Source organism: Rhamphochromis longiceps, linkage group LG14 (genome assembly GCF_057381845.1).
Source record: "Rhamphochromis longiceps isolate RC_006_pf linkage group LG14, R_longiceps_female_GT1.1, whole genome shotgun sequence".
NCBI classification, from domain to species: Eukaryota; Metazoa; Chordata; class Actinopteri; order Cichliformes; family Cichlidae; genus Rhamphochromis; species Rhamphochromis longiceps.
The window spans coordinates 21,277,429-21,338,376 of record NC_140570.1 but is presented as its reverse complement, the minus strand read 5'-3'; the positions used below and the strand labels follow the sequence as shown (position 1 = coordinate 21,338,376).

At 39.8% G+C, this 60,948-nt stretch overlaps 2 protein-coding genes across 2 annotated transcripts; both read right to left on the bottom strand.

Annotated features, from left to right (window-relative positions):
- Window positions 1–1,103: 1,103 nt before the first annotated feature.
- On the bottom strand, window positions 1,104–3,950 carry rflnb (refilin B). Its single transcript, XM_085379422.1, has 3 exons — window positions 3,321–3,950; window positions 2,858–2,952; window positions 1,104–2,733 (listed from the first exon to the last, which is right to left on the bottom strand). The coding sequence occupies exons 1-3, from the start codon at window positions 3,516–3,518 to the stop codon at window positions 2,415–2,417; spliced, it is 612 nt and encodes a 203-aa protein (XP_085235548.1). The 5' UTR covers window positions 3,519–3,950; the 3' UTR covers window positions 1,104–2,414.
- A 1,150-nt stretch (window positions 3,951–5,100) lies between these two features.
- vps53 (VPS53 subunit of GARP complex) lies at window positions 5,101–33,282 on the bottom strand. Its single transcript, XM_085379421.1, has 22 exons — window positions 33,139–33,282; window positions 31,109–31,189; window positions 29,315–29,364; window positions 29,152–29,218; window positions 23,833–23,919; window positions 23,246–23,361; window positions 22,751–22,870; window positions 20,552–20,630; window positions 20,305–20,448; window positions 20,050–20,192; window positions 19,385–19,526; window positions 18,477–18,575; window positions 18,246–18,340; window positions 17,018–17,260; window positions 14,162–14,309; window positions 13,812–13,894; window positions 13,631–13,709; window positions 12,042–12,190; window positions 11,877–11,946; window positions 10,655–10,792; window positions 5,846–5,950; window positions 5,101–5,673 (listed from the first exon to the last, which is right to left on the bottom strand). Exons 1-22 carry the CDS (start codon window positions 33,223–33,225, stop codon window positions 5,503–5,505), a joined length of 2,496 nt encoding a protein of 831 aa, XP_085235547.1. The 5' UTR covers window positions 33,226–33,282; the 3' UTR covers window positions 5,101–5,502.
- Window positions 33,283–60,948: the final 27,666 nt, after the last annotated feature.

Genomic DNA, 60,948 nt, shown 5'->3' with positions numbered 1-60,948 from the left:
CAGTTTGGTGCAGGTCTACAATACTTTTCCTGGTGTCCTTCGAAAGCTCTTTGGTCTTGGCCATGGCGGAGTTTGGAGTCTGACTGTTTGAGGCTGTGGACAGGTGTCTTTTATACAGATGATGAGTTCAAACAGGTGCCATTCATACAGGTAACGAGTGGGGGACAGAAAAGCTTCTTACAGAAGACGTTACAGGTCTGTGAGAGCCAGAGATTTTCCTTGTTTGAGGTGACCAAATACTTATTTTCCACCCTAATTTACGAATAAATCCTTTACAAATCCTACCATGTGAATTCATGGATTTTTTTTTTCACATTCTGTCTCTCACAGTTGAAGTGTACCTCTGGTGCAAATTACTGACCTCTGTCATCATTTTAAGTGGGGGAACTTGCACAATCGGTGGCTGACTAAATACTTTTTTGCCCCACTGTGTGTGTGTGTGTATATATATATATATATATATTTTTTTTTCCTAAGAACATTATTTTCATCTGCTAGTTTGTTTGTGTTTTAGGACTGCCCGAAGAACTAATTCTCAAGAATAATAATAATAATAAAAAATACAACAGTCTGGTTCCTTACATGCAAAATATATGGAAGAAGTTCTAAGCAGGAGTTCATGGTTCCTTTTCTGATTAAGTCAGATCCATTCTCTTCCATTTATCCTCATCAGGGTCGTAAATCCCGTCTAACAAAGGGCGAGAGGCGGGTACACCCTGTACTGGTCGCCAGTCTGTCTCTGGGTCACATGGTTTATGAATAATGAAAAGTCCAATTATGGTGCAGGAGGCTTCTGCAACATTCATACTCTCCTCTAATCAGGGAAGACTTGCCAAAGGTGAAAGTACTTTCTGAAGAAACTCACCTTGGGCAGCAATGCTTTAGACATATTGAACTAATGCTTACAATGCTAATAAACAGAGCACAAACTTTAAACATGAAGAATTTTGATGAAAGCCAAATTACTGCACTTTGCCTCTGTGGCCACAAGAGGGCATTAAAGTAACACAATTCTACAAAAAACAAAACCAAAAAAAAGTCTGACTTAAAAGGGTCAATTCACCCCACATCAAAATATATTTTAATGCTGCAGACTTAAAAAAAACAAAAACAAAAAATCCTGATGACTTTAGTTAGATCTTCAGATTTAACAAGGCATTGTCTGGACAATAGGTTAGACACTAACTAGCATTTGATCTGTAACCATGAAACAGTTCAAAACAGTTTACAAATGTAAATTAGAGGTCAGTCATTCCCTTTTTCCTCACTCCATATAAAACATACATCTTGTTCTTTTAACAAATCTCTTTATTTTAAACTGGCACTGAATATGTGACTGATGTGGGGGGAAAAGAAGAAGAGTCAACCAATACACCAATTAAGATTTTAAAAAGAAATTACAAAAATACTCCTCAGCACACCACACTTGTGTAGAGACTCATTTAACCATCTGATAATAAAAAAAAGTCAGATCTAAAATATCAACAAGATAAATACTAACTCCAAACAGGTCACAGGGAAAGTTGTAGCAGGGGAATGCAGCTTGTTACTTTGACTAGTAAGCTAGTAAAGTATACCAACATAGTATCCACTTCAGTAAACTCCACACTCATGATTCATCTAAACTACCTGCTTGTTCAGTTTAAGCTTACACACGATTATGAATAGAGAAGTTTCCTTAATCCATCAATATTTACATCATACAATATTAAGTGCGGCCTTTAACAGTAGCTAGAGGCAAGGCTTGCAAAGAGCTTAAGTTGTTGGCTGTGCACAAAAAAAACAAAAAACAAAACCAGATGTTTTGTACAGTGTGGATAAGTTAGTGATATATTTTTTTAGCATATATATTTAAAAAAAAAGTGTTTACTGCTCTTCTGCTCGTTGAACATCCTCAGCAGTGTTAAAAGGTGCTCCTCTCTTTAGCTACAGCCTCATCGCTTTAAAGATAATTTTAAAGAAGCCACTCACACGCTTGACCAGCTTAATGCAACACAATTCGCTGAGAGCAAATATGCATTGTCCTAATTTTGGTCCATATTGTTTCTACAGCTAATAAAAACAACACATCATTACACCTCTGGAAACCTTTCAACCAACTACAACCTGAAGCATTCAAAAGTAACACCCATGGAGAGCTTCATTCATTGGCAGGGATATAAACATGTCCTGACATGGTCTGAATATTTAATCTACTCAAACCATGTCTTACCTCCTTTGTTCTCTGTAACATGTTATATAAACACACTTCATAAAATGATAGCAGGCTACACAAGTGTTAAAAAAAAACCAAAAAACAAAAAAAAAACCAGACAAGACAGCAGGTCAGTGGCAACTAGCCTTAAGGGAGCACCAATTTAGGGGCCGAGGGAATGACAGCATGTCCCCGGCCATCTCCCCCCGTGAGTCCACTCTCACTGAGGTAACTTTCTGTTGGCCACAGCATCCAGCTCTACGCTGGAGAGGAAACGCCTGGACAGCCGGTGACAGTTGTAGCTCAGCTCTGTGGTATAGATGGTGCTGGCTTTCTTGGGGTAGATGATGGTGGTGCTCTTGAACTGCTTGGGACGATGGCGAGGCTGGAACTCTAGCTGTGTCACGTAGTGGCGCCAGGTGCTGTTGGACACAGCCATAATGGTCTGCCTGCAGTGTTCGAGGCTTTGGCCCCACGGCTCCAGGCTGACATTCTGGATGAAGTGGCGGTCTGAGTCATAGTGCACTGAGGAGGTGTATCTATGGATAAGAGAGAATGCAGCGATTTTAGTCAAACAAAATACAGTAAAGCTAACTCGTGAGCCAACAGTGCCACTTTTCTCTTGTACGTGCTTTTTGGGCTGTCACATCAAAGACAACACACCTCATTTCCTTTGGTGGTAATGGATCAAGTGCTATGCCTTCCCCGAAGGACAGCGGGTGTAGCTGTGGGAAAGATCCAGCAGGTAAAGCTGGAACCTGCAAAACATGAAACAGACCCTCAGTGGATACATGGGACCTTTGGCCCAGTTCAGAGCCACAGGCGCTTTAAACAAGACGTTTTGGTTTTTTACGCATATAAACAAATAACTTTAAAAAAAAAAAAAATGTATGTTCAGTGCTGAAGTGCCCTACTTCTTTACTTAAAAGAGGGCTGTTGCCTAGTAACTTCAATAACCTCTACTTTATGTCTCAAATCAATAGCAACATGCATTCAAAAGTAAAACAGTCATTTTTAAGAGCAAGAAGTCAGATTTCAGGTGCAGTTCACGACCATTTGTTTTGCTCCGACAGGAAACTGATGGGTTAGATCACAGGACGTAGTGAGACACACTGGTGGTACGTACCAGGGAACCCCTTCCTTCGTCTTCGGACACAGAGCTCACTCCACCGGCTTTATCTGCGGACACAGGCAGCAGCCAGGCACTGGGGCTCGGACTAGGGGGTAAGCCAGAGTCCGGGCTATCAAGTCCTCTCTCAGCCCTGCAACTCATATCCAGAGGATCTCCTTCACATAAATTTGGCAAGTTCAAACTGCCAACCATTTCTAGGTAAAAGTTGCAAAATCCCAGCGAGTAAGAGGCAGGTTACGAAAGAGGATTCCTTCCAGCGTGCAGTCCGCCGTATTCTTCTTCTTCTTAATTATTCCGTCACAGAGTCCCGCGGTGTAGCTGCTAACCTCTTCCCGGACAGCATTCACGGCTGCACGCTGGAAAAGTCATCAACCAGGCGGTAAATCAGTTTCCTTCCCTCCACAACGCCAAAGCCAGAAACTCGAGCTTTCGAACTTCTTTATCTTAACATCTCAAAAACGCCGAGCACTTTGTGCCACCTCCACGGTGAAGACATTCAGAGAGACTTGAGCAGGTTTGTCTCTGAGAAACACTGAGCTTGTCCTGCTGCCCGCGGGTCCTCTTCAAACTTCTTCCCCCTTCAAAGGGGGCTTTCAGATCCACGAACACAGGAAAGGAAACGCCTTTCGAATCACTTGAGTGGCTGCTGATTGGTCAGAAGATAATTAGCAACAAGAGACCGGGCCAGGCATGGGAACTTTTCCAGATCCTCATTCACTTGCAACCTGGCGAAATCAGGTTGATGCGTTTTCCTGGTATTGTTCGAAACGCGCAAGTGAGAAAAGAAGTAGTGTACGCCCATGTTATGAAGCATAAGGAAAAACTTTATGCTTTGCACTGTTTTTGCACTGTTGCCCGTGGAATACAGGCAATTCAAAGCAGTGGCATTTTGCACCTGAAGGAACTAATGCAGGAGTATCAAACATAAGGCCTGGGCACAGGAATGGCAAAGACTTTTTCCTAACACAATTTTCCAAAATGTGAAGGAGTGCATATAGATTTTGATTTTTTTAAAACTGTATTTTCATAGGACTAGCGTTTCCTATTGATAAAGACCACCGCCCCACTGGCATTCATACTACACCAAAGTAATAAAAGTAATGGATACAAAAAAATAAAATAAAATCAGTTAACTTACAGAAAATGTTTTTTTTTTCTTTTTTAAATTAAGTCCACATTTTTAAAAAACTTTTTCTCCAGTTTTACACGTTTATGTTGTTTTACTGCTCTGGCCAATGTAGCATAACAGAGGGCTGCATGTGGCCCAAGATGTAAAATAATGTGCACACTAAATGCAGCCATCTAGTTTGCCAATGAGGAATTATGGAGTTGGGAGACACCGATGTCAAAATGCATAAACACAGCCAGGGAAAAGGCATCGGATAAGGTTTTGGTGTCTGCAAGCCAAATTTGGAATATATTTGACCTTGAGATCAAAAAACAAACCTATTTGTGCACTTTTATGGACACACATTCACTAAAAGAAAACCTTTACCTTCTATCACTAAAGATGATTTTTAACAGAGGAGTAACCTTTACAGAATATGACTGCACACTTGTGCGATTAAGGTCAAAGACAGCCTAAGTGTTAAAAACCGAAGGGAATCCAAAGATCCCGTTTGCTTAAAGAAGCTACGAGTTCAGTTTGGGTCACGGGACAAACACAGCAAAAACAATCAGAACACCTATGATCACGCCCCCTTTTAATGAATGGCACACAGATTTCAACCCCACACTGAATTAAAACAGATGAGCAAAAAAAGAAAACCCACGGTTATCCTTGAAGTATAGTATTTTCAGCTTTAATTAAGATCAGGCCTCCTGGAATAGATATGTCGAGAGAGAAGCAGCCAGAAGCTCTCTGATTAGAGTTTAGTCAACAACTCCACATTCTGCAAAACAACAAAAAACTGTGCAACAATTAAGTAATGTTACAAAACTCGGGCTTTAGTGTAATAAAACCACAGAGGTACATGACATGTGTAACAACATCAAACAGTTAAGGAAGTTTCCTCATAATCCACCCTCAGCTTGGGTAGGCATCAGTCAGAAAACTCAGTCAACTTCTTCCTCCTTCTCCACGAATACAGAATGCAGCACAATGATGGAGTCTTTGTGATGAATAACCGCAACAAAGTTGAAGGCCATGCCAGCCTACGCTTTTCAAGATGCGATTTCACAGCCTCTTCTTAATGAGCTTCTCTAGTTTGCGGATACGTGAGGATTCCTGCTCAGGGGTGGGGGTACTGAAGGACAGAGAGGGCCCACCGTCTGCCCCCGAGGGCGGAGTGGGTAGCCTTTGCCTGAAGAGCTCCAGCATGCTGCTCTGCTCGCTGCGCTTCAGGCCCTACGCACACAAAATAAAAATAAAGCACACACAAATATATATTTAAAAAAATAATAATAAAGGACGCAGGATAACAACGACAGGTAAATGAACCTATGCAGCACAGCCTTATGGGAGATATCGTTGAAAGCTAGATGAGAAAATCCACACTGGCAGAGACAAGCTAACTGACCTTCATATCCAGAATCTTCTGGAAGGTCTCGGGATTGCCATCAGCCAGGAGCTTGATGTAGTTATCAACAAACACCACCGGAGGTTCATGTGGGGCCATCACCACCTGCAGAAAAGTAGAGTTTAGGATTGTTGATGTCGCCTTACCCTCCCACCACAACCACCAGCACCAACCACCTTCCTGTGAGCCATCACACGATGACCCGAGAGATCTTTAAGTGATCCCATATGGGGGCAGCTATGGGCCAAATGGGAGGAAAAGGAGGGGCTCCAGCTGATGGAGCCATGCAGTTCTAGCTGCAAACAAAGTTTAGATTATACTTCTATATTTAGGCACTTCTCCTTTTACACACCAATTACCTCAAGCACCAGTGGATCACCCATAATTATTTTGGAGGTATAATGAGTCTGGGTGAAAATCAGCTTTACGGAAGAGCAGGCAAAAAAAAAAAAAAGTTTAATGGGGCGCAACTTTTCTGGATTTAATCCTCTTGGTTGTTTTTTTTGTTGTTGTTTTTTGTTTTTTCCCTACAACAGAGACTGGGTGGAAAACGCAGATCAGTTAGCATTTCTTGAAGCCGCTACAAAGAAGGAAGACCAACACATGGCTGACAGACCACCCCTATTCCCATCTCATGCATACGCGTCCACAGAAGGGACCAGCTCACAAAATGTTTCTCCTATCTGTCACTTAACAGAGTCTAAAGTCTTTCAAGCTTTGGTTCCATCTTCACTCGAGGTAAAATAAATGAGAAGACGAGCTGCGGAGGGAGTGAGCGAATGGAGGAATCAGAAGCAAAAGACGGAGCGAGTGAAGAGCAAGCATCAAAGGCTCAGGATCATGTGGAATTCTCTGCTTTCTTACAAGCTCTGCTGACTGAGTGATTTACTAAGCAACTGTCCTGGAGCCAGGCCAAGAGCAAGGCCTGTAGGGACCCTTGTAAAAAAAAAAGAAAAAAAAAAAAGAAACAAAGAAAGATGGAGATGCAGTTTAGAAGTAAAATGGGCATTAAAAGGGAGAGAGAAACCGAGTAAGTGGGGTGGGGAGATTTAGCACAGTGAGAAGGGTAGGGATGAGAGCTACCTTTAAAATACTCTCTAAAAGAGAAGAGAACTTCAAAAGTGGGAAAGAGAGACGGAGCCATGGCAGGCTGGGCTGGGTGTGGAAAACAGCCACGTCTCAGAGGCTTTGTACCGGCCAGGAGAGGCCGTCTCAGACGGACCAAAAAATTCCTATGCACTTTGAACATAACTAAGCACTGGCTCGCAAAACAGACAGCCCAAATAAAGACAGGTGACAAATTAAAGGAAAAAACCATAAGGAAAAACGAAACACACCCATTTCATCTTTTCCAGGATGACAATACTCCCATCCACACACAGGGAATCACAAAATGGGTTGACGAGTAAGAAAATAACACATGCTATGACTTTGTCGTCAACAGGTCGCAAATGTGATCAGAAAAGGCACTAAATAATAACACACACAGAAAATTGTCCTATCTATAAAGCATGGTGGAGGGATCATTGTTGTTTAGAACTGTTTTGTGTTTTGGAACTGTTAAAAACAAATTAATATTCTGAGCTAGGCAGGCTGGTGACCTAAAAAGCTGCTACAATAAACATCTCATGGAGGTTGCACTTGATAACTGAGGTTCCCTAGGTTACCAAATTCAAGTATACCAGGGAGCAGATGGAGTGATTTCTCAGTAGGTTTCATTTATTTTTGGCACATTATGTATATATTTTATTTTGTATAGATGTTATTTATTTATTGTGATTACTTCTTGGCCTTCTTTTAGCGCCAATGTGCAACAGTACCGCAATTTTGTTGTACTATTGTACAAATTATGAGTGTGCAGTGACAATAAAGAGGTAAACTAAAAAAACATGCCTGTGTGTTATCAGTTTTATCTAAAATTCGATTAGAGTTCCAACTGAAATTTTGGTAATTTTAAAAGGTTAAACACAAAAACATGAAAGACTGCATTTATCCTCTGTTTTATGGAGCATTCTAGCAGTTTTCAGGTGATTGTTTTGCTTCATGACACAAAACTTAATATTTTGGTGGTGGCACACTCAATGTGGACTACCTACCTTTATAGGCTAAAGAGGCAGAGTCTGAGATAAAACTGAGCAAAAAAGCAGAGCGAGTGCTGGATGTGTATGAATCACATCACCGTGTCAGAAAAACAACTCCAATAAATCATTATGTTGTTCCACTTGTGCTGTCAGTGAAGTGTTTGATAATCTATTAACCATAACTCTACCTCACACACGCAGCTTGTTATGCTACTCAGGAAGCAAGCATAATCAACGTCTGCTGCTTTAAGTCACAGTAACATCTACTTGCAACAAAACACCATGGTTTTGATCTTCATTTGGTTCACAAATGCTGTTATTCTTATAATTCTAAGATCAGCTGATTTAAATACTAACTATTTTAAACTCTAATTTACCCCCATGGACTTCAAGTTCTCCAGGGTATAAATGAAAACTTGCAAAACAAAGCTGTTTCCGTTCAAAGAACTTAGACTGCACTTAATTAATTGACACGTACAAGGAATCTGCTTTAATCTCAGAGCTTTAAATACTTAAAATTGCTCCTTTAACGCTCCCACTGAATTGCAGTTTCTCAGGAAGACGGATTTTAATTTCAAGCCACAGCATCACAGAGTGTAATTTAAAACTATCGTTGAGGTTAGGCAGAGGAATTCTCGTATTGACCTCCTTTCATTGGGATTGTCTTTCAGAGGCTTCACTCTAAGCTCAAGGTGGAAGCAATTACCTACAAGGAACCTTGATGTTACACAAAGTCAATGCGTAAAATGTTGGATAGTACAAAAAGCTTCTCTTTACCGTCTACAAATAGTTACAGTAATATATCTTCTTTACATATAGTCTATATTATCATTCAGTCTATCATATCATTAGAAATACTCCCTGTTAATGTATTTACAATTTACAGTGAATTTTCCTCAGCAGTTTGTTTGGTATCAAGTTTTTGGGTTTTTGACATGTCTGCTGTATCAGATTTCTAGCCTTCGGAATGATGATTCTGTCTCCAGTTGTCACAGTAATGCATATAAATCAATCAAAGTTAGCAGCTATGTCTGTGAGAGCTTTCCACAAGCCATGCAGATCACATTCCAGCTAAAGGGGCCCACTGGCAGTCGAATTCAGGAAAAAAAATAATAAAAAGAAGCAGACAGTTGTGGGTTGATGTGAATGAATTAACATAATTCTATAATGTGAAAGCCTTCTTAATGTGTGGCAGATGAGTGGAAATGTACGTACGCACATTCAGGGCATTTATCAGGCAGACAAAGACAGGTTCTACAGAGGCCCCGTGGAACAGAGCGTATCCCTGCAGACAATGGGCTGAACAGACGATCGAATATGAAATGGTTAGGAGGGTTTGCAAAGACAGCAAATGTCTAAGACAAAACAATGTTAGTGCGCCCGAGGGCCAGAATCTAAGCTAGGGTGTAAAAGCGCCATCAATCTAAACTATTTCTTATACAGTCTCACAGAAATCCACTCCCTTACTGGGAAAGCTTGGCCAACATAGCATGATCAGAGCAGGTCACACTTAATCACACATCAAGACTGTCCATCTTTTAGAGGAAACACGGCCTCCTGGGAGCCCAAGAGGAAAATCAGGGACAGGCGGGTGTTTTCTACCCTCGTGGGACAGTTAATTAGGGCGAGATTAATCTATGGCATCCGCATACCAGTGTCCTCAGGAGCCTCATAAGGGCTGATCCCAGTGACTGCACTCCACAGCTGAAAACAACGTCCTGCATACAGCATGCCATTCTGCACGTGTGGCTGTGTATTTTTCCGCGAGTAGACACAAGGTTATAAGCATTTATTTATTTACTCACTCATACCTTTCCACTGGCTCAAAGTCAACCACATACTGAGTTAAGAGTATGAGCGTGAGTATTACGTTGGCCTGTTTAGCATTCATTAAAACAGCAGTGCATTAGATTTGTTCCTATTCTTTCATTACCTCCTGTGAGACGCTTTATTTTGTGGAAACATGCTTATAAAGTGTTAGTGTAAGTGGGGTTAAGGACACAATTAAAGGACTGTTCTGCCCAAAATAAACTCCAAGTAGATAATCTGCTCAAGTGACTCAAGACAAACATTTAAAAGTTGGCTCGCCCGTCCAACCACAAACACTCGCAGGAGAAATGTTTGTTCAGTCTATTGTTGAGATCGGTGGAAAAGCAGTTAGCTGTAGGTCGTGCCAGATTGTTCTTGGTTAAATGTTAGTGTCAGCACAAAAGCTCGTGTTTAACTGGATCTGTCAAGTTTCGACATCAAATCTGTAAAACAGCAAATAAAGGATAAAGGAAAACCCCCAAAACCCTTTACACTGCACCTACGTAAAAGGCTCTATCTTACAGGCGAAGCCTTTAAAGGTCAGAAAAAGGAGCTTCAGTTGTTAAAAAAAAAAAAAAGGCCAGCAGGAATTTAGCCACCTAAGTTAGATATAATAAAATCTTAAGTGACCCATAAAAAATGACTATCATTGATACTGTGTTTAAGTTTAACTATATGGTATTTAAAGCTCTCATTTAAATCCATCGGTTTAAGATTCTTGGTTTATGCAAGAAGTGTAAACCAGCGGCCTAAGAAGCAAGGTTAAGTGGTTTTCCAGCATACATTTAAGGACGGTTAACTGGGATTGTTTTCATACTTGCACAAACATTCACTTGAAAGCTGCCAGGAAATACGTGCCTGAATCAAACAGCTGCACCGAAGTCAAGCTCACATTAATGCCACCCCTCCCACTCCTTACCTTAAGTATCATCTCTGCACGAGTCATGCCTTTAACCACTATCTTGGTGTAGCTGGCAGGTGCCTTGCGGAGCACCTGGGAGCCTATGGAGGGCAGATCCAACAGGACCGTCTTCAAGGAGTGAGTGTCGAGGAGAAGCTGGTGGGATAGTTTGCACAAGACTTAAACTCAGCCTTATACAATCAATCGCAAGTAAATGTATCCAAGAGCCATAACTTTTCAGACAATTACAGTAGGGGTTTTCTGTTCACCACAACAGTGGATTTTAAATCAACCTATCGTGATGTGACTAAAGTGCAGACTTTCAGCTTTAATTTAAGGGCTTTAAATGGTATTGCATTAACTGTTTTAGAAATCCAACATGCCCCGCTCATAACGATGCCTCCACCATGTTTGATAGATGATGTGATTTGACTTAGATCAAAGCTATTTTTCTCCTTCTCCATCACTTTATTTTCCTATCAGTCTGATATCAGGTCATTCAATAGATGTTTTCTGGCAAACTCTAATCCTGAGTATAACCATTCATTTGCAACACTTTGTATTTATGTTCATACAGGAGTCTCTTGATTGTAGTCTTTGTTAATGATATGTCTACCTCTTTGACAGTTGTCTTGAGAAGGTAGGTGTATCATTTTCTCAAGTTTTCCAAGTCAAGAAAATGAGGATGTTGTCAAGAGGGTTTTATTAAACAAGGAAAAATGTTGCGATAAGCCATTTTAGTTGTCTTCAGCGGCCTTCCAGGCCGTTGACAGTCATTGTCCTGGCCAGTGCATTTATACAATACTTGAATGAATGTACCAGACTGCTGATTTGGCCACTCTTAAGTTTCTAATAGGTCGATTTTGTTTTTCCAGCCTAATGGTGACCGCCTTCACCTGCATCATCAACTTTTTGGACCTCACATTGAGTTTCAGAAAAGAAAACACCCCACTTAACTCCAGATCTTGTATATGCTTTGTAATGAAATAACAAAGGAACAGGCCCTCTGACTGGGGAGGATAACACATAAAAATGACTCTAAGTCCTACATAGTTACCGTAATGTAATACTTTTGTTAAACCCTTTAAAGTAAAAAGGAAAGTCACATTTTAATTGTTTGGTTTTAAATCCCTTGTGGTGGTGTAAAGAGGCAAAGCTATAAAAACACTGTAAGGCCCTCATTGTATATGCATCACAACAGTAATGCATCTTAATACAGATTGCAATAAATGAAACTTACTTGTTCAGCTCCCACCATGCTGATAGGCTTACATCTAAACAAGTGGTTGATGAATTTGGGAATGAAAGAACTAAGGATAGAAAGAAATGACAAATATATCAACAAACAGGAGCTTTCACACAGGGCTTAAATAAAGAAGTGTAAATGTGTGCTTATGCACTGTACTTTGTGAACTTGATGCAGAATTGCGTGAAATATTTGCGTGTGGAGGCGAGATTGTCTCTGATGATTGGCACATTTTGTTTAATGTGCATTATAATGGATGTCACATAAGGACTCTGGTCACCAACATGCTCCACACTCTGCCACGGCATCTAGAGGCGGAGAATTAGAAGTTTAGCATATTTACCATCTGGTTAATACAATAAATCCTTTAAATGCACTGAAATAAAGAGAACTCTACTGTTTTTCTTAATGAAGATTTTTGACAAACAGACATTCCCAAAACAACGATCTTTTGGGGATTTCTAAAAATACACTATAATACCAAAAGTACTCGCTTGTCTGTCTTCACACATATGATCTTCAGTGACGTCCCATTCTTAATCCATAGGGTTTAATATGACGTCAGCTCTTCAGGGAAGCTATTCCACAAGGTTTAGGAGTGCGTTTGTGGGAATTTTTGAGCCACACACTGATGTTGGACCAAAAGGCCTGGCTCTGTTTTAATTCATGCCAAAAGGGTTCTATCAGTTTGAGGTCAGGACTCTGTGCAGGCCAGTCAAGTTGTTCCCCACCAAACTCACTAATCCATGCCATTATGAACCTTGCTTTTTAAACTGGTGTGTAGTAATGTTGGAAGAAGAAGGGGCCATCCCCAAACACCCTGCAGAAAGTCGGTAACCTCTGTGCACTATGTGCCTATGTGACCCTGCTCTGTGATTTTATGTGGCCCACCACTTTCCCAGTCACTTCCATTTGTTATAACACCACTAACAATTGACTCTGAAATATTTAGTAGCGAGGAAAATTCACAACTGGACTTCTTGCACAGGGGACATCTTTATCACGATCGCCTGCTGGAACTCACTGAGCTCCTGAGAGCGACCCATTCTTTCACAAATACAGTGGAACCCCGACTTATGAAATTAATTTGTTCCAGAGGGTCTTTCATAAGTCAAAATTATCGTAAGTCGAAGCTCCTTTTTCCATTGCCTTTTAAGTGAGGCGATGCTGGCTGAAGACAGCATACGTATGCATGCATACATACGTACGTGTGTACATGTACATTACATTATGGAATTTAATTCTAAACTTTAAAACGAAAACTTACATTTACGTTAATTAATTTACGTACGTAAACTGTGCAATGATATTTTTTAAACATTTTTTTTAAACTCGCTCATATTTATGCTTTATGCCGGCCCCATTATGAATGAAAAATAGGCTGATTGCAAACGAAAAGCACACAAAATAGCGCACTGCAACAACAATACATCTTTCACGTGGAACAGTGAAACGCATTTCGCAAACGGATTTCGTTACACGGGCATTTTGTCGTACCACGGGCAAAAATATTGCCGTTAAGTGCCTTCGTAACTTGAATTTTTCGTTAAACGGGGTCTTCGTAAGCCGGGGTTCCACTGTACTTGTAGAAGCTGTCTGCATGCCTAGGTACTTGATTTTATAAGCTGTGGCCATGAAACTGATTGGAACGACTGAATTCAAAGATCTGAGTGGGTGAGTGAATACTTTTGGCAACGTAGCGTATTTACAATACGAGCTGAATGTGTGAGTGCATGATTGTGCTCAACCTTGCTCATAGCAGTTAGTGCAGGATCACAAGCAGCATCAAGATCCTGAACAAGCAGCTGGATACTATTTGAGATCACACTGTGAACACATGAAAAGGGAAATCGTCACACTCTTCACATAATAGCAGCTAGGCTTTTTTTTTTTAGAAGAAATAAAAGCCGGTTTGCAGTTGTCACGTACGTGCTGAATGTGTCCATCTCCCCCGTCAAATTGATTCTCTCTACCAAGACTTTATCTACCTTCTCCTTCAGCTTCTCTTCCAACTGGATCACAAACAGACAAAAACATGAATGTGCACATAAACAGACAAATAAATGGTCTTTACTAAGAAAACATCAAATGTCTTTTTTAAATTGTCTGTGTGAAAGGACAGAATGGATGAAACCTTTAAGGCTTTAATCATGAATGTTTTCCTGATCAAACGTGTCATTCTGTTAACTGTCAACATGATGGACACGTTGCACGCTCCCAAAGGTATTTCTTTTGCTGATGAAGATCTAAGTTACATGATGCACCATATGTGTACATGCCTGCTGTGTTGTAGCCAGACAGTACTCCGCAGTGCTCAGAATGCTACAGATCAGGCAGAGCTCGTCTACAGTGAACTTTGCTGCTTCAGAGACTTCTTTTTCTTTCAACAGGCTGCTGATGGTAAGACCCCCGCTGTTAGTGCTGGATCTGGACAGAGATTGACAAAATGAGAGGGAGAAAATCAGCAGTGGAAAGAGATAAAACAGAAAGAGACAGAGGGGTCATGGCTGGTCCGAGCAAAATACAAGAGGAGAAAAAACAAGCTTTAAGGCTTTATAACATACTTTACAACCCTATTAAGAAAAAAAAGTGCTCTGTAAAATGTAGATCAATTAACATTATATTATATTTATGATGATATCACGTCACCTCTTCTTTTAACAACACTGTCAGCACTTGGGAACTGAGGAGACAAATAACATTTTCCCATTCTTCCTTGGTACAGAATTTCAGTGTTGTGGTATTTTTATTTTTTCATGTGTGTAATTTATCAAAGGTTTTCAGTGGGTGAAAGGTCAGGCCTGCAGGCAGGTCAATTTAGCACCTGGTCTCTGTTGAAATAAATGCAGAACATAGTGAGGCATCATCTCCCTGAAATCAGCGAGTATGTTGCTACAAAACGGCTAAATAGCTTGGTCAGGATTAATGTGCTGCCATGTTACATACACTAAAGCATTGAACACTATAATGGATGTTGGTTTGTGACAAGAAGAAAGATTTTTTTTACATTTTGATTTGTCAGACAACAAAACAGTTTTCCACATTACCGCAGTGGATATTTCTGTTAATTTATATTTTTTTCTTTGACTGGCTAAAATAATAATAATAATGATAATAATAGTCTACTAACAGGACACTGCAGAGCTCAGATGGAAGAAACACTGGGTGGGTGAAGACTGTATCCCCATAAATATGGAGGTTTGTGCAAGGAACAGAAATCAGATCCATGGCTGAGTATCGCAGGATTTGAGACTATGTGTGTGGGTGAAGGAGATCGAACAGGTACTGAGGGGGCAGGACATTAAGGGATTTATAAGTGAGAAGAAGGATCTTGTAAATGATGCGTGACTTAACCGCGAGCCAGAGGAGATTTATGGGGGTGGGGGCGATTTGTTGTCAGAGCTTGGTGCATGTTAGAAGCCTGGCAGTTGTATTCTGGACATACTGGAGTCTGTCCAGGGCTTTGTCAGATATCCAAAGGCATGGATGAGGGTTTCTACTACATAGTCATTGAGTGATGACCAAAGTCAAGAGATGTTCATTAGGTGGAAAAAAAATAATCTGGTGACAGATTTGATATGAGCATGGAATGAAACTGTGGAGTCTAGAATGATACCCAGGTTGCAAACTTCAGGGAACTGTTAGATGGTGCAACTGTCAATAACAATGGGTACAACTCCTATCTTCCGGAGTAGGGCCTTGAGGGCGATAACCATTAGCTCTGCCTTGAGGCACACCGTGGTTAACTGGGGAAGAGATAGACCAGGAGCCTCCCGTGATGACAAAATGTGTTCATTTAAGAAGGTACTTATACAGCCCTGAGAGTGCTGTACCAGTTAGGCCAAGAAACTCAAATATGCGTGAGAGAAGGACGGTGTGAGAAAAAAGGAATAAGAATGCTGAAGTGCTGTGGTTGGATATCTTCCAAGGCAAGAGCTGATTTATTATACTTATAAGAGGGCACCGAGCAGGTACGTTCTGCCTTGCAGTTTTGTAATAAGTCCTGGTCATGGATTAAAATGTACTTTATTAAAGCACACACAAACACTCCATTTGACAAAAACTATGAATATACAAAAAACAAAAACAAAAAAAACAAACGGTAAATAAAAAACGAAGACTGTGGTACATTGTTTGTGCTTGCATTGTATTGTAATTGAAATGTTTGTGGTGGGACTTCACATTGTTTACAATTTGAGACAAAGAATTACTCTATGCCATTAAGTTATGCAATATTGACCTCGGGATGTTTTTTTATTCTTCTTCATGAATCTAGCTGATGTGGATCCTCTTTTCTACTGAGCTTTAAAGAGAACTCCTTTAAAGAATAAAATAAAACACTGGTAAAGAATCCATTATTATTTGTAACTGAGACACAAATGTGGGCCACTGGGCCAGTGAGACTTCACAGACGACCCAGTCATTAATAAATGTCAAAACAAAATATGTGTTTAAAACCACAACACAGCTCAACCTCCATTCTAGGGGCTCTTCCAAAACCAATTCACAGCACACCACACTGGACGGGTGTCTTTAAGTAAACACACTTGCAAAGAGTCTGAGTGCATCTATGACAGTGTATGTATACAAGTCAGAACATGGTATGCATTAGTCGCCATGCTCAAGTGTGTAATTACAGTGCAAAGCATACGCTTGTGTGTGTGTGTGTACACACCAAAGCTAGTGATGAGTTCTTAAGTGGCCAGTGAAGCAGAGATGTTTTTGCTGGTAGCATTTTGGGTTTTGCCACAGCTTAACCAACTCCAGATTGCTTACAACACGCTATTCTCATTCATCAAACAGAGCGAGGACTGAGGATGTTAGTTTCAGACTGAACTGCTAAACGGTCCCAGCAACAGTTTATGGGTGTGACACACTTGTTTAGGAAATGGTAATCCCAAATAAATATGTGTCATTGATGGAAATTGTTGAAAATTACTCATATATTTCAAAGTCTGATTTTTGTTTTTGTGTGGATTCAGCATCTTCAACAATGTCATGCTAGTTCTTTTTTTACTTACGTGTAAAGTGTTGCAGAGAACCACTGAAACGGTCATGTTGATAATATAACTTTTACCAATTACATTTTAGACATATCGTTTTTAATTTAGACTGAAAACCTGAAACGGTCTTACTTAGGCAGGTTGCCAGAGAGGATCTTCCAGGCATACTCTCTGAGGAATTTCTGGAAGATGGTTGTGAGGGCTATCATCGGTTCTCCAGTGCTTAGTTGGGAGCACTGCACCATACACTTTTTGTAATAGACAAACAGGTCAGCACAGCTGGGCAGTACTGCTCCACCCTCCTCCGTGCCAGCCTTGGGAGGGCCTTGTGCCCGGAAATCAGCCACAAACCGGTCAATCAGCTCACCCAGATTCCTGCAGAAACAGAAAAGAAAGCAAGCACCCATGCATGAAGTAGGGTCTTGTGAAATTAATTAAATCTATTTAATTAAAACAGGATTGTGTTTTTTCCCCATATATCGATTCATGGACGAACTATCAAGCAGACCGAGTGAGACGGATAAATAGGAGAAACTAGTTTAAGCATCAAAATAATCAGCGCTGCAGTCAACAGGTCCACAGCCAGTTGGTGTGGCCCACTCCTGCTGAATCAAGGAACTAAAGCCAAGGACAAAACAAGCAGGCCACTGTTCTCTTCTGCTATGTCCCACTGGGGACAAGCTGATCTGGCCGTTGCCTGTAAGGCTGTAGCTGCAGAATAGGTCAATCCCATCCCCTTGGACAGACAAACACTATTTAACGCTCCAAAGAGCCAAGAACCAGGGGCTGCATGCAAGCACCACAGTTCCAGAACTGTTACAGGAGCCATCACCAACACTGGGGGAGGGGAGTGACTGACTGAGGACGTAAGGGTGGTGGTAAAAAAGTGAAAGGGGAGGTGAAAAGAAAAGAAAACAGGCAGGAGGAATAAAGAGAAGGAAAATCAGACTTGGAGAAAGAGGGTTATAAAAAAAATATAATATGGATCAAGAGAAACAAAACTGAAACATGTATTACATAAAGGGGGCCTGAAGAAAGGCTACCAAAAAAGAAAAAAAACATAAAGAGGTGGGAAAGAAAATAGGCAGATCTGCTGCGGCAGCACTTTCGCTCACTGTCTGTGGTTGTGGAGCTAATGGGAAACATTTATGCCACAGTGGATAGAGGAACAACGGATGGAAAGACAGAAAAAAAGGGAGTGAAGTAGAATAGGAAGGAGGGGAAGGGGGGTCTGATTGATGAGTGGGCAATGGAAAAAGTATGCATGTGCCAGCTTTACACACAACCTGCTCCCAATTCTGGGTTTGTGTACCCTGATCCAATTAGATCTTTCCTGCTTCTATGAGTGTGTGTTGCTCACTTGTCTTGGGACTCTATGTAGACGTATAGATGAGGTTCAAAGCATTTGGAGACAATGCCATGGAAAGGGTTGTCTGGAGCTTTGGGCTTCTTTGGCTAAAAGAATCAGAGAATAAAGGTGACAGGACATTTTTATTTAGCCCCAAGAAAGTTATTCATCAAAAGGAGGAAATATCTGAGGGCGCAATTACTTTGCGAAGAATGTCAATAAGGTCAATCCAGGTTAACTTACCTTAGTCAGATCTTCATCCTTTTCTGTGCCGGCCTCCTCTCCTGGCTCATCCTCCAGAAAGGGGTTAGTTGGGTCTAGTGGGCTGTCTGGCCTCTTCTGCTGTAAAAATAGAATAATAGAGCATGTAATAGCTTGATTCTCACTAAAGAATTTGTGGCATATCTATTACATATTATTATATTAAATATAACAAAGCTGTTTAATATTAAATTCAGGATTTATCACCTTTTTGTCAGCACAGACCAGGCTTTCATAAATCTGCACCTCCAATAATTAAATTCCACTCAACCAAATCCCCGATTGAATAACCAAACCAGCAAGGGTGTTAATTGAACTGAAGACAAGAGGGACTCTGTCTAGCCTAAACATTATCAGTCCTGAACAAGCCTGGCCTACTTGGCCATGGCAAAACTAATCACACCCCTCATAATCCATCCATTTCTGTGTGTATCACTTCCACCTCCACATGGCAGAATGACCTGGATTAAAAGGTTTCTTTAGGCTGTGACACACCAAAAAGCACTCAGTGTGCGTGTGAGCAAAATTAGCTACAAATCAACAGTTTTATGTATATAAACAAGAAATAGAAAAAAAAATGAAGATATGTTTTGACTGACTGGGATTAATCTGTAGCCTTCCAGTTGGCTTAAACTACAACAAAGCCAACTGGAAGTATTTCAGTGAGTGTTAAGTTCCCAACTGGAGAGCACATGTTTTGCATCAGTTTCCCCTGTCAGAGTATTTAGACGGCTTTTTATATAACAAGGAAGGTGTGACTGAAGAGTGCTTTTAATGTTGCAATTATGATCAAATTTGCTACATCTAAACTGTATTTGCATGTGGATATTTTTAGCCTTAAAACGTGTATTGTTAGGTGGGTATTGTTCGTCTCTGTGTGTTTTTCTTACTCCAGGTACGTCCGTCAAAGTGCATCCCGTGAAGCGTTTGGCCAGCAAGCCCTCAAAGTTTGTGGTCCTCTGAATGGCAAACAGAAGCAGTTTCACCTCAATCTCCTTAGCCCGTGTTCGCATCACTTTGGCTAGCTCAGCCCTGGGAGAAACCGAAAACACACACAAAACACGGACATAGTGTCAATTTGAGCGCGTTACCTCTAATTTCTATAATTTGACATCCCAAAATGTTTGACACTGCTGCAATTTTGGCCAGATGTTTTTCATTCCCAGTAGCAACACATGGTGCCCGCTTACTTCGACGTCTTCTCATGTAGTTGAGGGGGGAAAAAAAAGAGACCGAGAAGTGTTTCCCACTAGGTCACTGCTCATGTAGGCCACCTACGTCAACTGCGCAGAAAGTTGTACCGGATCCCGGAGTCAGGCCTGGCACACCATAACAGCGGGGTTCTTTTCATAAAGCCAAAAAGTCCTAACAAGCAATTTCTCGATTTTTGCCTGGATAATTTCATTCAAATTCTTCTCGGCTGGACAGACACACAGTGTTTGCTAATCGGCATAAATTAGACCAGTTATGCACAGTGTAACTCATAACCTAATTTTTGTGTCAACACATGCCCCCAGATGGGTTTTAAATCCCAGGTTTTACTGTACGTCTATACCTGGTGATGTGGCAGAACTCCACGGCGATACGCTCCGTCATGCACCACTCTTCAGGAAACATGCGTCCATATTTTTCTTCATAGTCCAGCAGCTGGCGCTTGATCCAGGCATAGCGGCGATCGATCTTGTCGAGCCAAGCAACCTGATAAACAGGGACAGCCATTTCTTTTAGAATGAGATTTGACCTGGTTCCCCCTCTCTATTATGGAACCATACAGTAAATAAAAACCCATTTTTTCCTCCCCAGTTCTTACGTCTTGATTTTCCTGGAAGAGGACCAGATACTCTGAGAGGTGCTGCCTAATAAACTTCTTGATGATCTCTTGCTTGATGCGTGGGTCGAGTACATTTGCCACCAGACAGGCATCCCTCAGCACGTTACTGGGCCCACCTGGTCTCTATAAGAATAGTTCGGGACATGAAAGATGTGTTTGTTCTAAAATAGAGGTAGATAAGGAAAGTAGACACATGAAAATGGAGAGTTTGGGTGGAGATATTTACCTTCGAGCCCTGTGAGGGGAAGGCTTCTTCAAAATCTGCCAAGATCTGAGTCCCCAGCTCACTCTGTGCCGCCTTTACTCTAGACAGGTCAAAATGGTCATTGAGCAATTAACTGTTATCTCAGTCCATTTTGCTGAAATTACAGCATTTTAATGTTAGCCTCCAAAAATACTGAACAACAGAGAACAGAGGCAGACATATTTCGGTTCACTAGCTACTGTGACTGAGACCTTTCATGACTAACAGCCAGTTAGCAGATCCCTTATTTAAGTTCTTGTCAAAAAGTCAAACGGGAAAACTTTTTACAGCCGTCAGCCTTTCACTTACACATAATGACCAACTGTGTTTTTGAACTGCTACAAAAAACATAAAGACTCAACAGGGTAAAATACTTTCAAAAAATATTAAATAAATAAATAAAAAGGCCAGTTTGGCTGTTCCTTGAAGATGTTTGTATCCGCCTGCAGACATCCACAGCATCCAATGGCACGACGGTCATTTCAAATAAACAGGAGAGGGTGGAGATGCAACATCGCATTTGGATGTTGTTGTCTGAACATCTACGGCTGTCCTGATTGGCTGCAGAACATAAGACTCTAATTATACAGGGACTCCACAGCTCACAGTGATTTCTGTGGCATCTATCTTACCACGGTTGAGCAGTATGACTCAGATGGGGGAAGAAAAAAAAGAAAAAGAAGAAGAAAAAAAAAAGCATTAAGCGATAAAGTGAGAAAAGCTTATTAAAAAATAATCAAAGTTAAACTTGCTCAAAGGTGACAGCTACACTGGCTCCATTTAGTCATGGTTCAAAGTACTGTCTGAACAAAAAAGGTTAATTTCTCAGTGAATTAAACAGAGGAATGTCAAAGAGAGCCTGTCACATAGCTATAACGTGCATATTAGCCAGTTAAGTTGACATTTTTAGAACATGACTTAATGGAAAAAAAAAATTGAACCGAAATATCTGGTTTTTTTTTTTTTTTAGATTTGAAGCAGTGTACATGTTTTTTCATTTAACTTCGTTAAACCGCACTGCCTGAAGAAACCTTGACATCTGAAATTATCACCACATTGAAATTCCAGTGTTTTTTGTCACTCATGCCACCTTTGTACTTCGCATGGGATCCCTAATCCCTTCTCATATACCCATTCTTGTTCATGTTTTATCTGTGCAGCATTCTCTTGTCTGCGTCTGCCATCTGTGGCTGTGCGGTTGCAAATGTGTATTCCCCAGAGGCTACAGTCTGTGTAGGCCGTGTTTCTCTAGGAGAGGTTTTGATACTTTCTATTGACTGTCCAGCATCCAGCTGTCAGCCCTGCCTTCATATCTTCCCCATGTCTTTCCTCTCATCCTTCTCTCCAGCAGAGTCACTTCTTCCATGCAGCTGTTATTTGGTATGAACACTGTCTACCACACCTCAATCATAACAGAACAGAAGGTCATCTTATTATGTTTTTTTGTTTTTAGGGATCAGCTTTTGCTTTGAACCTGAATATTAACCAGCTTAATATGTCCCATACTGATTCTGGTGTTCTTGGAAAATATTAGTAAAAATGGAAATTTGGGAAGAGCTTTAAGAAACAACAACAGCACAGCTAAGAACTGTGCCTGCACGTCTTTGTGTGTGTGTGTGTGTGTGTGTGTGTGTGTGTGTGTGTGTGTGTGTGTGTGTGTGTGTGTGTGTGTAAATCTCTGTGTGAGGCAACCTTCAGATATTGGCATGACTGACTCAAGACTGAACAAACATCCTCAAATGAAGAATTGCGTTAGAGGTACGAGACTGATGAGAGACACCGCAAGAACAATTAATCTCAAGAACATGGTGTGAAAAAATGCTTTTTCCACACACATATGCAAAAGGAGTACATGGAGATAAAAACAGCCTCAGAAATAGTGTGTCCCTTCTCTCTCACAATGGAAGAAATTCTGGCATAATGCAACCCTATTCAGTGAGTTTCCTTCCCGTGTTTCCCTGTATGTGTGCAATATCTGCATAAACAGGATGCAATAAGCAACATACTTCATCTACTAGTGTAACCAGTTTTCAACCGTTTTTCAGCTGTAAGAAGAAATCACCCTGTGGCTACTAAAAATGAGATTCTCACCAGAGATTGCCCATGTGAGCTTGAACTCAAACGCGAACACATATACCTTATAAAGTGGCTGGTGTGCGTGTGTTCATTCGTATAAGTTACCTCTCTGAAAGCTGTCTGATCTGGGGTATGCCCATATACTTGTGGAAATGTTCGAGCACGTTGACCACTCCCTGCAGCAAGTTGGCCACCTCCCCATACTGCCTCTTCCTGGTCATGGCTCTGGAACATAAAATGTGTGCAAGTATAACATTTTTAAAAACTATCAAAACCTGTACTCTGTAACTGCAGGTGTAAAGTAGTTGGGCCAAATTTCTCTATATAATGTGCATCCAAATCAGTCCAGCAGAATTCTAGCAGCATGCTACTCACTGTATATCATGCAGTTATTGCTTCTGTCTATATGAAATGTTCTTGTTTCAGTTTCACGTGCTGCAGTATGCAGTAGAAGGTTAAAAAAAAATTTTCTGCACCACTTATAACACTGTAGTAAACCCAACTGTACCATCGCATCGGTGCAGATCATACACTAAATCACTCGTTATCACGATGGGGAACTTTCTGAGTATTTCTGTTCCTAGATTTAAGTATACCCACTCTAAAGAGTCGACACCCCCCACCAGCATGTGCAGGTGGTTCAGGGTGGTGATGGAAGTAGTGAGGTGGCGCTTGGCATGGTCCAACTGCTTTATGTCCCTCGTTATCTCCTTGACCTGTGCGGGAACAAGTCAGACAGGAAAGGCAAATAACCCACAAGGAGAAAGGGTGGGGAAAACAACATGGAATGAAGGAGGAGGTCAAAGCACACAAAAGGGAAAGGAAGAAGCACAAAAAGGTGAGTGCGCCTTGTGATGCAATATGCCAAAAAGACAGAGCAGGATTAACGGCACACCCACTGCTTTGAGAAACTATTTTTGCCTCCTAAGGGAGAGTCAGCCTGCCACTCCTCCCCCTCACAATCCCATCCCATCTTCTTTGTAAACACTCATTCTACTGGCCTTCCCTGGACTCTTGTAACACAAAGACACACGGACGGCACATTACCTGGACTTTAAATAACTTGCCGCACTGTCTCTCTTGTAACAAGGAGGACACAAATGGTAGCTCCCATCTGCTAGGGTCAAATCCCCAGTGAGCTTCAGAAACCTTTGTGTGTTTGTATACGTGTGTGTTGTTGTGTGTACCATTTGTTCAGACTTCTCAGCTTTGTCCTTGATGTCTTTGATTTTTCCAAAGAGCTGCTGGATAGCTATCTGGGCCTCCTCCAAAGCCTGCACAAAATAAACAGAGCAACATGATAAGAAGACTTCTACTGCGCAAGAACCACTAAAACAATTAATCTCACACAGTATTTGCATGCCAAGGTTTGACCAAGTGGACAGAGAGTTTTCTGCTTGCTTCCTGGTCAACCATTAGAGCAGAATACATAACAAGAGGGGGAAAAGGCCAACAAATGTTTATGTGCTTCTTCATGAAGTACAATGTTGTCTCCACCATCATGCTATGTGTGAACAACACACAGACGCCCCCCCACAAAAAAACAACAACATACAAACAACTCAAATTCATTAGCAGAGAAGACGGAAAGTCTGTTAGGAGCAGATGGTCAAATTTGATTTATTCTTTTAGCAAACTTTTAATTAAAATATGTCACTTCAAATAAAAACATCAACTTTCTATAAAAAAAATCCAAAATCCAAAAGTGAGATTCACTTCTAATGATGTTTTGTTGTGAGAAGCAGGTGTTGGCTGCAATATTTGTCTGTCATTTGCAGTTGTGGGTCAAACTTTCATGGAATTTGTTTTTAAATTAATTAATCTGGTCACAACACTGGCTTTGGCCCAGGTGACAAACGATCACGCTAATGCCTATTCCCAGCTCTGGAATGAAGCAATGTCAAACATACTAATTGTGTGTTTAACTGACACGCTAACTCAATATCTGACACTGATAGATCCTAAGTTGACACATATGCCATAAGGCTAAGCACTGCATAAATGCTGTCACTATAAAGGCTAAAGACATCATTAGCAGCTTTAACAGCCTATTAAGCCAGGGCAGATTAGATAACATTATACAGTGGAAATTGTCAGATAGCTGAGGTGCCATTCTAATATTTCCCCATCATCTGACATGGCAGCTGTTCTTTGATGGTCCATTTTGCTCTGACATCTGATGCCAAGGTAACGGGCTTCATTTGGCCCGATGCTGTGGCAGCTCTGCAGACGCAGCTTCGACTGGCCTCGGACTCTTTTGCACAGAAGGAATGCTAACAGCCGGCACCAGCTGTGCAAGGAATTTACCACTTTTAAAAGCACCTCTGAGAAACAAGTGGACATCGAGTTAACAAATGCACACAAAACTGTGGCTGTACCACCAACAACCACCGCACAGACATATAAATACAGCTTGCACTGACAGCAGGGGATTAATTTTCCTTCCTGTTTGGTGTCAAAGAGCTGTGATTACTGACAGCCTCCTAGGGAGGCATTCAGCAAAGTAAAGATGACACACTATGACCAGTTCAAGTAGTCACGAAACACTGATTTGGCCTTTAATCCTGCAGAGGGTGTTTTAACATGAAAGTTCTTCTATTAAAACGGCATCTAGCTATCTATCCAGCCTCTCGTGTATCCTTTTCTTCGCTTTTTATGCAAGCTGAGTAATTAATTGGAAAAAATTAGAGGTTAAGTGATCCCTCTTTGATCTGATGTTTGGGAGAAAGAAGTGCCACTGAATCTTTAAAGAGGATCCCTGGAGCACATCTTAAACAAACAAAGTGCGCGCACAAGAGGCTTAAACTTCCCAAGCTGAAATTTGTCGCTCATGCAGACTCAGCTGAGTCAATCTGGCTCGCTTCCTAGCGCTCATTTCCTGTATTTAGCCTTGAGGAAAGCTGAGAGAGACCACTGCCCAGCAGGCGCCTCTATGCCAGAGATGTTATCTGCACTCACAAAAACACGCACATCCAAACCAGTGTGTCCCTAACATGCAATAAGCTGCACATGTTCCATGGCGCACACAGACTGTATTATGGAGAGCAGACAAGAAGCGGAGAGCTTCGATTCATTGTTTGAACGCAGTTGGGATGCATTTTACCTCTCCCTCTGGCAGACTCTCAGCGTTTAAAAGTAAAGGGCATATTTAATGTTACTTTTGAGTTCTGCGCCAAACACAATAAATCTGATCAACAGCTGAAACGCTGCCTGAGCAGCTTTCGTGTACATTTCACTGAGACAATTTAGACAAAGGAGAAAAGCTCAGGAAATCGCCACTCATGTTAAAAAAGGGTTGCTATAGCCAAATGTAACAGAAAATAATATCAAAGGCAGCATTTTTCAAACGCACTCTTGTGTATTTAAGAGTGGCCAGCTACTATGCTGCTTCTACTGTTTTTCTTCAGAACTTCATCTGCACAAAACTGTAAAACACACATGGTGAGATAGCTTCAGGACTGCAGAAGACTAAAGATGAAAGCATGGAAACTACAATAAAAGCCCAACAGCCAATTTAAAATGAACATTAACTAACAATCTAAGGCAACTCAATAGAAAGATAACCCAAAAGTAACATAGATATAATATGCGCCTAACACCGTGCAGGGAGACTTATTACGGTGATCCAAATCAAAAGACACCAGAATTTCTAAAAACAAGAGTTTTCCTTTGATTACTAATATAAACAAGTTGAAATTTGCAGTTATTGTGCATAACTGCTGCCAGGAAAGCATGACGTGGTCTAAGCAACCCAAGGAAAGCCTTCCTCCACCCTTTATGGGGTTTATACAATCATCATTTAAGCACGCACAACATCCAAAGACTCAACAACGACAGCCGCCACCAACAGATTATTGTTTCAGTGCACCAGCCACTCAACAGCAAATCATTATTTGGTTCTTTACCTCTTCCAGCCACTTTTTTCTTTGTCATTTAACCATTATTTGGATGGTGGCTGGTGCCAATCTGCCATAAGCCTAAACAGCAACCAGTTAACAGGATTGTGAATGGTAGGCAGAAAATGATACCAAATATTTGATCTGCAGTTCGAACCCATTCAAAACAAAATTATTTAACGTCCTTAATTTTCATTATAGAAAAACACAAAATAACCTCTTCATTAGTGCTATGGCGTTATAATCAGATGACTGTGGAGCAGGTGTGCGCCCCAAAAAAACCAAAACCCCTCGTTGCCATGACAACGAGCAGGCGAGAGGATGCAAAGACCAAGCTGTATGTGGTGGGAAACTTGCAGGCTGGTAAACAAAAGCTGGTAAATTTAAAATATAGCCAGATTAGCAAAAACATCAAAATTAAACTTTATCATTAGCATGTTAAATAATAGCATCTGTAATACTAAGTCATGCATGTAAACTACATATGAGCACTGCTGCCATTTCTTTAGCTAATGGGAGCAACCATCCTATTATAAACCAAGTTCGTGCTGATAAAAAAGAGAAAAGCATTTGGCTGATTGAGTGTCTTGTGCAAGATCCAGTGTTATTGTTTAAAAAACATAAAGGCAAGTAAATTAAAACAAGCGTTTCATTTTCTTCACAAAGATGCAGATTCTTAATCTTATAGGTGCAATTTCACAAGGTTGCCAGCTGAGGATCTGCGAGGTGTCAAACCAGAAACTCTGATGCTCTTGTCCTCTTACTCACTCTCTCTCTATTCCTGTTAGAGCCAGTTTGCACTGTTTTGGAAGGAGTGGTGCACATGTATGAAAGGTTCACTTTTTGCAGTGTCCTGCAAGGAATAAATTTCATTTTTTTACACTGAGCAAACCCTGACAAGTTTCAGATTAGCCCTTTTTCTGGGCATTTGGAACTAATTAGAGAAAGAGTTTTCTAGTGATCAGTTAGTCTTTTCACGTAGCAAACAGCCGTTGGAGCACAGATGACGCTGGTGGTTGCAGAAAATGGGTCTTTGAGCACCTGCAGATATTTTGTTAAAAAAGCTAAACGCTTTGTGATTATTAAAAATAATAATAATAAACCCACTCATTAAAAAGAAAAGAGAGAGGAGAGATAACAGATCTCTCCTGGACATTCATGCTACATCCACTCGCACAGTGCTCTCTGTAATTTCACCCTGGTCCTCAAACATGTGCAGAGAGAGAACATTAAGTTGTGTTTCAAATGAACCGAATACTTCGTCAACAATCGTCGCTGCTTATGAGAGCACAGTCTTTGGTTACAATCCAGACACTAAACCAACATTTTCAGTTTAAAGGTTAAGCCTAAAGTTAGTGTGATGAGGGTGAGAACATCTACAGGGTTGTGCACTGTGAATTTGCCCCCAAAAGCTTTTAAAGTCCTAAAAACACAATCTTCAATTATCACCCAATTTATTCACCCATCTGTATTTCACCGGACTCTGACCACTAAGGCAGTCACATATCCATATTCAGTCAGCACATGTGACAGTCTAACTCTATAGAAACTCAAAAAAACCTCAGTTGAAGTCATACCCAGACTGCCTCAACTTTCTCTCTCTTCCTAATGTGCTCACCCCATCCTTCATTGTAAATATAACTATCTTGGGTTTCAACTGGAGGAATGCGCCGAGCTCAGTGAACAAGTTCGGTCAATAGCAGAAATAAGAAAATTGCTGATCTTGTTGTTTTTACTCTATAGCTGTCTGCATGTTTCAGTTGCCCTCTTGAAATGCACACTCCTCCATCTTTCCATCTGCAGAAAGGATTTTCCCCCTGGAAAAGTTGGAATGGCTCTGTGGGGTTGGAAAAACAAAGTAAAATTATTGTGTGAGACTGTTTAATGTTATTGGTCTGGAGGGGATTTAAAGTGTTTCCGCTACCAAACAGTAGCTAACTGGGAAAGACGCGGCCACCGGGCCAGACTACCTGACGACAATGCACACCTAATCGCATGAACTGGTCAGAACACGCAGGGCTCACCCACCAGGTGTCACATTCACTTTAACAACTCTGACTTTGCAAGGACCTGGATTAAATCAGGAGGCGCCGTTTTTTCGTTTTGTTTTGATTTTATTGTTTGTTTTTTTCCCAGCCATGATCTCTAAAGAAAAGGCAAAGATTCCAAACCCTGGGTTGTAAAGAAATCTAAGTATTTACATACGGGAATCTATTTCACAGACGTGTTTTCCGTAAAGAAGGGGCAGTGTGAGCTGCGGGAATGGATCTGAGTCATATTGTCCTTTTCCATGGAAGCAATATGGAGAGACGAAAGAGAAGGAGAGGGGGAGGGGCAGCGTCTTCTGAGTTTGTTACAGCCACTGGCACCCTTTTAACTTCAGGAGAAGGATGTAAGCCTGAACACCACAACTAATGAACAGACATGTTATGTATGGGCATAATTACTTTCCTTCGTCTCCCCCACTGGGGATTACAAGGTCTTCAGTGTGTGTTTTAGCATCGATTTGTGAGAAACAGCGGTGCATAATAAAACACACCTGCTATACATGCCTCGGGGGACAATTATATCAATATTTCCAAAACAAAGTATATTTCAAGGACAGCTTACCTGTCTGCCATCTTGGCCTACATTGGTTTGGCCCCTCACAACTGTCCTGATGTTGTCATCCAGACGCCTGCCAAATGTGAAAGAGCAATTTATTCACACTGAGGGTAAGATACAAACAAGGAGAAAAATTGACAAAAAACAAATTGACTGAAATCTAACTCACCGTATCTTCAATCGAATTTTGTTTACCACATCGTCGATATTAGCCAAGGACTGATGGGAATACAAAGACAGGAAATCAGGGAAGTATACAGTGAATTTTCCCAACACATTTTAAAAATCTGCGTTTTAATGCAAGTTGACTACTGTTTTTTAAGTTCTTCCATTTTCCTAACTATGTATCATTTCATGTGTTACATTTAACACAAAACAACACTGAGCATAAACCCATATGCAGCTGCTTTTCACAGATTTGTGCTTCAACAAGCAGATAGCTTTGTCTCAGATGATACAGTCAGTTCAGTAGATCTACACAGGGCTAGTGTAACTCCTAACCTAACTATTATGCATATAACACAATAGGACGAAAATGCCTCCACAACTGTGCTCACCTCTGCAGTCTAAACACAAACTATAGGGTTACAGTGACCCCTTATGGAACTAGAGTATACACATGTTATGATATAGATGGTTTAGATTTAACTGTTGCAAGAGGAATAAAACAAATTAATATGAAAAAGGATACTTTGCCTAATCTATCAACCAAAGCTGCAAGAAAAGCAACAATAAATTTCAATCTTTTCTTTTTTGTATTCCCTCTATGTCTCACAGTCAGGTTTGAAGCAATCATATGGAGCCAAGTGGCATTACTCACAATCCAGGCCCTCACTGAAGCAGAGGTAGTCAACAATTGTTCCATTCCCTTCACAAACAAGCCATAACTGTACAGTTCTTCTCTCATGACCTTCTTCTTACATTTAATCATATTTAGCAATTTCAGCAGGACACTGACACACTTCAGTTGCATTAGGTCGTCACTTTGGGACCCTTAGTACAGACCAAACCATCAGCAGGACATCATATTGGACATGATAAAAAAAAAAAAAATGATTGAGTCCTCACCAGGTCTAAATACAACCTGAGATGGACAACAAAAACATGGCTTTTTACACCATGTCATTGTGTTCACTGTTTAGTTAAAAAAAAAAAAAACGCAGAAGGACAGTGTCACATTTTCAGTACACCCTATTCAGTAGCTTGTGAAACCAAGTGTTTTCTTGGTCTCTCACATTTTGGTGGAAGACTTTGAGGCCACTCTTCTTTACAACCTTCTTTCGGTTCATCGATGTTTTCAAGCATTTGTTTATGCTCAGCTCTAGTAAAGTTTGCCCCAAAATTCAGTCAAGTTGATGTCTGGACTTTCTTTTTTTGTAAACATTGCACGGTTCGACCTCAGGGGTGAATTTGCTCAAACATCCAGTTCTGGGAAGCCTGGCAGCTGTCTTGAATGTATTAATTTTTTATTTATTTTGTAGAATGATAGACTTCAAATTGCATAGAAAATTGTTGAATCTAATTTGCCCATAGGTGTGAATGTGAGTGTGAATGGTTTCCTGTCTCTCTGTGTTAGCCCTGCGTCGGGTGTCACATGTCCTGCCCCTATGGTAGCTGGGATAGGTTCCAGATGACTATATTCACAATACTACGACAAACATTCCTGGCTGTCTGATTGGCCTGAATATGTAAAGCCTAAATGCAGGAACCTACTTCCAAATGGGTCCTGTTACTCTGCCTGCTAGTTTAAAGCTCCAGAGTAGAATGGGATCATTCATTGTTAATACTACATTATAAGTAACACCGGGACGTTTCCCACTGTGGCAAATGAGAACATGACTTCTAACTTAAAGATTATCACTTGATTATCAATTGTGTCAGTCTGTGTCTGGACCACACCACATCTGTATATATGTGTAAGTGAAAACCTGGCTGCAATCAGTTGTGTAGCACTTCAGTGTACCTGCTCGGTGGGGAAAAGTGTGTTGATGTATTCCACCGCATTGAAGTCGGCTCTATCCAGCGGGTCTTGGCTGGGGAATACCTTGCACACAAAAAAACAAACAACGTTTGGTCGGAAACTCACGTGCTGACCGACAGATACTTTGTATAAACATGTTGTTAAATGAGTTGTGATGTGATGCTAATTATTCATTATATGATATACTAAATTTAACAACAACAAGAGATAAAAGCTAAGGCTAACGTCGTAACGTTAAAGCGATCATATTTTAATTACTTGACATGCCTATTGCAAGCCCAACACTGTTAATATTACGGTCAGCTTGGTGTTTAATAGCTAGTATTCTTAGTCCAGGGGCCCGTTCTTCGTACGTCGCTTACTACATCCAAGATCAAATGACACATCCAAGATCAAATCATCGCGCTAACCGTGAGCTCGCTAATCCGGTTCCCCGAACACACCTGCTGTTGACGATTAGTACAGCTGGACGCAGTAATGTGACATCACTGGGTGTCGTAAAAGGGGCCACGCATCGATAGTAGAAACATTGATCGGCAACCCTCTGATTGGTCGGCGAAAATGTCGACGGAGCGCGCTCGGCTCGGTATTTTTCGGCAGCAGAGCAAGAACTCTTGAGTGAGGGATTTCAGGAGTTTCAGAGTTTAATCAGAACGCAAGGGAACACTGCAAAGGCTGCAAAAGCAAGGAGCGAGGGCTGGCAGGAAGTTGCTGACAAATTAAACTCGTAAGTAATTTAATAATAACAATAATAATGGAGTGGATTGATATAGCGCTTTTCAAGGCACCCAAAGCGCTTTACAATGCCACTATTCAGTCACTCTCACATTCACACACTGGTGGAGGCAGCTACAGTTGTAGCCACAGCTGCCCTGGGACAGACTGACAGAAGCCAGGCTGCCATATCGCGCCATCGGCCCCTCTGGCCAACACCAGTAGGCGGTAGGGTAGATTTATTATATTACACTATATTATCCAATATTATATTACATTATATTATAATATGTTATATTTTATCCTCTTTCACATTAGAGCCACGACAGGACCCACTAGAACATGGGAACAGGTAAAAGTGAAATATAAGAATATCCTACAGAATGGTAATATTTATCACTTATATTGCTTTTAGTCTCTTGGAAAGAGACCCTGGAATAATCTGTTTGTTTATAACAGCAACCAAGAAAAGGGCAGAGGAAAAAAAGACAGGTGGTGGTCCTGCACCCCCTCGTCAACAAGTTGGTTAAGTGAATAATACCCTCACGGGAAAATCGATATCTCTCTATGAGCACACTGTCGCGCTGAGCTAAAGGATCCTGTCTGTCCCGCAATATACGCTGAATTCTGAGGACTCTCCTTATCAATCTTGCACCTTCCGCAATGGGTGGCTCGCGTATACGGACAGGACATGGCTGCGACAGGCTTCTCAAATCCACCTTCGCTTTTATAGCCGTGGTCTCTCATCTTGATTACACGAAGTAATTTACAATTGCTACTCTGAAATATGAATTAAATCTGTAATAATCACATACATGTAATAGAATGTTAATAGTACATTTCCCTTTTTTAGGAAATGACCTGTGTGAAATCAATAAATGGATCAGGTGCTGCATTGTCTTTAGTTACATTGATGTTATTTATTTATGGTGAAACAGTGGTGGAATATCGCTGTTGCTTTCGTATGATGACGCGGACATACCTGCGTGGCCGCGATCTAATCCTGTTTACATAAAGTAAACCTGCTCCCGAGCAGGTTTACGCTTACGGCTCTGTTGCTATGACAGCAAGTCCCGGATGAGCTTCGGGGAACCGACTGATCCAGGATCACGCGAAATCGTCAACAATCTAATCCGGCTAACCTACTTAGCGAGGTACGAAGAACGGGCCCCAGCTTTTTACCCTACAGTAAGCCCGCAAGATGGTTAGCCTACCTGCTGAAAGCTGTCAGCACATTAGCAAAGACCAACAACAACAGGTTACAAAGAAATCCTTCAGTACCGAGGTGAAGCGGTTACCTGTTCAATGGCTAGCTGCACCTCTGGGGTTAGATGCAAAATAGCCTCTAGATCTTCAGCAAATTCAAATTCTTCTTCCTCCATCATTGTCAAAACAAATACAAAGCAAAGATCTCTTCGGCATAACACTTCCTGGACAGGAGGCTTCTGGGATACCGGTGACGGAAGAGGAAATGCTGCATTCCAGGACTGTCGGAATTTACAAATTTTGGGAGGGTGGGGGTATTATTGTAGGGTCTCTACCTTACACTATAAAGTGTCTTGGGGTGACTGTTTAGCAAATCGTGATTTGGCAGTACATAAAGAAAAACTGAATTGAATTATTTTTAGATTATGATATAAATGTAAAGTAAAAGTAAATACTCAGGACCACAGAAATGTTATTTAATAATGTTGTGCATGTTTTATGTTTGGTCATGTTGTTTTATGTATGGAAACAGGGCTGCAAATCAGTATTAGTGTTTTCTTAGAAAAAAGTCAAGTATAATAAAGACTATAAAGTAAGGTAGGAAACTTAATTTGTCTTCTTTTGATAATACAGATGACAGTGTTCAATCTATTCAATCTAGTTTGAAAAAAGTTAAAGGATAGAAAATATGTCAAAGAGGATTGACCTTTGTTCTGTGGTGTTAGCACAGGGCTTGACTGTGCACCTTTGTTATGCCACTTATTGTTTTATCTCTTCCTTTTGCAAGCTAAGTAGGTTTTGGTTACAATGTTGCATATGTGCTGTGGGACAACTTGCAGTATATAATTACTATTTTTAAAAATCTATTGATGTTAAAAAAATATCATCTAACAATTATAGGAGACATGACAGGTGTAATTAACACAACAAGTGTTTTAGTGTTTTTCTGCATGGATTATTTTCGAACTTGTGGGTAGGACAAAATTGTAGTGGCCCACAAATAACTTAAAATGAGGAATAATGAAAGTCCACGATGAACTGCCAAAACAATACAATTACTGGTAGGTTATATAATCTCATATCTCAAGTTACATGAGTGTTGCAATACCTTGATATGAAACACAATGCTGGTGAATTAAATTAATCAAGAAATCATTGTAGATATTCGGAACATTGTTATTTGGCAGATTACAAGAATATCCTAGATTTTGTGCACAACAACAGGAACTCATGAGAAGCATCATAAGGTCCCATCTTTTCTCCTGACTGCATGAGAGGTCATGTGTAGTTTCAAAACTATTAAATGTAAATATAATAATCAATTAAATACAGTGTGCTTGGAAAATATGCACTTTCTATTTACTCCCACTCCTTAAAGCCTTGTGTGAGATGATGTGATGAAAATCCCTTCCCAGACTATTCTAATTAAATTTTACACAGCCTTACGAGCTCTTCCCACACCGAGTGTCTGCCTTCAACAAGTCTTTAAATCTCCTCATAGCTCTGCTCTAATTTTAATATATCACCATCTGCTCCGACCTGTAAATGATTCCCTGGACAAGGTGCCTGCTCCTTATTGTAAGCACAGTTTTATAAGCTTACCAAAATTACCTGCTATACATATATATATATATATATATACATATATATATATATATATATATATATATATATATATATATATATATATATATATATATATATATATATATATATATATATATATATATATATATATATATATATATATATATATATATATATATATATATATATATAAACTGACCCACTCCACTAGACTAACATATTTATAACACACCTTGTCATTTAAGGAGCAGCAGTGCCTCCTGCTGTCATGAGAAGCAATACACAAACACACGTGCACATGTAGACATGCCTCATGTGCTCCAGTTTCTGAGTATGTATCTGCATTTCGTAGCAACTGTTATGAATGCCACAGTTAAAACCCTAACATGCAAATGAAAAAGGAAGCAACATAAAATCCAGAAATGTTGCCGTGTTCTTGGACTATGAGTTCGTTCAAGAACAACGGACCAGAATAGGAAAATTATACCTGAGACAAAGTGCTGTAGGTCTGGAAGCAAAATGCTGCTTTTGGGGGGGAAATCTTGGAGCTGCATTGTGCTTCCAGGACTACAACACTTTGTTTCCTCAGTTCACAAACACTTACGGAGTGTTGTTTGCAGAACAGATGATGCAAGACAGTGGTAAACATGTCCATGTTCAGACTGTTGGAATTAAATTCCATCCATCCATCCATCCATCCATCCATCCATCCATCCATCCATCCATCCATTCGCTTCCGCTTATCCTTTTCAGGGTCGCGGGGGGTGCTGGAGCCTATCCCAGCTGTCATAGGGCGAGAGGCGGGGTACACCCTGGACAGGTCGCCAGTCTGTCGCAGGGCCAACACACAGGGACAGACAACCATTCGCACTCACATTCACTCGCACATTCACACAATGGCAATTTGGATTTTCCAATTAACCTATCCCCTCAAGCTGCATGTCTTTGGACGGTGGGAGGGAATTAAATTCAAAATGAGCATATATTTTTCAAAGGACAGTACAAAGATAGCACATCAAATGCTAATGCTATTTCATTCTGTTTATTAACTTTGCACACAGCATCCCAAATTTCTTGGAAACAGAATTGTAAATTTTTATCCTGTTCGGTTTTTGAAATCAGTTCTCCCCAGTGTCGAGACTGGGTTTCCTATAAATGGACTGAGGCAGTTTCAGGATGATTTTTATGGTCGAAACATCTGAAAGTAAAGTTTGGTCACAAGTTATTTGATCATTTGTAATTTTTTTTATGTGACACTTTTTAAAAAATAAAATATTCATATACAGTTTGGTCCATAATATTCTTTTTTTTGTAGTTTTGCTTCAATCACACAGGATTTAAAATGAAACAATCAAGATGTGAGTGGACTGAAGGGTGGAGTGCCCACTCCGGGTCAGGGATGATTTCCTGCCCCAAGTGGAGGAGTTCAAGTATCTCGGGGTCTTGTTTGCAAGTGATGTGAGAAGGGAGCTGGAGATTGACAGACGGGTTGGTGCTGCGGCCGCAGTGATCCGGACACTGCACCAGTCCGTCGTGATGAAGAGAGAACTGAGTGTAAAAGCGAAGCTCTCAATTTACCGGTCTATCTACGTCCCTACCCTCACCTATGGCCACGAGCTGTGGGTAGTGACCGAAAGAACGAGATCGCGGATACAAGCGGCAGAAATGAGCTTCCTCCGAAGGGTGGCCTCTCCCTTAGAGATAGGGTGAGAAGTTCTTCCAACCGGGAGGGGCTCAGAGTAGAGCCGCTGCTCCTCCACATCGAAAGGAGCCAGCTGAGGTGGTTCGGGCATCTGACAAGGATGCCTCCTGGGCGCCTTCTGGGTGAGGTGTTCCACCGGGAGGAGGCCCCGGGGCAGAGCCAGGACACGCTGGAGAGATTATATCTCTCGGCTGGCCTGCCGGGGGAACGCCTTGGCTGGGAAAAGGGAGATCTGGGCTTCTCTGCTTAGGCTGCTGGCCTAAGCAGAGCTGTGAAGCACTGTCCTATCAGATCTGCAGCATTTGGCTGAATCTGAGCAGAGAGTATCGCCCTACGCTTCACAATCCACCCTGCTCCTTCTACCAGCAGGCACATCATCAGTAAACACTTGTGACCCCTGTTCTGCCGGAGGCCATACCTGTCCATGTGATGTTTTGCCTCCACCACATCTGACAGATAATGTGACATGCTTCAGATCATGAGCTGTTTCTCTCCTTCTCCATATTTTCTCTTCCCATTATTCTGGTACAAGTTCATCTTGACATCTGTCTAAATAATTTTTTTTCTCAAAACTGCACAGGCTCTTTGAGATGTCTGATCTGGCCTTCTTGTTCTTTGAGTGCAACCTGCTCAACACTTGGAATCAATTCACATCTTGTGTCTCCTTAATTTTTAATATATCAAGCCTCATCTGGCTGTGAAAATGTTTGTCAGTTAATAGTGCAATTACTTTTGAGCCTCTGAAAATGAGGGAAATGTGCATAAAAATGGCTGTAATAAACAGTTAATGCAGTCAGTTTCTTACAAAGATAAAACTGAAAAAAAGTGTAAAATGTATGGACCTCAATGTATTTTCCTCATCTTTGCTTCTTAAATGAAATGAACTGAAACCATTTGACGAATTTAGATGACAAATGTCTTTGGTGGAAATGCTGAGAACTGAAGCATTTAATAAGGTAGCCTGTGCTTTTTTATTCGGGGCCACAGGCCAACAAGATTATCAGAGTAAAAAAATATAAAGCAGAAGAAAATGAAACCACGTCAGTCTGAGTGGTTGAGTAAACGTCCTTAGTTACTTTCTGTCACCACTTTAAACACATTCAGTGTGAGATTGGAAAAAGCTGGGTAGACAGAGTGAATAGATAACCACAATCATGATGGCACTTAATTAGCTAGACGGTTTTTGATAGCCAGTGGAGAACCATAAACTCCTAATGCCTGGGCTGAATATGCTGGACTCTTGTCACTAACAGCTATTTTTTCCCCTGCCAGGCCTTAGCTGGGAAGCATTCGAGTGAATAGGGATTCAGGTCAAGCAAAAACAAGTGGTCTAGCAAGTCAACGCATTCCCGAGTCTCTGGAGAGGCAGAGGAGGCAGATGAGATTAGTTCATGTCAGGATAAAGTCATCACAAGGTCTTGGACTTATTTGTGGAGATGGACATGACGTCTTTCAGGTTCATGCAGAGGTCAAGGTTTATAGCGTTTATGAAAATCGTCGATTCAAACTTGTTAAAAATAAACAAGTTAAAGACAGGGTAGGGAACATGTTTTTGGCATCGCTAGAAAAACAAAACCCATTCGAACTTTTCATCATATTATGGTTCAGGGGATCAGAAGGGTAAGAGCTGATCCAAGGTGCATGGTTACAGCCAATCGCAGGTCTGTTTTTAAGACGAGATCAGACAGGTTAGTAATAATAAAGTAGCGTAAAGAGCAACAAAAGTCCATATAAGAAGAAGGGAAATCATGCAGTTGGTTATGATGAAGACTTTCTCTTGACAGAGCTTTCTTTAAATCCTGCTTGAATCTTTAATCACAGCATTAACAGAAGGTGCGGAATATAAACAAGGGGCAAGCATGTGTGCCCAGAAACCAATAAATTTGTATGGGACAAAGAAGCAAACATCAAAAAAGCTGAGAGGTAGTCTGAAATGTTCATACCTAACTTAAAAATAAAAAATACAATACATTGTTCATGTTGCTTTATTAATGTGGTCCGAATATAGTATATTTTCTCTCTTGTTATAGAATAAGGATGAAACGAAGCTTACGTTTATTTTCATGTTCTCATGCCTTTGTATACTTCCATATTCTCTTTAAGTTCACTCTTATTTCAACTGCTCTTCTGTCTGGTATTAGGTTTTGAGTTTTAGTTTGGATGATTGGCACACCTGTTTTGAACCATATCTGACAACGTAAATTTTTATCCATTTATAACACATATATTGTGTCACTTCACACCATGTTGGTGCACTGTGAGAAACTAGGAAGCAAAAAATGCAAAACCTTTTTCGTTGTAGTTCCAGTTGTATTCAACAAAATCTGCAAAGCTTGTGAATTTTTGGTGACTTGAGACAGGGGCAGTGAGAACAGAGGTAACTAGCATCAATTTCTTATTTATTCCAACATCTCTGCACCATCACATCATCATGTGCTGTTATTGTCTTTGTCATGGTGCTATTGTCTGTTATTTATTCTGTTATGTAAACATGTACAAAGTTCAATTCTGGTCAATGAAGCTGTTTCTGATGTGTCAGTCCTAAGTAAGCTGTGGTGTGCTTCTTTCTTCCAAAACAAGCTACTTCAGCCATAATTTGCTTCTGGAACTGGACTAAAGCCTTACAAAGTGGATACAACAGACAGGGATTGGAGTGTGGTCCAGGGATTTAACTCTTGGAAGAAAAGGAAAGAACTGTCAGTGATTCTAGCAGAGCTAAAGTTACTTCCAAGTTCAATACAAGACATTTTGCACTGCTGGTTCTACATTGAATTCTGCACTGAATCAACATTATTGATATATTAAAGCATTGTATAATTAAGATAAAAATCTGAATTATAAACCCAGCAGCCTGTCTAATTATAGATAACACCAGTATCTGACTATTTGACAGCGGGCAAGTCTTTGGGATTTGCAAGAGGAAACGGCTAGTCCCAAATCATTTTATCCTATGACCTTTGACAACCACCTTATAATCAGTTCATCCTTGAGATCAAGTCAGCATTTGTGCCTGATAAAATCTAATTTCACCCTAGTGTGCCTGAGGTACATACACATTTTTCTAAATGCAGTATGTGTGGTCAGTGTGCCCCTAACATTTGACATTTTGCCACTAAAATCTGTATAATTTCTGGCCTCACAAAAAATTGAAGAAATTTCTAAAATGCAGTAGTTTTTAATGTATTTTTGTTTTTATTTTCAAAGGGCAAAACTAGAGCTGACCAATGTAAGATTTTTTAAAGACTGATAATCATACAGACAGTTGCTAATTTAAAAATCGAACGTTTCGTTATGTTGGTCAATGCTTATTTCTTTTCGCCTCACAAAAGATAAACAGATTTCCGTCACATGTTTATGTGTAGTTATTTATTTATTTGTATACACTCTACATGACTCTGCTAGTTGTTGTGTTTGTGGTGTTCCAAATGTGTGTTGTCAACAGGAAAGTTGCAGACTGCCCTCTGGTACACAAACTATGCAACATCAGCACTGAAAATGTCCAGGTCTCTCCTATATATTTGAACTTTTCATTCATTTCTTGTTTTAAATTATGATACCGATAGAAATGGCTAATACTGGCAGTGTGCAGTGTGTCCTTAAAAAATCTTAAAGAAATTGAACAAACAGAGGACAACAGAAGAAACAGTAAGTCTAAAACACCAATAACAGTAGATGGAAAGTTATGAACCTGAGGCTGCATTTGGTTTTTGAATTGGTCAAACCACTCAAGCTTTCTGTGCTTCGTTGCCACCAGGTCAAACTTGACACTACAATAAAAGTTGTATTGAACTATGAAACACGTGGTTTAACTCTGGCATGACTCTCACTATGCTTCTTCTTCAAGACGTCAAACACTATGCGTCAGAGTTCCTTTAGTTTCTAAAAAAAAAAAAAGAGCAACAAAACAAAAAAATTCTTGGCCTGTATAATCACTTGCTTTTATGAAAAACCTCATGAGGTATCAGCAGCATGCCATTTGCACAAACCTGATAAAGAGTCATGCACAGTGGACACTCTGCAATTGTATTCATAGACCTGCTGATGACAGTCAAACAAGAAAATTTCCACATATTAGTATCTAAACAGTTTGTCTGGCCAAGATCGTCATCATGCATAAATAATAACAGATGAGAGACAAGAAAAAAACAAAAAACATCAAACACCAAACAATCCACACCCAGTACTGTTGTAGACGAAGAGCTGCTGCAGAGGAGGAAAAACTCAAAAGGCAGACATCCAAGGCTGGCAGCGCTACATACTTGGCAATCCAGTCAGTCTTCAAGCTGCAGCCAGACAGCTTTCTGATCAAGCTTGAAAACTGATCAACTGAACATGCAGATCTTGCCATATGAGCACTTTTCTTTCCCTCTTGGTCTCTACCACTTATCTGAGTATAATTTTAAAGCAAATAGTATCAAACCACGGTATGTCCGAGGTGGTGTGTCCCCGCTAACGTGAAATAAAATTTGACAAATGATAAAGGAGGTAATAAAAATTCTATTTGATAACAGCAATTACATGTATCTTGCTCAAGGCTAAGGTTAAAATTACTTCATTGTCTCCCATAGGTGAAAATAACTCTGTCTTTAAATGACATCTTCAAATCTCATTGCACGGTACTCGCCTGCTCTGTGTGACACTAAGCATAATAGAAGCATGTGGTTCCAGCCTCCCCTCTAGCAGTTTAAAAATAACATTCAGATGTAAATGTCAAGGTTAAATTTGATATGAAGATGTAGCAAGCACTGCAATAATTGTGTTTTCTTCCCTTATTTTAACTTTGATGACAGATGTAGAAGTTCACTTGGCTTGAATCTGATGAAATATAATGAATATAATGTAATGAATTTAGCCACGCGGATTTATTTAGTGTTTGTAATTGTCGCAGTGGAAGGTAAATTCAAAATGATTGCATTCATTTACTTGTACTATGACTATGGGGTGCAGGGGATTTAGTTTCTATGATACAAATGATTTAATTACTCATAAACTAAACTGCATGTTTTATTGATGAACTTTTTGCTGACAGAGTTAAATTAGGTTGTTCAAAATGCAATGCTTTCTAAGCAAATGATATCGTCTTGAGATTTTGAATCCAGTTAGCACCGTGCCTAGAAGGGCTTGGGAAGAGGTTAGCATGCTAATTTTGAATGCTATACCGTAAGATGGGTGAACACAGAAATTGAATTTGTGCTATAGTGCTCAAGTCCAGCACTCATTTCCTTTTTAAATTGAAACACCTGATATTGCTTTGCAACAAAGTACCATTGATTTGCTATATTGCTACATTACTAAACTGCATTTCTCCTGCATGCAACTGCATGAAAAATATGTTGTGCATAAATAGTTTTTTGGATGTAAAGTTTAATTCTGCGTGCAAGCTGATGGCTAAGCATTATTATGCATATTAGGCCTATCTTTTACCTGCGCGTGTGTGCGTATCTGTGACAGATGGTCCATTTAATGGTCCATTTAATAAACTTGTTACGATGGTCGCCTTCAGGGTTGGCATGCCCAAGATGTGGGGAGTGACCTTGTTTATTATGACCTGTTACAACTGGGACTGTGTATTGTGTGTGTTTGTGCAACATTAACAATCAAAGTTCTATGCCACTTCTCTTTTCTCAAAGGGCTTTCAAGCAGACACCCTCTTGGATACTTTTGCAAAAGAGAACACAAAAAGAAGAAACATCTTAAAATAGCATTCAGACTCACGGCAGCTCATGTGTCCCTGTTATGAGATTTCATCAAAATGTTCCTGAAACAATGACAAACATTAAAAAGCATTAAAAAAAACAAAACAACTACCTTTCTACTACATTCTACTACATTTTTTTTGTGTGAATTTCACTCATTGCCTTTAATGATAAAGAGTGAAACTGACATGGTCAGTATAGTAAAAATCCAGCTTTGCAGTTTACCCAGTTAACATTATATTGTGGAAGTATTGTAAGGATTACACGAGAAATCCCAATATTTTACTCCAACTTTAATCTTGGCTGCACACCCAACTCAAGGCGCCAAAAACCTAACCCTCTCGCTTTACCTCACACTGGGTGTGAGTGGAGCCACCTGGTGGTCCACCATAATATCTCCTTTTATACATTTAGAAAAATGATCTTATAAAAAAAAACAAGATACTTTTGACCAAGGATGTATAGCTGGGACATATGTAACCCAGTTTAATTTGAAGTGTGCCGAACCAGTAAAACAGCATGATAAACTGGTAAAAATATAGAAAAAGGTCCATTGCTACAATGTTCTGTAATGTTATGTTATTTAATTACTTTGAAGCAGTATGAATGAAAATCAATCAACAGGAAAAGCTGTAAAACTTTTCAAACAATGCAAAAACAACCAGCAACTATTCAGACTTTCATTAAACTGGGAAACAGCCTAAACAAAACAAAACAAAAGTGTGAATTTAATAATGTTGCATTAAAATTTACATGAGGGACAAGTCAGGAAACAGATTGCACAGTGATCTAAATCACTGGGGAAGACATGCCACTCAGAATATGCTGTTTAAATTGTGAGAGATGGTCCTTCCACAGTCTGGTGAAGCAGTTAAGCAGGACTGAAATCCATTTCCTTTAATAACGCATGGTGCAAAATGAGACAGAGCACCAGAATTAAGAAGGAAACGTAGGCTATATCACATTCAGGATAGCGAATGCTCCTTCTGTACATGAGAAAAAACAATTTCTATTTGATTAAAATAAATCCTTTTAGGATTTTGTTTCTCTCCAATCTCTCTCCAGCCGTCTGTTTTTGATAGCAAATTTGCATTTCTCTCTTTTGTGTTTAATTTCCCCTCATTTTGACTGTCCTCCACCCTAATTGCCTTTTCTCTGCTATATATTATTGAGCTCAAAAGTGCTATGACAAACCAGAGAATTAGAGTGTGTGGGAGGGTTTGGGTGCATCCATTCAGGTGTGGGTGAAAATGACCCTGAAGGGGTACGTGTATGATTGAATATGGGTTGTGTGTTCCCAGGAGCATGTGCATGTGTGTGTGTCTGTGCACCTTTTTGTGCCAGGATGTGTAGGACTAATCAGAGCATGGAGGATCCTGTACTGGCAATAATAGTAGCAGAACACAGGACGGTACAGTAATGTCTTTTTCTATCTCCATCTCTCTCTTTCTTCCTCTTTAAATCTTGATTTCAATGTCTGTCAGAGAAATCAACAGGGTAATTACATGCATGATTATGTTGCCCTCTTTCATGCTGTCTTTCTGGTTTTCTTTCAACTTTTTCTAAAATATTCCTGCTTTCCCCTGCTTTGCTCTCCGGGGATATTTTTGAGTAAAAAGTGAGGCTTTGTGCCAGTGTTCTTTTCATGGCGTCAAGGCGGATAATGTAAAAAATAAGGAGATGATATGGAAGACATTCTGAGACAATACACCATATGTGAGGCAATAAAAAAAGGAAACTAAAAAAGTAATCAAGGAAGGAGATTAAGACAAAACAGAGAAATAAAATACGCTCATTTTCCTTTTTTGATGTAATTTGTACATCGTGCTTGAGTATATCTACAGTCTTTTCAAAAATCAAACCATTCACAATGAAATCATGAGATGGATTCTTCAGTTAGTGCCCGGATTACTTGCATCGAGAGGCATTTTTACTATTCAAACATAATTTAAACTTTGGTTACGCTTCATAAACAATTACTTCTTATTTTAAGAGTCCTCAGGGATCACTTTAACATCCCACTCAATGTGCTCCCTCCAGGGGCATTGTGATACTTTACAATGTATAATAATTCCTCTTTGAGTATCTATAAAGGTTTGTTTGAAATATTGGAGCTTTCTCTTCTGTTCCCTTCTCTTCGCTGGTATAATCACTACCTGTTTAGACTATGATTGCCCCTAAATATTGATGAGTACATTACAGCTGTGTAATTAGTTCACTGAACTCATCTATTTTCGTTGCCAGATAAATCTGCCCTCAAGCTGTTGCACTGGAACACCAGCATATGGAAATGCAGGAAAAACACACCCAACTGGGCAGGATTTCTGGGATCTTGGAAGCAAAAAATAAATAAATAAATAAAAAATAAAAAATTACTGAAATTAATGCCAAATGAGATAAAGTAGTGAGTTTGAAATGTTAAGGAACTGTTCAATTTCGATCCTTGGCTACTTCTGCTATTACTTGATTTTCAAATGAAAATGATAAAAATAATAATTAATACCTGAGAGTTTACTGTTTTTCATATGTCATCTACATTAAAGAAGCATCTGCTTAACTAAAGCATTTTATTCTGTCAGCACCTGACATTCTTTATATGTTAGTTATCAATAATTAGTTACATAACTTCAACATGTTTTATTCAGCAGAGCCACAAAATCATAAAATGACTACATGCAATGACTAAAGAAATTAAGAAAACATCTGCTGTGATCACATGAGACTTCACTGGGTTTAAATCTTGCATCATTTGATTTTTAGTTTCACTTTCAGTTGCCGTTCATTGGACATGAAACTGACCTGGTTAGGGCAAATAAAAAGTTTATTGTTCAGGTTAAAATACAATCTTTACAAGCTTATACTTACATTTTAAACACTGAATTCAGGTCTTTTAGTCTCATTAACAGAGTTGTATAACATCAAACACCTATCTATGCAGTGTGCTGTAATAGGATATCATCATTGCAATAAGTCAGTCTGGTAAATTTTTTCCCTCGAAGTGTCAGAGAGCGTAAAGTTAGAGAGTTACAGGGTTGCAGAGTGCTAATGATCATAGTTTGTAAAAGCCATCAACACTTTGCTGATTCAGTCATTTCCAGATCTCCTCTGGTATGAACATCAGCACAAAATCTGTGCGCTGGGAGCTTCATGGTATTGGTTTACACGGCTGCAGCTTCTACAGGCAGAGTGTGTAGGTGGCCCAGCACTTTCACACATGTGGTGATTGTCTGCTCATTATCATTTTTTTTCTTTTTTGCATTAGGTGAAGAGTTGTACTCCATCTATAGATGAATTATAATAATAACTCTTACACTGATCACTAGGGATGGGTACCGGTATTCGGTGCCATGATAGCACCGGTTCTGACATAAACGGTAGTGACCAGACCGAAAAGCAACGCACATTTTGGTGCTTTATTTTGATGCTTTTTTTTTTTCCTGAGATGTCATACACTTTGGATTCCAGTCAATCATTTTACCTTTCCAAGCGTAGTAGGCTTGGAAAGCCCAGGTACGTACGTTCTTTTAGAGCAGGGCTACAGATTAAAAATGCCCAAGGCGAAGTGGTCAAAAGTCTGGCTGTACTTCACAGCAAAAGATGCAAACTCAGCAGCCTGCAACAAGTGCTTTAAGCTGATACTGTGCAAAGGAGGTAACACCGTGAATCTGATGAAACACCTGGTGACGCATAGCGTTTTTTTAAAAGCCGAGAAATGCACCGTATTTGATAGTTTGCTGCGAGACCTCACACCGAGCACATCTACTGCGGGTGGGTTGCCTGTTATCAGACCCGGAGTTTGCAACATCCCCCAAAAACCCGAAGAGTAGAGTCCTGGCCCCTAGCCCTGCCAGTGTAGCAGAAATGATGACGGATGATGATGGCAATGGCAACATTGTTATCTTTTTACAAAAAAACAGCTAAACATGAGAGGTTTTTGTACAAAGTTTGTGTTCTTCATTCTTTAAGCACCGGCACCGTTTCAAAAAGTACCGGTTTGGTACTGGTATCGGATAAAACCTAAACGATACCCATCCCTACTGATCACATGTATAGACAGCCAGGATATCGTTTGAAGCTGTTTTGCGTGTTGGTTTTGTTACCAGACGATACAAGAGACAAACCTTCATAGCAACAGTTGATAAGTAACAAAATTTTTTTGAAATGAAAGTACATTTAACGGTCACTACCTCAACTCCTGGTCACCAGGCTGCTCCGTAAAAGCATTCTTGATAGCATTAATAATACATACTGAGTCTTTTATAACCAGAAGAACTGCTTTTCATTTGATGCTCCGTTTATTCTCTGTTATCCTGTATATCAATTGATATTTTGTGGTGTGCCATTTAAATCCTCAGCACTTTCTTTTTAAAAAATTTTATAGCCTGACCTTCATGAACAAAGCCCCGTCAGTGATGTGTCTTGATCACGTGAATTAAAATTTCTCTTGACCCATTTGCAAGCCCAAACATGCACTCATCATGCTTACTTGCGAGTACTGACTTCATCTCTTTGAGTGCAACCATCGATTTGTGAGTCATCACCACTTTATTAGCCTTTTCCTCTTTCTGACCACATCTTCCGCCCTAACAGCTCTCTATCTCAGTTGCACAGAGCCAGAAATCCTTCAACATTACGTAAAAGCAAAGAAAGAAAGAAAGAAATTGTTTTGTTCTGTCGTGATCTCTTGTTGCAGCATTTGAGGGCATGTATTTCCTGTTAGTTGGTGTTAATCTTGCCTTCATAAAACATGTTAATGCCAGTGTTAATCAGAGCTTCCACTGAATGTGTTTGTGCGAACAACAGGCTGCTAAATGTCAACTGTTACTGGATTATCTGCAGGCTGGAACCCTGTGATAATGATATATGGAGTATGCATCTCTGTGTGGGTGCTTTGGAAACTGCGCATGCGTGTGTGTGGTTGCAAATGTGCATGCAGTGATTAACACAGGCCATTTCTAGTTTCCTGGCACCCTGAATGAATCCCTTTTGAGTATAAATCCTTTATTCTGCCACTTTTATTAATCGGAGAAAGACAGGGAGAAATAGCAACAGAGGAAGAAAGACTGTGCAAAAGGGGGGGGAAAAGATATCAAGGCAGGAAAAAAAACACTAAAAAAAGACAGAAAACAAGTCTGAGAGATGCACAAAGACGCAGAGAGGAAGAGTTTTAGAGGGGTGTATAATCCCTATAGTGTTTTGTTGTTGCTTCTGTCTGCAGGGTAGCAGAATTCTAACTAGGCTTGAACTATCCCAGCTCACACAGCAGCCACTGCAACGGTGTGTCCTGCTGTACTGTTCAAATAACACGATTTACAGTACATATGTAAAAAATACAAGCTTGAAGCGAGTAAGTGATAGCAGGTGAGTAGCTTTTTTCAGTAGCAGGACAGGACTTCTGCCAGAGGAGAAAGCAGGCTTGTGTTTAGCTAGTGAAAGGACATAGAATTTGAGGTTGAATTTAATGGAAGGCGTTTACTATTTATTTTTGGGTTTTTTTTTGCCTTTTTTGATAATTGTGCAGTGTAGAGCATACAGGGAGAGAGAGCAGGGGAGGGCATGCAGCAAAGGGCTAGAGTTCAGACTCAAACCCAGGCAGCTGCATGTCAGCCGCATGCACATGAGCACCTGCTCAACTTGTGAGCTAAACTGACACCCTCATAGGAGGTTTATGAGCTTGTCTGTGATTGGCAGGTGGCAAAAGGGGTGAGCAACACAGACATTTCCAGTAAGCAAAGCAGCGGAGAGTGGGCAGACAGGTAAGTGCAGGTAAGCGGAAAATCCGTTAAATCCTTTTTGCAGGTTTGTCCAGCTCTGAAGTGTTGGGAAAGTTATCGTTAGTTAGGATAACAAGCACATTTCATCTTGCGTGGGATATTTGAGCCAATGAGTGGTTGCACTAGAAGGCAGAGAGAAAACAAAAGTCAGTAACACCTGTTACACAGGAGCACCAAAACTAGAGACAGCCTGATTGCAGCACACAAGCAAGGGCAATCTGGCATGGAATGGAAATGCAAGCTGGTCCGTATATACTGCAAATAAATGACTGATGGAGAACAGGTGTGCCAGCTAGCGAATGAGAAACACACAGGCTCCGCCCATGGGGAGAAATGGCAGCAAACCAACTTTGATAGCTGCTATTCTTCTATTATGAGAGTGCATGGAAAAACACAATCACGCGGTATATTTTTTCCTGTAACACCTAATCATTACGCTGCATACAAATTGGGTTCAGGGGAACCCATTCTTAGTTGGTGGGGGACAAGGAGTTAATGGTCTAGATATGCATACTGTAGCTCCAGCGTTACACCGCCACCCATCAAGCTTCAGACATGGAGGCTAATCTGAGGTGCTTACACCTTGCTGGGAGAATCTTTGCTCCACCATTGTAAGCAGAAATCATTCAGCTTATAAGCTAAATGTTTGTGTTTTAATTTGCCAACAAGATGTGTCTGCATGGAGTAATTGTCACTTGTCTTTTACACATGTGAGGTAACAATGTAGAAGCAGCTTACTTAACTGAACTGCCGAGTGTCTCACTGGTCTAGCATGCAGAGATTTATTGATTTAATAACTGACAACCAAAAGTGGCTGAAAGGGACCTTTGTCCTTCTGGAATTAATTTGACTCTTTCACCTTATTTAACTAAAACAAATACAGACAGGTGCTTTTGATAAACACATGCTTTTAAGCTCACAGGTGAGAACCTGGACGGTTTATAGGTAGGAAGGATTTGCAGTCCATTTACTTAATTACATTAAATCTCCACAGAGTAAATTATGTGGCTGATCACACAGTCTACACCACAGAGGTGTTCTCGCTGCTCCCCATATTAATCACAAGTGCTTTTCCCCCAGAAAGTCTCAGCGTTACAATTCATTATACAATTCATTATATTGTCACCTTTGAATTGATGCGTTTGAAAAGCTTAAATGGGACTGTCTTGGTGAAATTGCACAAAAACAGGATGTCTATGTTAATCACAAAATATTCCACTTATTAGGGAAACTCCCCTCCTGGCAACTCTAACCTAACCTGATAATAATTGTTTCTATCAATATCACATTAGCATTATCACTAGGGCCCAACTATATGGTATAATTGGAACTTCTCTACCTCACTTTTGAGATTAGAATCTTGTTGGAGATAAAAGGTAATGAACTTTTTTGTTTATCATTTTTCTCATAAAACTTCCATGTCTCATTGACACACACCTGCATACACACACTTTAAAAGTTTGTAGATAAAATCACACCACTCTAACCTAGAGATGAGCAACCTGTGAGTGAAAGAAGGCAATACAGACTTATTTGAGAGCCTCAAATCATTCATTTAGATCAGCAAACTGTAGAGCACAGTCAGTGCATAAAAGCTCATGTTTCTGCCCTGCAGTACAGTATACTGCAAAATGTGGCTAAATCCAAGACTGCTTTGGTGTAACACCAACTGCTGACTTCATCACTACAGGAAGTGTTTATTGATCCGGCATCTGATTTGTCGATGAGGCTGCAGTTTTAGTCAAAGACCTTGGCTGCATTTTTGATTGAAACATTGAAAAGGTGTACCCACTGCAATGTCAACGTCTTGCCACATCCTAACTGTGTGAAATAGATTTTTTTTGTTGCCTCAATCAAGACAAAATGGTGGTCAAAGCTCAGCATTGAAGAATGAGCTAAGAATAGCAGTCTCACAGCTGCTGCCCAGCTTTCAGAGGATCTCCAGCACAAAGGAAGCCCACACCATCCACTGAAAGACTGCAGAACAAGAGATGTAGTTGTTATGGAGAAACAATTAGATGAAAGTTTTCATAACTTTAAAACATTAATATGTTCAGGAATATGCAATTAAAGACAGAGAATTTCAATTATTACTAAGCATTTTTTAATTAAAAATAATAAATAAAAGACTGAGCGACGGGACACAGACACTTTGGCCCTTTTACTAACACAACACCCATCTTCTGACTCAATCTCTAATTTGATCTCGACATCCATGTAAAGTTCTGCAGCTGTATCTTACACAGCTGATGAAATCTATCTATAGAACGAGCACAGGCAGACTGACAGTTCTCTGCTAAATTCTAAGCCACTGTTAAGCCACTTAACACTGACCTATGAATCATTCAAGCATTCAAGTACCTAACTCAAGGGATGTTGTCCGTACATGTAACAGACAACTTAGCTAAGAACTGAAGAAGAAGTTTTAAATTGTATCTAGTAATTTTGTTACTTGCAAAAACACATAATTTGCTCCCATTTCCTGGCTTGAATCTACAAAAATGGCAAAAATAACACAGTTTGACAGGGAAAAAAATGACATTTTTGCACCAACAAGGTGATTCTCAAAAGGCTGTTAGCTGAAAACCTGGCATATGCAGGCATGGTGCATGGAGTGTCCTTAAAAGTTCAGAGCAAACTGGATAAATGGAGAACAGTAGAAGTGGTCTAAGTGGAAGTGCGTCTGTCAAGAAAGAAAGGGAAAAAGTGTGTGCGTGCCTGTGTCAACAGGTGTAATGGGAAAGTTTAGGTTCAATTTGTCATCAATTTGTAAGGAGGAGTTCCGGTAAGTGGTAGAAAAGTGTGTGTCTACAGTCATCTATAAAACAGATGGAGGCTCTGTCATTGCTTAGAACTTGTCAAAAAAGATGTAATTTTTAATACAGAAAAGTACCATTTGATCCACCGTGCAATACCATCTGGAAAGTGTCTGATTGGTAAGAGCGTCACTTTTCAGCATGACAAGTCCAAATACACTGCCAATTCAGTAAAGCATACCTGGATAAAAACACAAAAGAGCTCTATAAGTTATGGATTGGTCTCCTCAAAGGCCAGACCTCAACATTATTGAAGCAGTGTGTGATGATGTTGACAGCATACAGAACCGAAAATCTAGAAAGGAGCTTTGAAAATGTCCTTCAAGACTTTAGTGCAATGCTGTACATAAAACTAAACCATTTTCCAATTTTTTAAAAAGCAGCTTTAAAAGAAAAGAAGAAAAGAAGGTTAAATAACAATCACATTACTAATGTATTACAGATCAAATTATTTTCAGATTTCTTGGAAAACAACATTTTTTGGCCTATGAAATATAACATATACTCAATTTATCACTAATAACAACCCACAGTTGAAAGAAGTTGACCTTTGAATTGCCATTCTGCAGAAACAGCTACAGAAAGCACCAAAAGAAGAATGACTCAACCTGGATTCAGTCATCTTCAAGACAGCTGAAAGGAAAAAGGATAGAATGTTATAGAGATATGATTTGATCATTCTTTTATTCACCCTCAGCTGTTCATCCATATTTGCCACCCAGTGTGGTGCCTACAGTCAGTGTGAAAGGGTTTACCTTTCCTTGAAACATTCAGCTCAGTGCAGCGCAGCCACTGGAAAACTATCTACATATTTTGTACTTATTGCTATACCATTTTAAACTAGGTAAGTATGCTTTACATTTTTTTTTTTACAGAGTGCAAAGGCATTTGCTTCTTGCGGATGTTGAAAAGAAATAGAATGTTTAAGTCTCCTCAGCTTTAGACGAAAAAAGTGGTACAGGTGTAGTTATCAGAAATAATAGCCCAGCAGGAACTGACTGTAGATGATGATGAAGTCAGGTGAAGTTAGGTTTTAGAGGTCCTTCATTAGTCACTTTGGACTGACCTCTCAGAAACTACCTTATTAAAATGTTTCTTTCTGTGTGAATTTATGGTCAAAAAGTTTTGACAATGAGACGTAAGTGGCAAAAATGATTGTGTTTCTTAAACTTGCTGATTTTTTTTCTCTTTTTTTTTTTTACATGTTTCTATGATAAAGTAAAGATCAATCAAAAGGATATGGACACAAATTAACACATTTCATCAAATGAGGACTATATAAATTCTAGATTTTTTTGTCATAGATTTAATATAGTGTTACTTGAATTCCTGCCTTGCTATGCCCACCTATTGTAAGTACAAAGTCCCATACACACCACTTCCAGATGCCCATATCTAGCGAATCAACTTAAAATAAATAAATAAAACTGATGGATCGACTAGTGAATACTGAACTTTAAATGCCATTGCTGAATCTGTCATTCTGTCTTTCAGGTTGAGTGCTACATAACCTACCTCATCACTGATCACCACCATGATAAGGTCTCTGTATTATCCCACGGGAGAGTCACAAAAGAAGGTATGTTTCCATCAAAGGTTGCACAGTCCATTCAACTCCAGATTTTAAGGGCATAGATTTTAAACAAGTTTAATCATAATTATGAGTCCACAGTAAACATTGTTAGACTTACGGTTGACCTCTCTTTATTAAAATACGTGTTTTTTTAAATGCACGATTATCTTAATTTACATTCTCTAAGAAATGCTTGAAATTTCATCATTGACCAGTTCCAACAATAATCACAAGCTTGTCTCCCTTTTTTGCCAGGTTGGCTATTGGAGCTCTGCAGTTACCACCTACTGTTATTGTTAAATGTGAATGTGAACCTGTGTTTAAAGATTCTGCAAAGCAATTCGGTAATATCAAGGTACTGCACAAATGAGGCCTAAGAAGATCTCAGTGCAGGATTAATGCAGTGTTCTTACAGGCAGCAGAGTTCTACTTTGAACTGCAGTGTGATTACGTGATTCATAAAGATCTATAAAACTGACAATAATTCCATTTTAAACAGTATGTTACAGTGGAAATGAAACGCTACATATATTAAAACTAATTTACACCATGGCGCTTTACTGTAAATTTAACACTGTCTGTGGAACTCTATTTAAAATATAAGCGTTTTAAGTTACAGTTTTTAGAGCATGTTTAATGGCATCTTGTCCAAGTGAAGAACATGAAGTCACTAATTCGGTAGTGCTACATTCAATGTTAGCTAACTACTGATAGAACCAATAACTAAATAATATTGAAAACAAGGAAATTAAAATGAAAAAGACTTATGAAAAGACTGTCCACTTTCACTCTTTGTCTCTTAGTCCACTGAAGCAGGTGAATCCACCTGTTGGGCATGATGCTTGGGTTTGTAGAGCACTTTATGAATGAAGGCTGGTGAGGATGGTGTTTGTGTCAAGTACCCCAGTAGTGTGCTGGCTACTGTCCCCTCTGTGTTTTCCTTGTCGTGTCAGATGTACGGAAAAAGTGGCAGAGCATATGTCTACAAGATGTGTCAATCACTATTTCATGCAATTTGTCATTTAACCCCCTGTTATATCAGGATTAAGTCTTTCTTTCCCCAAGCACACCCAACCAGTTAAAAACATAATATTATATAACATATAATATTGTTGGGTATGACATTTTATAGTAACGCGTTACTGTGATCACATGACATTTGTCAGCAACATATTACTGTACTAAATTTAGTAGTTACATTACAGTTACACTTATGTTGTTACTGCAAAGGTTCTTCGGTTGTCTTCCTGCATATTTGCGTTACAATCAGCTAATTTTAGTTCATGTGTGTGAGGAGTGAAATGGTGGACAGCAATACAGCTACTGAGGATTGAAGATGAGGACAAGAGCACAAAGCTTAATTGGAAGCTGCGTCCAGGACAGAAATGCTAACAGCTCTTTGTTTCTTTGCAAGCATGTGCACAGACAGCATGCTAATGCTAAGCTAGTCAAGAACCCAGAGTGATATTAAAGCTGAGTGCATGCAGATGCAAACTCAGCAGTCAAAGACTCATTCTTCTGCACTTCACTTCTTCCACACTTCACTTCTGCAGGTAACAAAAGCAGCGATGAGCAGTCAGGCTTGTAGCCTCCATTTCTACCTCTTAATGTTTGTAGCGTAGAATCACTGTGGCGATCACTTTGAAGTCTCTGGTCTAGTTTTTGTCTTTGTGTTGTCAGCTTTGTGTTCATACATAAATACTAGAGAAACATCATACTGCATGTGTGTCCTGATTAGGATATGGATTTGTGTTGGTGTGTGGGACTTTAGCCTCGGGTTTATATTGTTAACTGGTAACTACTGCATGACGATGTGTTTACTTTAATGCCTTGTTTGTTGAACTTAGTTGGACAAGCAGAAGAAAATAGATGGCTGGATTGATGGAAATTGTTGGAAAAATTTCTACTTTTTAAATTTCTTAGTTCAAAGTGAGAAAAAATGAAGCCCAAAGGTACATTGAAAGTATGACACCTAGTCAGTCTGGATTTAATCCAACTGAGATGCTTTGGCCAGACCTTAAACAGGCAATCCATGCTCAAAACCCCTTCAGTGTAGCTGAATCAAAATTCTGCAAAGAAAAGTGGGAAGAAATTCCTCCACAGTGATGTGAAACACTCATTGAAAGTTATCACATGACTGCAGTTCTTGCCACCAAGGGTAGAACAACCAGTTATTAGGTTTGGGGGGGGGGTTATTAGGGCCAGGTAGATTTGGGTAGCTTTTTTACCTCGATAAATGAAATCATTGCATTTTGTGTTTACTCAGGTTATTTTTGTCCAATATTAAAATTCGATGATCTCAAACACTTGTGCAAGAAAATAAGTAATGGAGAATGGTGCAAATACTTTTCCACTGTACTGTATAATAATAGTCATATTATATGTAGCCATATAAAAGCCATCTTTCTGATTTCATTTTTTAATATGACACCATCTCAGAATGGGCTTAAAACCAGATCAAATTTTTCAGAAAGTCTGCTTCATGAACTGGATGAATGGAGTTTGAAAAACAGAAAAAAAAAAGTGTTTAAAAAACATAATCAGTATTACATTTGGCCGTTTGTCCATTCTTAAAAAAATGTTTTTGTAAATGGCTTTGATGGGGTGTTGTTATTACAAGAAAAAAAAAATCTTTTGGGTATTTTCAGCTCCCTGATCAGCATGACCAGGTTTACAATGACAGTTTCCTACTGGGAAAAGTGATTACATGAGGGTAGAGGTGACATTCAGATTAATCAGTTATTAACATGCATTATTCAGACTTTACAAACATACTTAAAAAAATAAAACGAATATGTGAATATCTGTTATGGTTGATTGTATGTGTTAAAACTGCATTTTGAATAAATATAAAAACAAATTTGAGCTGCAGAAACCGCACTGTCTCCTCCTCGTCTCCATCCCTATCTTCTGCCATTTTTCATTGTTCTTCCTTTTCCTTGCCCCTGCTTTCCCCACGTCTTCCTTGCAGTTAATGTGGATTTCTCTATCCTCTTCTGCTGTCAGCTGTCTCCTTCACCTCCTGCTGTCTACCTCCCTGGCTGTCAGTCATGTCATTTCCCTTGAGGCACAGTTGATTTATATAGAGACAATTCAAGACAACAGACAATAAAACAATAATGTCATAAAATCAGGCCTGGAGATCAACACAGGGTTTCTCTTGGGAATGAAAAAGAAAGAAAGGGATAAATAAAGATCAGCATATGCTGACAAAAAGAGGGGTAAGTGAGGGGAAAGACTCAGAGGGTGGAGGAAAAATGAGATACAGAGGTGAATGAGGTAGAAAAATAAGGAAAGAGGAAACAATAATATAAAGATGAGTTTAAATCGGTTTAGAAAATTGATTATTTTACACACATTGTTGAAACTCTGACACTCACATTTGTGTTATAGGCTGTCAAAGTCAAATGATCTGATCTGCTGTGATCATATCAAACCTATTTGTTCTTTTCAGTTATTTGGAGGGTACAAAGATCAAATATTTATTCCAAACTAGAAATAGAAGGCAAAATAGTTCACAGTCAAAAAGACTTGTTTTCCCCCATCAATATGTAAATTTACATAAACCCAGCAGAAAGTGTGAATAATGTTTCAGGAGTCAGAAGTCAGTTTTCATAAATATGTGACAGCTGTTCCTTTCCAAACTGTTTGAAATGATCCTACATATATTGAATACAGAGAAATATATAATGTAGTAATTTTATGCTGTAGCTCAGTAGTTCAGCTGAGATGTTTCATTGTAATGATGAATTATTTTGTGTGATTTTGAAGTTAAAGCTGTAGTTAGAACTTCCAACGGTTGGCAAATTTCTGCTGTCAGTTTAGTTTCAGTTCAATTTTTATTTATTTCGTTTTTGCAAAAGCTTTTACTCCGAGACATTTGCCGTACACTTTATGTCTTTCAGTAGATTTCATCCAAAGTTAGCAAGAAGAAGAAGAAAAATACTTAAAAGACTCAAATAAATCCGTAGACATGATCACTATTGACATTGCAGTAACTAACAAGTTTGTCTACATTTTTCTTCTGTAAATTAAGTAAATGAAAAAAACATTTTCAGGAAGCTGATGTGGGTATGTGTGTTTGAGGATGCACACCAATGACTCAGCAGCAGTCCTTCTAATGAACACCACTGAGTGGTCTGCGACTTGTAGGCAGAGACTTGTCACATCAGCCTAGAGAGCTGGAAGGTTTTGGTCAGTTTGACGTGGGAGCTGATATTTTGTTTCACAGTGAAATTGTTGATGCGCACATGCTGTGGGTCACAGTGAGCCTTCTAGGGAGCGATCTGAAAGTGACAGCAGCAGTGGAAGTGGTACACACGCGTGAAAATAGATGGAATTATGGACAAGGGATTTGTTTTTTATGAATGGAGTTGCAGAACTTTGGAATTGTTGTAATTGTCACTGTAACTGTTTAGCATGAGTATGTGTTGAATATTTCAGGTAGGTTCCTTGTACTTTTATTGCAACACAGCTCTCGTCAGTAAGCCTCACCAGGCGCACATATTATCCATCAGCTATATTATACCCTTGTTTGCACATTTCTTGTCCACCGAAGTTAAACAACTAACTTGAATTCTTATTTGGTTAATGTGTGGTTTCCAACTTTATATCTGCAGTGTTTTTCCCATAAGTCCAAAACTTCAGCAATAGAGGAAATACATTTTAGAGGAATAGCAGAAGTGAACTAGAGTCATCTGTTAACACTATTTTGGTGCTGACAGAGCAGGAATGCAGTGCTTTTATTTTGTGTTTTTAACCACCAGACACTAATTTTTCAACATAAATTGGATCATAAGGTTTTGCAGGCTTTTGTTGGCTAATATTCGGACTATTAGTGTCAATCATCTGTGCTCAAACCTTGTACATCATGATGTAAATTTGCTGAACAGCCTGCTTGCTAACTCAAGCAAAGCTCATAAATCAGGTCTCATAGTCAAGTCAAGTCAAGTCAAGTTTATTTATAGAGCACATTTAAAAACAACCAAGGCTGACCAAAGTGCTGTACAGTAAATACAGATAAAAATACAATAGAACACAATTTCGTAATAACACCTCGCTGATAAAAAAAATAAATATATAAAACAAATAAATTAAACCTTTCTAAAAGCCAATGAAAAGAGGTGAGTTTTAAGAGCGGTTTTAAAAGTTTCTAGGCTTTTGGAGAGTCTGACGTGAGGAGGTAAACTGTTCCACAGTCTGGGTGCAGCCACAGCAAACGCCCTCTCTCCCTTTGTCTTTAATTTATACCTGGGAACATCTAAAAGCATCAGGTCGGCTGACCTCAAAGATCTCCTGGGGCGATAAGTACTAAGGAGTTCTGACAGGTAAGAAGGTGCAGTGCCATTTAAAACCTTAAAAGCCAGCAATAAGATTTTAAAATCAATCCTAAAGGCAACTGGGAGCCAGTGGAGAGAGCAGAGAACCGGAGTGATGTGGTCTCTTTTTTTTGAACCGGTCAACAGGCGAGCGGCAGTGTTCTGCACCAGTTGAAGGCGATGTAGACAGGAACGATCTAGGCCAGCATAGAGGGAATTGCAGTAGTCTAGCCGTGAAGTAATAAAAGCATGGACCACTCTTTCTAGATCGTTCCTGCAAAGGTAAGACTTGACTTTGGCTAAAATCCGCAAATGATAAAAAGATCCCTTAACTACAGAGCTGATTTGTTTATCAAGTTTAAAAGCATTGTCAAAAATAACACCAAGACTCTTAATGGAAGAAGTGCAATCGGAGGTTAGGGGTCCCAAAAAGTCAAGAGAGAAGTTGGGATCTTTAGGAAGCTCAAACACAATGACTTCAGTTTTGCTTTCATTAAGGTGTAAGAAGTTAAGAGTCATCCAAGTCTTAATGTCAGACAAGCAGGAGAGTAGCGGCTGCAAAGAAACATTGCAGTTCAACCTCAGAGGGAGGTAGATCTGAATATCATCGGCAAAGATGTGGAAGGACACATTATGTTTACGGAGCACATCGCCCAGAGGGAGCAAGTACAGAATAAACAACAGGGGGCCTAGTATGGACCCCTGAGGTACGCCACAGGTTAAAGGAGCTCTGGGAGATGACAGTTCACCAAGGTGAACAGAAAAACTCCTATTATTCAAATAGGACTGGAAAAACTTTAAGACAGTGCCCTTTAAACCGACACAATGTTGAAGGCGGGATAGCAGTATGTTGTGATCAACAGTGTCGAAGGCTGCTGTCAGGTCCAGGGTTACTAAGACAGCAGCACAACCAGAGTCAACAGTTAAAAGCAAATCATTAAAAACTCTCAGAAGGGCGGTTTCTGTGCTATGCCGAGCTCTAAAACCAGACTGGAACTTCTCATAGAGATTGTTATTGTCAAGAAATAGCTGGAGCTGCGTGAGGGCGGCTCGTTCCAGTACTTTAGACAGAAAAGGGAGGTTGGAAATGGGCCTATAGTTAGAGAGTAGGGATGGATCTAGATTAGGCTTTTTAAGGAGAGGTTGAACAACAGCGTGCTTGAAGGGTGTTGGAAAACAACCAGAACTGAGGCTCATAAATCTAATCTTGTGCACCACGAAAACAGGCCATTTATGAGTGGAAAAGCTGCAAGACTTACATAACATGTATTATTACCATGATTACAAAGAGCAAAGGAAAGAGAAAGAGAAAGAAAAGGCAAGAAAGGAAGCAGGATGACAAATAATCATCCATCATCTGTATTTTCCAGCAGACAGTGCTGATTAAATATTAACAAAATAAAATGTTGTTAAACACCCTAATTGTGGCAGGCATGATTAACACCTGACAGTTTAAGGATTGTGAGTTCTTGTCTCTGTGTGTGTCCAGGTTGGTTGTGTGCGTGTGAAATAGAAACTGTGTGTGCCCTGCGGAAAATATGTGAGTGCAAGCTGTGCAGCTGAAGGTCACTGTGAATAGAACCAGATAAATGAACTGGAGACACCAACAAGCTTATTACTGTAGAAAGCGTACCCACACAGCACATACACAGATACAGCACACACTTGCAGACTCTGCAGACTTATTACAGCTACTGTAGTGACATGATTGCTCCTCCTCTGATTTCCTCTCCCTGCCGCTTTATAAATCTTACTTTAGCAACTGGGAAAAAGGTTTACAAATTCTAGCTGTAGCTAGAAGTCCCATAAACATTATATCAGTTACAGTTCCTCTCTAAAAAAATGTATAAAATAAAATAGCCTCAATTGTTGCTGACGCTTACATCCACTGGTGCAGAGGTGCTAGAAATAAAGATACTATTTATGACGTAGCACGGGAAAAGCAAAAGATGCAGACTGAGAACAAGCAGACTTTCCAATATTTCCAATGTTTGTTATCTTATCTTCACTGTTGGCAAATATCTCTCAAAACTATGTTGTCTATAGTGAAGTTTATTGAACAATTTTGATGCTTAAACTGCAAATAAACAGTGCAGTATTTTTTCAGCTACGAGGACAACCCGCCCCCCCCTGCTCAGCATTGCCACACATGCTAAGAGGTGCAACCTCGCCAGTCAGCCAGTGAAATTTGTCCCCAGGGAGATGCTGGTGACTTTTCCTTCTTTAGCCTTTGGCGATAACGTTGAGAGGATTGTGATCTACTGACAGTTTCTTGTGAACCTGGTGGACTTTTTAGAAGAAGGTTAATCACTTACAAATGTGTAGTGAGCATTTATCTGTTTGTGTTGTTACTAAACCACAGTAATTCAAGGAACATTTTCACATCTTTAAGCTACAAGTTCATGGAAAATAGGTAGAGATTCTGCACGTTAATGTAGAATTTTTCAACTCTTAGGAAACATTAAAAAAAGTAAAAAAACGAAATCTGCCTTTTTGCATGTTTAAGATTCAGCATCTCCATTGATTAGGGACTGTGACAAAAAGTAAGATTTTTTTCCATTAACTTTTGGTAAACTGTACCAAATCTGAGGATGTACTTCACATCAAGCAGCTGACTTTGACCTGTGCAATCCTGTAGATGTTGTCCGTTCGCACAGAGAAAATGTGTCGGGTCTTTGAGATATATTCCTTGCACCTGCCTAAAACTGTCAAGCTGACAGCAGTAAGTTTGTGAATTCTGTAGAGCAGAAACGCAGTGAGGGACCTAACAGAAAGTGGCTGTCTGGATTTAGAGTGCGAAACGTCTGGTTCAGCTGAACTTTTTCTCATTGGTATTCACACTTGTAATTGACAGATTGTTGGCCGAGCTAGAAAGAAACATCGCTCATGTCAGAATGTTCAGGAGGGGGTTGTTTTAACAAACATTCACTCCACACGTGGGTACTGAGGTTACACTTCAAGGACACGAAAAAGAAGCAAAGATGTACTTCTACAGATGTAACGCAATTCTACTTCTTGACTTGTTTCAAAAGTGATACTACTTCACTGAAAACGGTACTGTTTGCGTGAGTATGACTGCATGGAGAATATCCAATATTGTCATGATGCTAATTAGAAAAATATCCCCTGCTTACGCTATATATTACTTGAGCCCCTCTGATGAATAGTCCAGAGTAAATGATAGCAGCATACAGTATACTGGATGTGATGTCTCTTGACTGTACGTCACCGTTCACTTATTCCATGAGCTTACTCCGTCCATGACAGGCCCATTTCAGAGAACTGAAATAGCTCTCAGCATGGAAGCAAGGGGACATGGCAAGCTGACATCAGTGAAAATTAGAGTCATGAGCTGCCCTTTTTATAGGGTGTAATACATGTGAATTTAATACAGTGGCCTAGATCTCACTGCCCTTCTTAGGAAGCCGCATAAAAA

What these genes read in the sequence shown, in the direction of transcription:
- rflnb (XM_085379422.1), bottom strand. Translation starts at nt 3,518, where the DNA reads ATGGTTGGCAGTTTGAACTTGCCAAATTTATGTGAAGGAGATCCTCTG. An exon ending in ACGAAGGAAGGGGTTCCCTG is followed by an intron (nt 2,953 to 3,320) that starts GTACGTACCACC and finishes CATGTTTTGCAG; the next exon opens with GTTCCAGCTTTACCTGCTGG. An exon ending in TTACCACCAAAGGAAATGAG is followed by an intron (nt 2,734 to 2,857) that starts GTGTGTTGTCTT and finishes TCTTATCCATAG; the next exon opens with ATACACCTCCTCAGTGCACT.
- vps53 (XM_085379421.1), bottom strand. Translation starts at nt 33,225, where the DNA reads ATGATGGAGGAAGAAGAATTTGAATTTGCTGAAGATCTAGAGGCTATT. An exon ending in TCCCCTCACAGGGCTCGAAG is followed by an intron (nt 20,449 to 20,551) that starts GTAAATATCTCC and finishes CTATTCTTATAG; the next exon opens with AGACCAGGTGGGCCCAGTAA. An exon ending in TACATAGAGTCCCAAGACAA is followed by an intron (nt 17,261 to 18,245) that starts GTGAGCAACACA and finishes CTGTTTCTGCAG; the next exon opens with GAATCTGGGTGAGCTGATTG.